Raw genomic sequence first — 72,089 nt, forward strand, 5'->3', positions numbered from 1 at the left:
TATTCAATCCAATGAGGATAATTGTGCTAGATGCTGAACTAGTAGTCTTTAATATACTAAAAATCCCATGTTTGAAGTAATTGTTTATGTGGAAATCTTTTAACACAAGCAAATTTTGATATTGAGCTTAGTTAAGTTTACTTTGTGTATCTTATTACTAAGTCAAAAACTAGAATAGTGCTTCTTATCTGTTAAGTTCTGATGTTAGTAAATCTGGTGAATGTACTAAGTGCTGATAAGCCTCACTTATCAAAAGAAAAAGAAAAGAAAAGAAATAAAAATCAGGTACTCCTTTGAGATCTAGAGTAAAAATATGGAAGGGAAGACCCAAGTGTATTGCTAGTATTAAGTTATATGCATTAGAAAAGCAAAATAAATATTTTCTTGGTGACTTTTCACACTCTATGATTACTGGAGAAATACTCTGATAATAGCATAAATTCTGATAAGCAGTCGTGACTCACTTATACTGAGAAGCCACTGTAAATTGGAATTTCAGAAGATGCATAAAATGAGCACAAAACAGCTGAGGTGGACTCATGCATGAACTCATTCTATAGTAGACTTCACAATAATGACAGATTTTGAGCAAAGTTCTTAGTTATGCCTTATTTCTAAGATGTACTGAAGTGAATCAGACTTTAATCTTTATCTGATATTTAGCTTACTGCACACACATACACTCCATATAAATGATGAAAATTACTGTGGTGATAAATGTTATTTTAGATGAACAGGTTAAGTGTCAGTTGCATAAATTTTGAGGACAAGTTATGATGAAAATTCTGATAATTAAGTTCTGAAGAAACGAAATCAGTATTTGTGTGAAGAATTACAGAAATAGACATTCACTTTTCGAGTTAAGGAGCCATGTTCTGATGACTGTTAAGTTCTGATATAAGTCTAAGTTCTGATATTAAATCCTAATTCTTTACTTGACTTATTTGTGGTTAAATCTGCAACAGTCATATTTAAAATCAGAATATGTTTGGGTGAGATATAAACAGTCAACATAATTTGGGTTAGTGGTACTCGTATATGCACAGTAATTTTTACTTGTTTCGTGTGCTCATTAACTCTTGTTTTAAACTTCCAATGGCTTTCATTATTACTCATCGGTCTAGGGAGACGAGGCTTTACTTCTTTTCATTTCACATTCCATGCATCTCTTGGTCTTCCCTTGTCTATATAACTGACCAATAGTCCTTCAGTAAAAATCAATTCTTTCTTCTCTCAAACAATGACTCGGTTTGGTTGGTTTTACTGTTATGGCTCAGATAAGGTGACTATCTGGAACAATGGAGTTCCAACTCGTTATCCTATAAACAACATTCCTTCTAATCTCTGGATTCAATTTCTAGAAATCATTAAAAATGACTTGTTGACTGTTCAAAGAGATCTTCATCTCCGTTCTCTTCGTCAGCAGGAGAAAATCATTCGTCTTGCTATTCTTTTTATTGAAGATAGGAAGAAGAATTAATTGATATCCTCCTGTTTCTCTTCACTGTTAGCTTTGTCAGTCTTTTAGACTAGGACTAAGGCTGTTGATGTTAGGGATTCTAGACTAGGGCAATCATGTAATTTTCTGCATGTAATTTAAATTTCATGAAATGTATTCGTTTGATATATTAATGAAATTTTACTTTATTGCAAGATTTTGTCTCTAAGTCGTTTCATATTCTGATGACCTTTTAAATTCTGATAATAATCAAGTTCTGATGACCTTTTAAATTCTGATAATAATCAAGTTCTGATGCTGACGTGGCAGTATTTATTTCCTTGGTTTATTTTTGGTCATTACCTCAACGATCATATTTTTCAGAATATTGGTTTATGAGAGATAAATCAGTAATAATCATTTATTTAATGGGATTACTTGATTAGTGGGACGGTTTTTCTCCTTGAAAAACTGCATGTGATAAGTAATAATTGCTTATTTACCGTGCTCATTAACTTTTGCCTTATCTACTGCATGTCTAACAGGTGTAAAGGTCTGTTCCACTACTTATTAACTTTTGTCACGTGGGGTGTCTAAGTAAAAGAGATAAAAGACTTCTAAATCTTTTATTTTCATTCTTATTCTACTCTTTCTCTTTTCTTATTCTCTCTCACATTTTCTGACGGTTTCTTTACAGACATTTTATCAAACACCTTACATGCAATTTTATTCCTCACTTATTTCTCATGGCACCCAAGGATTTATTATTGATGGAGCCAAGTTTGTACCAAACAACTATGCTGCAATCTTGAACAAGGCTGAAGCTCCATCATATTTGCACTTTGTGAAAGATTTCTTAGCAAATAGTGAGATTGGGTATGCTTTGACCCAACCTCAAGCTATTTCAAGCCAATAAGTACTGACATTTTGGCGGACTGGGCATTTTGATGATGGTGGTGCTACTGGTACTCCAAGCATCATATTTGAAGTAAATGATGTTGAGCATGTGGTTACTCCTGGAGCAGTTTGTAAAGCTCTTCACTTACCAGAAGGCTGTACATTCTCAACAGTGGAGGATCCTGTTCTACAGCAGCTCATGGCCAGTTTGGGCTATGAGAGCAGTTTGGGAAAGCTTGGACAATTGAAAAGAGAAAATATTAGGAAGGAATGGAGCTTTTTCTTCAATTGTATCACTAAGGCATTCTCCAATAAGTGTTCCAACTTTGATGCCATTCCAATCATGAGTCAACAAATCGGGTATGCTCTTATTAATCACACTCACTTTGATTTTGCAAGTGTTGTGCTAGGTTTCATAGGGGATAGGATGATAGAGGATAGGAATGTAGTATACTTTGCTAGATTCTGTCAGCTTATATATTCTTTTTGTTGTGCTGATGAGCCCCAACCTACCACTGATTTAATTCCACCCTTTAAGCTTGCAAAAAGGGCTTTTAATGACTTGTTAAATGCTGACATAAAGAAACAAGTGGTTAGACCCTTACAGATACCTCGGTTAGTGAAACAGATACTAGTAAATGTTGATCCTCAAACCTACACATCTGTTTACCCTGATATTCAACCCACCAACACATCACAGCCACCACAATAGCCATCAGAACATACCACATCTACCCAAACACCTCAACCTTCTCAACCTCAACCTACTCAACTCTCAATTAGGACATATTTCAAATCATCACAGTCATCTCAACCTCAACCTTCAGCATCTCAACCTCAACCTTCAGCACATCCTGTGTAGCCTTCTTCTGCTAGAGCAACAACATCAAGACCTAAGAAAGTTTCACAGAAGAAAAGAAGGAGGATCATCTTGAGAGATGAATCAGATGATGAGACACAGGTTCAACCTACAGAAGCTGTTGTTACTGCAGCTGAGAAAGTCTCTTCTCAGAAAGATACAGAGACTGGGAGTTCTAGGTCCCTGAAAAGGCTTAGAACAATTAATTCTGATGATGCATCTCCTACAGTCTCCTCAAAAGCTAAAAAATTTAAAACATTAGCAAAAAGGCCTGCAGATTCTGGTAAAGGAATGGAAGCAGCAGCTAAGGAAGGGGGTCAGGAATCTCTGATCTCACAAGACCCTGTTGAAGCTCACAATTCTCCAAGTGCTGATCCAGACCTTCATGCAACTCATCACTCTCCACTTCATGAGCCAGAAATAACTCATATTCCCACACCTCCAGTATCTCCGATACATGCTGATAACCAGGGGCCAAGTGATGAAATTGACATCCATAACTTGAAAGTGCCTCAGGTTTTGTATCTAGAAGCTCCACCAACTCAAATCACTCCACCAACAACACCAATTCTAGATGCTGATTTTGATGAAGATATTCCTTCTACACCAATTCTGAATCTGGATGATGAAAATCAGAATTTAGATGACCATCAAGGTTTGGCTGTTGATCAGAACTTAGTTGGAGATCAGCACTTAGAGGATGATGTTGAAGCCTCAATAGCCTCTCATACTATTCTTTTATCAGAGGATGCTGATGATGCTGATTCTATAAGTTCTAATGCTGCTAATATTGAACTTACTGGTAAAGCTGCTGTCATTGTAGATGCTGATGCAGCTGGTCCATCAGGACATGCACCTCAACAAATTGTTCATAAAGCTGACTTAGTCAAGAAGTTTGTTACAGGGGAAGCACCAGTACCTTGGAGTGAAACTCCTAGAGAAAGGGAGTGGTCTAAGGAATGGAACAAAGTTACTTTTGTTCCTTCTTCAACTATACTTGCTGAGCACTTGGCAAAAGCTGATGAGATGCTAGTCAATGATGATTTCAAGACACAGCTAAGAGTTACTGCACTCAGTACAAGACACCTTCAAGGTCAATAATCTGTAACTCAGGCCAAGGTGGAGAAAATTCAAGAATCTATCAATCAGCAAGATATGGTTGCCAAGCTGGACAAAAAAAGGTTTTTCAAACCTACTTTTGACATAATTGAGTACATTGAGAAAACCCAAGAGAAGCAACAGTCTCAGATTGATAAAATTTTAAAGAATCAAGCTTCTCATCAAAATCAACTCAATGAGATCCAATCCTCAGTGGAATTGCTTCTCTCTCTTCTTTTACCCGCTGATGCCAAAAAGGGGAGAAAGTAATTAAGTCCAAATGCAAAACTGTTAAGACACTGAAGGGAAAGGATGATGAAAAAGATGACCAGGGAAACTCTGGAATGGGTGGAGGTCATGGTCAAGGTAAAGGTCTTTCATCAAGCAAAGCTGGAACTACAAGTCGAAGAACAAGTTCTGATACTGGGAGAAGAATAAGTTCTAATACTGGTAAAAGGATAAGTTCTGATGAACATCTGGAACTTGATAAGGAAATTTCAAGACAATTATTTTTGAAAGAAAATCCAGAAATGGATTTTGAGAGTCTAAAGGAAGAAGAAGCTAGACTTAAGTTAGAAAAAGACAACTCCAAATCTAAAGCTTATGTTGGTGAAAAGAAACTTCCTAAGGCTAAAGGCATTGTGATAAAAGAAAGGACAAATCTTGAGGCAACCAAGGCCAAATCACAAATGGAGATAGATCCAAGGTCCAAAGGCAAGGAAAAAGTTGATAAACCTGTAAAGGTTTATATGCCATTTATGGATGAAGAAATATCTGATGAAGATTTTAGTCTTACTCTGATACAAAGGAAGATTTCTCAAAGAACTTCTAACATGGCTCAAGTTGTTCAGAGTCAAGATATAGTAAGTTCTGATATGACGATGAAGCAAGCAACCTCTGATATAGCTCAAGTTGGCTTGATATCGGAAGATAAGGAAAAGGAAACCTCTAACATTGCTCATGTTAAACCTTCAAAGTTACTCCTACCAGGATTCACCAAAGCTAAACAGACTCAACCTTTGAAGACTGCAACAAGTGGTTTTGAAGCAAGAGTGGTTACAGGAAAAGAAGCAAGAGATAAATCTGGATTGGGTAGTGTTGATGAAAGAAGAATACAGAACACAACCAACGATCCAACTTCTTTAAGTGAACCAGGTGTTGGAGCAACTCCTGAAAGATTGAATCAGCTTGAATCTGTACAGATGGCTTACTATACATTCTTGAAAGAACACATCTTGTTATATTTTATGACAGATGGAAGGGTATACCATATTAGGCAGAATGCTATACCACTGAAGTATTTTGAGGAACTAGAACATGTTCTATTCCTACTTCAAGTGAAGAACAGATTAACCGATAATGCTGTAAATTATTTGAGGACTCAAATTCAGAGACAGAAGAAGCTTTATTCTGTAAAGTCTGACAGCACATACTATCCTAAGTACAGAGATCACAAGGGTGATATTGTCAAGATGAAGCCTAACTCTGCTAAGATTATAACTACCTTTCTGGGTTATAAAGCTGTGGAATTCAATCTTGAGTCTGACAAGGCATATTTGATCAGACTAGATCAGGACATAAGAAAAGCTAGAATAAATGATCTTAGGGTTGCTATCTTTCAAATCGGTGAAGATACAGTTGAATTGAAGAATGCTAAAAGGAGGATGGTTAATGAACTTGAATATGCTGAGAGATGTTTGTTAAAGAACTATCTCAGAACAATTCTTGATATCAAAGAGATCAGTAATTGAAGCCAAGTCAAAGATCTACAACTGCTTAAATTCTGATGTGTATACATATTGAAGCTGTTATCAGACCTTGAGGATGGTAAAGCAACAAGGACTGTAAGTTGTAGTTATCTAGTCAAATTTTTATGCATTTGTACTTAATATTTTTGACATCATCAAATATCTGTTGAACTTGTATATTATGCTAATTTACAAGTTGGGGGAGATTGTTAGATATATTTGATAATGTCATGTCTAATATGATTTGTGTTTAGTTTTCAGATCTTACTTAACAGGACAAATCAGTACTTATACTGGAGTCAGGACTTAAGATATCAGAACTTAAGTTGTCAGAACTTAAGTTATCAAGAGATATTTATCTGGAGATAATATCAGGACTTAAGGAGACTTTCAGATAAGGAAGGCGGTTGATTGAAAGGAAAGAAGATCAAGACAAACGCAAGAAGAGATATGCATGAAGAAGGAATTTTATGAAGAATAAAATACTTGGAAGAAAAGATAACTAGTTGATATATTTTAGGAAGCAGAATTATATTCCATATCAATTAGAACATTATCTTGTAACTTTGTAGTATATAAATACAGACATAGGGTTTATACTATATGTGTTATCATAATCGAAGTTATTATTCATTGTAACCCTAGCAGCTCTCGTGATAATTTGTTCATCACTGAGAGAGGATAGTTCCATATTGTAACAAAGTTTCATAAAGTTTGTTTTCTGTTACTTGTGTTCTTTAATTCGATTTGATTGTGATAAACACTGTATTCAACCCCCTTCTACAGTGTATGTGATCTAAAATCAGCTATCCCGTATCTCCTCAATTTTATTCAGTACCATCTTCTTGGCAACAATGTTGAACCCAAAGTTCTTCTTTATTGAGGAGAAAATTTTCACCAGAACAGAATAGCCTTCATTGAGAATTTTGTGAAGAGGCCAAGTTAGCTCTCTTCCACCTTATACCTGAAGACTAATCTCTCTGGAAGATTCTTGTAAGCATCAATAGCTCTTAATTCTTCTAGCTCATCCATATAGAGATTTATGTCTGAAAATTCTTTGATGTCACAAATGGAGAGTTGATTTCCCTTGTTGATAGTTGGTTTTGGTTTGGCTAGGGCTTTGGATTAAATTCTGACAGGTTTGACCTTTTTTATTGCTCTTGACTTTCTTTTCTTTGGTTTTTCTAGGATTGGGATGTTTAGATCAGGAAGTGGTAGGCTTTCCCAATCTACAAGTTCATCTTTAGAAATTATGGGTTCATCATGGAAATTCATGTCAAGATAAACCTTGAATTCAGCCTGCTCCATTGTGGGTGCGGCTGTTTGACTTGAGGTGGTAGATTGGGTTGGCATATATTCTTCCTTGTCTTCATCAAAATCCAGCTTCCTCTTTGGTCTCAATTTCAATCTTGGTTTCTTTGTATGCTTTGGTTCTTCTTGTTTTTCTTCATTAACTAAATCAGCTATCATAGCAGGCAAATTAGATTATATGGTTGCAGGCTTCTTATGTAATATCTGGGATATATCGTGTAATTATTTTTGCTAATAAATAAATATTATGCATGTTCAGTATTTATTCTGTGAATTATTTGTTAAGTGGTATATATGTTTGGATGTTTAAAAATAATATAAATTGAGTATTTTAATTTTTATATGTCCAAAATAGAATATAGATAATTGTCATATCTTCCTATTTATTTTTATGCTGATTAATGATTTTATAGGAAATTTATGAATTTTATAAATTCTTTTTCCGAGTAATTATAAAGTATTTTATATAATCGGGAACCAGCCGACTTCACCCGTTCTTACATTTTTATAAACCAAAACTCTTTCGAAAACTCCTTCCTAACCTAATTGCAATATTCCAAATATTTTCCATGTTTCGACTTTTTCGATCCGGCGTACGGTTTGTCCTATGCGGGTCCCGGCGCAATATTTTTGATACAAAATTTGTTTCACTAAATCAATAAAACTCGTATTTTCGATAAACGGGATCTTTTTATTAAACTATTATAATTATCACCTCGTAATACGTGTAACCAGGCACTGAGACCAAGACCGCAGTACAAATTGTACTGATTTGGGTAATTATCTCAAAAACCGGTACCGTTTGGATCTGTTTTAATAAATAAATGTACTATTTTATATCCGGAATGATCCAACGGGATACTAATTTTCCGTAATTATAAATAGCCTTTACCGTATTTTATTTCGTACCGAAAATCATTTGCAAACAGTATTTACAGAATTTTCCAGAGAAAATACTTATATTCATATAAACTTTCTGAGAATCAAACCAATAAATCAAGGTGTTATTGATCTTTGTTTGGAAAGCTCGAGTAACCAAAACGAAGAGTTTAAGGAGTACTATCAGATTATCTTAGTTTCAGAACTGCAGAATCAAAGGTTGATTTTATATATTTTTATTTATTTTCAAATTATTTTGATTAAATTTATGAATTTTTGTTCGGATGATTGTTTGAATGATTTGATGATTGTATGTTGTAGAGCTTGTCTTCCTGATGATTTTGATATGTCATATGACTGATTTGGAGTTCAATAACATATTCAAAATTGAGTTTAATTTTCGAATTTTAAAATTAGGGTTCATAATTCGCTTGAATGTTCTTGATTGAATTTGGGGGTTTCTTATTTAAGGATTTGTAGACGTTCTAGATGGGTGGGTTTTGTTCCCCTTGAAATTTGCTATCAATTCGTGTATAACTTGTTAACAGACGATCCCTGGTTTTAACGGAGTTGTCTTTTAAAGTTTTGCCGGAACCGGCGAGTTTCTTGAGCATTTTACGGTCGATTCTGGAAAGGTGTGGGTGTTTTGATTGCACATATAGGTTCCTGGTGATTTATACTCCAATTCTGGAGAGTTTGGTGGCCTTAGGTGGTCGGTATCGTGTTCTCCGGCCACACTCGGGCGAGTCGACGGCGGGGGTTTGCAAAATTACAAACAGGCCCCTGACCTTTTGAAGAAGAAACAGTTGAGTCCCTGTAGTTTCCAGGATTTGCAAATTTAGGATTCCTGTTTATAAAATATTTAAAAAATCATATTTTCTATTTATTTTAATTATAAAAATTCGTTTTTAATTATTAAAATTTCCAAAAATTATTATTTTAATTCCAAAAATTATTTTTTAATTCAAAAATAAATCTGAATTAATTACTTAATTAATTTTATTTAATAATTAATTAATTAATTGGTCAATTATTTTGAAAATTAATTGATTAATTGATTTAATTAATTTTAATTAATTATTTAATTAGATTTAATTATTTATTATTAATTTAAAAATTCCGAAAAATAGTTTCAAACTTTAAAATATAATTTTAAATTGTTCTCAAGGCTCGATAATTATTATAAAATTATTTTGAAGCCAGATTTGGCCAACCGAACCCTGTTTATTGCTTTAAAATTTATCCAACGACCCGTTTTGACTCCGAAAAATGTTTTCAAAATCGTATTAAATACCCGAAAGACTGTTTATGACCCGAGACTTTCTTATAAATAAAATTTCATTGATTATTTGAAGTGTTATGTGTTATATGTGACTTGTTTGTTTGACTGTCGGACTATATGATCAGTGTTTACTTGTTTTTAGTATAACTTTCAATCCGTTAGTTGGATTTGGGTAAAACGAAGGGTAGATAGAAGTGTATACCGAATAGAATCATATGAGTTGAGTATTGATAGATACTTATGATATGTGAGCAGAAGAGGCAAGGCGTAGGAAAGGGAAGCAAGTAGTCGAGGAATAGGAGATTGTGATTGGAAGTTAGTGAAGTATAGCAAGCTAATATCAGGCAAGTGTTCTGAACTTTCTCGAGATATATTGTAGATAATTGATAGCCTGTTTTATATTGCAAGTGCTTTGAAGCACTGAACCCTAAACCTTGATTCCAACTATTGATCTTTGAGCCGTAAACCTTATTCTTTCCGAACCATTTATTGTTGATTACCCAAATACGAACCACAGATATATGATACTACTCCACAAATACATACAAACTAAATACCGAACACTGAATCAAGACTGCTTACATATTCAAACCATTGTACCTTATGCTTTGAAAGACCAAATCCTTGTAAACTTGAAACTTTGATTCCTTTGTTATCCAATTCTTTCATTACCTGACAGCCATTCTTTGAAATTGCCATATTGTTCCTTTATGAAGATTGAAACCATATCATTATTGGACATCCAATATTGCTTATGATTTTGTTTATTACTTTATATTATTTATTCTATTATTATGATAGAATTGGATTATTTTATAAGATTGTGGACCAGATTCGTGGTCAGACCAGATTGGTGGTCAAACCAGATTGGTGGTCAAGTTAGGCCAATGTGTGCCTTGGATCCAATAATTAGATCAGAGTTGTTTGCCTTGCTCGGGGTTAGTGCGTGACTAATTAGCAGCCTAACCTTGGTTTTTAAAATGAAAATATAATATCCAATTCTAAATCATTAATCATTGTTCACTTGATACCTTAACTCTTTTCACTTGATGATCATTATTCTCAGTCTTGTCAATGTGACTTGCTGAGCTAGTTAGCTCATTTGTGCGATGTTGTTTATGTTCTTTTCCAGTTAAGAAGGAACCTGTTGGTAGCGAGGATCCCCAATCCAGTGCGAGAGCTAGGGGTCCAGGTTGGTCGAGTTAAGCTAGCTGATAGCTTTTGGGATAGTTTAAGTTTGTAAAGTTTGTAATGATGTTTAATATTCAGTTGTAAGTTTGAATAGTTGGGATTTGGGCGTTTGTAATATAAGTGTGTGTGTGTGGCTTGTGTACATACGTTAACCTGTTACGGTCCGTGGTAGTTGGTAAGTAGGGTCACTGCACATTATTATTATCGTTATCATTGTTATAAGCAGGTTATAAATAAGGTGTGTGTGTGTGTGGACCCCAAACTTGTGACCCGGGTTTGGAGGGCACCACAGATTTGGTATCAGAGCTACAGGTTATAAGTCACTGACACAAGCCTAGATTGACGGGAATGGGTAGAGGGTTAGGATTAGAAGTAAGAAATGGAAAAATAGAATGTCGAGAGGTTGAGTGCAACGGTATAACATGTATTAGTATGATTCGCGTCGTGGTTCGAGATTCTTATATTGCAACATGATTTCAGATAGTAGCGATGGCCGACTCTTTTATCCCCGTATAAGCTGATCACTCAGAGCTCTCAGTTGGAGGACCATCTTCAGATCCCGTCCTGTTGCTCCACCAGTGTTGGCTATTTTACCTCCACCTGTGTTGCAGCCCATACCACTGTAGGCTATTCCACCCCCAGGCATGACGCCACTTATCAGAGGACCCCCACCTGCTGATTCAGGTTTTACCGGTCACTCAGTTATAGGTGTACCTTTTCAGTTCTCTTCCTATCCTGTCCCATATTATCAGTTCGAGGCTTGCCTTATGCAGCAGCGATTCCTACGGGGTCAGATTCAGGAGTTATTACATATCATGCGTACCAGAGATGTCGGGAGTGGTGAGAGGCGACTCAGAGAGAGGCTCCATATAACACCCCCAAATCCGGGGTCGGGGATTCGGGTTGTCACGAGTTCCATTTCCCTTAATAACACCCAATCTTAATAAACAATCAACTACTCTGTACTGTGACACCACAATAAACACACACACCACAAGTTATAGTCTCAGAGATGAATATCCAAAAATAACACGAGTCATTTTATTCCAAAATTATAAGCCATTACACCTTAAAAGGGTTTCTGAATAAATTTACATTTCTTTGCCATTATTACAATTGATAAAGATACATAAGTCTGGTACATCAAAAGTTGAAAGCCTAGCCTATTGGTAGTTCCTACCTCAGCTACAGCGACATCACGCCTATAGGAAACTGCGAAACGTTTCCTATCCGCTCGCGAATTGGGAGCTTGGTCCTGTTCATCTTGTCTATCTGATGTTGTGTGATGAAAGAAGAAAGCAAGGGTGAGCAACAAGCCCACCGAAATAATATATATAATAATTAACAATATATGAGCATTCTCATAGTACTCATGAAAGTCTTGGTCAAGAAGAAATGAACCAAGCTGATATCTTAACGCGACCAAGTCGCAAAATATTCAGTATATATATACATATACTTTTCACAATCTTTGAAATCCTCTGACATGTATAATATACATAGAGTTCCAGTTTATAACTGTATAAAAAATATCGTTGCAAGGTGATCTCATATATCTAATCTTGTCTCAACGTTTTTCTGAAAATCTTTGACATGCACAAGATAATCATTTACTAGATATAAGTTTAAAAGATGAAGTTACAAGATACTTCAATATACTTATATCTTTTCCGAATACTACTTGAACTACCACCGTTCAATGTATAAATAGTTCATCCCACAGATTAAGCTACGAGACAAAACTTGTATAGAATCAATCTTTAAAATATCATCAAAATAAAATGAAGTTACGATATACTTCATTTGATGCAAACATCATTTGAAAACTTGACCCTGCTACACTCAACAATCGCCCAACCGTAGCCTTTCTATCGAAGTGCTCTGGGTAGTGTTGCAGAAATATCCAATTGGATGATGAACTCATTACGGGAGTTTACCGCGCCAGGAAGACCACTTACGATGATCAGTCGTAGTAGTGCAACCCCACCATTTTCTACATGTAGAGGAGAACCTGTCGGATTTACTTGTCAACCGAACACTGGACTCCTAAGGAATGTACCGTCTTGCGGAAATTTCAGGCCATTTGGGCCAATATTATAAGGCTGGGCCGGCGCCACTCGACCACTTACGCCACTCCTAGTTCAGATGAAATCCATGACTCTGAAACGTAAAGCTCGTCCCCCCTTCCCCAAGTAGAAACTTGTTGATACGACTCCACCACGTATCTAGTTGGAAAGGAAAACTCACCGATATTTCCCAGGCGATGCATGTTAATGGATTAACTTGTTCCAAGAATTTTACTTCCCGAGTATTGGGTAAGTAATCAAAAACTCTTTTATCAAAATAGCAACCTCGTTGCGAATATAAAACACACCACAGAGCCGGATCCCTCAGGTTTTGAGCGAATATTTAAATCCCCTTTGAAAGGAAGATCTTAAATATAAAATGAGTTTTGGGATCCGCTCTAACTTTTAAAATTATTTTGAAGACTCGCAAAACATTTTTAGGAATGTTTGGAGTGATGCTGATTTACTAAAATAAATCAGTCCCGATATATTAGGAAATATCTAAATATTATTATTTAAATAATATCCTCATAAAGAATAATCTTTATAAAAATAATTGAAGTAGAAGTTTTAAAACTTATACGTGCAATGAATATTAAATAACCAAAGATATACTTATACGAAAGTACTATCTTTATTTGAATAATCAAAAGTGAGTTTGATTATCGACACATTATTCCTTAATAAAATAAAGAATAATAATTAGTAAATAATCGGAGTCATAAGTCCTCGAATGAATATTCAAATAATAATATTCATTAATAAATAAACGGAGTCATAAGCCCTCGAATGAATATTCAAAATAATATTCAATAATAAAATCAACGGAGTCATAAGCCCTCGAATGAATATTCAAAATAATATTCAATAATAAAATAAACGGGGTCATAAGCCCTCGAATGAAAATTCAAAATGATATTCAATAATAAAATAAACGGGGTCATAAGCCCTCGAATGAATATTCAAAATAATATTCAATAATAAAATAAACGGGGTCATAAGCCCTCGAATGAATATTCAAAACAATATTCATTAATAAAATAAGGTTATCGAATAAACCTTATTTGATTCATAGTTTTAAAAACTATTCATATATATATATATTATACTCGGGAGCATCGACTCCCGGTTTTAGAAAAAAATTCACCTTTGGGTCCCCTATACTAAGGGTATATGCAGATTACCGCTTATCTCTAGCATAGGTATTATCAACTGAATCAACAGATATATGTATCAAGAATACGAAACAGGCATGCATATATACCATATCACATGCTACAATATATCGCAAGAATTTGCTAATTAACCATCATGCATCTATCACAAGATAATGCATATACATATGTATACATCACAACAACAGTATAACGGATAGAAAACTTGCCTAAGTGCTCCCGGATAGACTTAAGCTTAGAGTGGGTCCGATAACCTATGAACAACAACATAAGTCGGAATTAAACCCCGGTCGCTTAAGAAACTATACTTTAACCATTTAGAGTCCTAACGTTCGCTTTCGCGCTTAACGATTCACTTAAGTCGCTCGAGTACCCTCGGCTCCACCATTTTTAATAAATTAACCATTAAGGGTTTTAAGGCAATTCTTTCTCGAGTACCTTAACAACTGCCTAATACACTTTACATAAATGTTTCATACCCCAATTAGTCATTTAAGGTCCTTAACCAAGGTTTCAAAGTAAGGTGAGGGGTAATGGTTCGGTCACGAAACGCCGTTACTTAAAACGGTCGTTTCTCCTAAACCGTACATCGGATTCAAGTGTACCACATATCAAAACGAAGCTCGTAACATGAACTATCTAAAAATGGCAGTGGTCAAAACCTAACAGTGAGTTCAAGGGTTCTGATGTTAAGAACAAAAACAGTCTAGGTAAATCGGGCATTACGACGGCTATGTTTACGCGATTTCCCAAAATTTTACCAAACCAATTCAACACCAAACCATCACCAATCAATCCCAATACAACCATATGACAATATTACTAATCAACCACTTTAAACCATTTAAACCAAGCCCAAATCATACCATGAATCATCAAGAACAACTAGTGCTACTCTTAACTCCCAAAATCAACAAAAACACTTAACAACTAAGATCTCAACATGACAAAACAACTACTACACTTAATCTATCATTCCATCATCATAATCATTTTATACCAAACAACTTAATGCTAAGATAATTTAGATTTATACCTTCCTTGAAGCTTTTAATCAATGAAAGATCCTTGGAATGCCCATGGAAGCCTTGATCTATGCTTAAGCTACCTTGAACTTTCATAAAAATCAAGAAAACCAAAGTTATTTCTTGAAGGTTACTATTCACCATCTTCTTCCTTGATTTATTGGAAGAGATTGTGAAGGAATTAGAAGCTTAAACTTATAGGATATCCATATCTATGTACAAGGAACCTTAGAATATTACCTCACTAATTAACAAGGCTTGGATCTTGAATTTTGGAATTTTCTTCTTTGAAAAAGAAGAAAAGCCGAGAGCTCTTCTTGAAAATGGAAGTGTTTTGTGTTTTTTGATTTGTTTGCTTGGTTGCTTGCTTTTGTTTTTGATTAATTACCTTTTTACCCATGAAAAATTGTGTGGTTATTAATCAACCACACCTCCTTCCCTTATGTCATGCTTAGGTCATCATGTGATGTCACCTTGTTACACTTGTCTTCCTCTTGTTGGTGTGATGACATCATCATCCACTAACCCCTTGATTAACTCCTAATTACTTGGCTAATGACCGCTGATCTGTTATGCAGTTCGCTTAACTTTCGTTTTCGTTTATCGTTTGAGGGATCATACCCGGGATCTTATTACTTAGGTTTCCTTCACCTTTCTCAATACATTATATTCCTTTCATGATCCTCTCTTATAATCCTTGAATTTAAATCCTTTTTATTCTGTTACCTTATACTCAATTCTTTTTGTATCTGGTAGATTTTCGGGAAAAATCAAAGTGTTCGAATTTGGATTCTGACGATCTTTACATACACTTATATACCACATAGAGTACAAATAATATCCCAGAAGATCAATAAAAGAACCCCTACATAGTGTGGCATGAAAATTTTTCTTATTCAGCATAATCAGCAAAACACTATGCATAAGGGTTTCCAAAAATTTCATAAAAAATTGGGGTTATTACATTCCAGGTGTTTCAGAGAGCAGCTGCTGTGAGGATTGTTGAGGCTACTCATGAGGATAGTGTTAGTGTTTGTGCCCTAGAGACAACACTATGATGTTTTAGTTTAAGACATTAGGATTATTAATGTTTATGTTCTATCGATTATTCTATTTATAATTTATCAATTCCTAATTTACTGTGATATAAATGTTAGATTAATAAATGTCCTTGGAAATATGATATGCAATTCTATATCTCTAAGTACGTGACTTAGAAATGAGATTATGAGAATAGTATCAATATTCCTAAAGGTCCCTAGTCGAGTATTATTATTAAGGGACAATAATAATGTATTAAGACTGGTGTGTTTGTTGACTGATGATGACATCTCATTGATCATAGGTATAGTGATACTAAAGTCAAAAACACAGGCAGATGTATATGTGCATGGTGCTAGACAGACCCAATGTGAGATTCTACATGTCTGTTGTGTCATAAGTAATTCTCACAGTGATAATGATGTAATGGTCCTTAGACCTGAAGTCATTATATTTTTATACGAGAATTAATATACATTGATTTCATTAAAAGTTATCCTTGACCGGGTAATGATAAAAGTGGACATTGGGTATATTATAAATCGTATGAGAAATATGAATGATCTAGATGGGATTTAACCCTCCTATTTTAGGAGTGATATTATTGGCCTCTTATGTGAGCTAGACTATGAAATGCGTGGCCACGCTCAAATATTGATTTGATATGATAGTCTACTTATTGATCAAGGAAACTTGGATTAAACTATGATGAGGATGACACATTACATGCCTCTAGTTTAATCTATAATATTTGGTTAAAGGGATTATATTATATTATACATTATTCACAAAAGATTTAATCGATCACTGATTCAATTATTATTACTTGGGTAGCAATGATGTATTACTAGATGCCGCTCATTGTTTACGATTTTAAATTAGATTTAAAATTCGTTGCCAACGTAATAATAACCTATAGGGTCACACACAAAGAATGCTTGAAGGATTATTTAATTTAAATTGGATTTAAATTAAATTAAAGTAATTCAAATTATTTATAATATTAATTAAGTATGACTTAATTAATTAGATAAATATTGATATTCGAATTTACTAATATTAATTATGAAATTTATTTGTTAAATAATTAAGTGAGACTTAATTATAATACAAATAGGATTTTCGAATTAATAGTAACTCCTAATTAGTTAAGAGTTATAATTCATTTTTCTACTCTCTATATAATATCTCTTGTGTGGCTGATTTTGATATAAGAAAAAAGACTTTTACTAAAACCCTAGCCACCAATAGAGAAGATGGAGAGAGCGAGAAGAAATGAGTTTGTGCTAGTACACATCCAATCCTTGAGTTCAAGCATTCATGTGGATAGCGATAGATCGTAGATCGCGAGAGTGGGATGCGTGGTGATTGAAAAAGCTTGGATCTCCATTAGTCAACCAATTTGTAAAGCTTCATAAGGTAAACAATCTGATCTACGAATTAAATATATATTTTTCGCATGGATCCTGCGGTGGGTTTTGAAAGTTTTGATTTTTCACATTTTTATTTACTGTTTCCGTTGCGTGTATGTGATCGAAACCCTTCAGATATCACCCCTGATTTTCTTGTGGAGTGGACTAAGTGGGTTCTAGAGGAACTTGAAGAGATTGGAGGTTCAGACTTTCCTTGAGCCAGAGAGACAGAGACCCATTAATGGAGATGTTGATCAGTGCTGTTGTGGTTTTTAGTATGTACAGTAGTGTGTAGTATGTATCTGTAGACTTTTGGGTTGTATTTATAGACTAGATATGCTGACTAGTGAGTAGGTTTGTTGTACCCTTTTTCTTTTACTTCCAAAGCGTTTTAACGCTTGTACTACCTAAAACTTTTGATCTATATATATCAGTACCTTTTTCCTTTCCATCATTTTCATTTACATTACTGCACCTGTTTTACTTTACTTTACTTATTGCACCAGTTATACCTCCTGTGATACCATGTACCCTACCCCCTTTTACTGTTTACATTCTGTAAAGAAGCATGCAATTTACTTAGTTCAACTATTACAACTGTTTTAAAAAAAGAGATATTTTTATTTTACAAAACTTTTCTTTTATGCAAAGGATTTGATTTAAAAGCTAAATAAGTTGTTTGATTCTTTACAGAAAATGCCTCCCAGAAAAAAATACTCGCACCAACACCCAGAATGAAGAAAACAACAACAACAACCAAGATAATACCAACCAGAATACAAACCCAGGACCCATAGACCCAGCAGTAGCCCAGATTCTTCAAAACTTGGCTCAACAAATAATTCACATGACTCAACAACAACAAAGACAGACCAATCCCCAGGTAACTTTCAAAACTTTTCAGGCGGTGAACCCACCAGCATTCAAGGGTTCCTTAGATCCGATTGAAGCGAATGTGTGGTTAAAGGAGATAGAGAAGTCATTTTCTTTAGTTAAGGTAAAGGATGAATAGAAGGTTGACTTTGCAAGTTATTATTTGAAAAATGAGGCCACCTATTGGTGGGAAACTGTGAAGACCTTGGAAGGTACAGATGTTATTACTTGGGAGAGGTTCAAGGAATTGTTTTTAGAAAAATAATTTCCTCAGTTTGTTCAGGATCAGATGGAGCTGAAGTTTTTAGAGCTAAAGCAAGGAAATATGTCGGTAGCTGATTATGAGAATAAGTTTGAAGAGTTGTCAAGGTATGTGCCATTATATATAGATACTGACAGGAAGAAGGCCAAGAGATTCCAGCAAGGTCTGAAGCCATGGATCAGAGGAAAGGTAGCCATATTTGAATTGAATACCTATGCAGGAGTTGTACAGAAGGCCATGATTACAGAAACTGAGAGCGAGATGTCACAGAAAGAAAAAGAAACTAAGAAAAGAAAGTTTGAATGGAATGAAGGACAGTCACAACCAGAAAAGTTTCCAAATTTTAAGAAGGGCAAGTTTCAGCCAAGGAGAAATTTTAATGTCAAGAAACAGAATGCAGGCGACGGAGGTCAAGGCAACCGTCCAGTCAATGTGAATCTGCCGAATCAGTTGAGACTAACTTTTCCAGATTGTCAAGTATATGGGAAGAAACACGGAGGAGTTTGAATAAGTTGAACGTGGTTTGTTTCAAGTGTAATCAGAAAGGGCACTATTCGAGGGAGTGCCGCAACCAGCCAGCGAGAGAACCAGTAAACAAGGATTAGCCTACTCGGAATCCAGCGGTTAAGGTTCCAGCTATTGGATTTACATGCTTTAAATATGGGAAGCCAGGACATATAGCCAGGGATTGCATTGAGAAATTATGGGATCTACTCCAGCTGTGAATGAGACTCCAAGGGCTAGAGTTCTTGATATGTCTGTGAAGGACGCTATCCAGGATACTGATGTCGTGGCAGGTACGCTTAATGTGAATTCTTTGTGCCAAAGTGTTAATTGATTCGGGAGTAACTCGATCGTTTATTTCTCAAGATTTTGTTTGTAAGTTAAATTGTTCAGTTTAGTATTTAAATGAAATAATGATTGTGGAATTAGAAAATCAAGAACGTATATCTGTTAATCAAGTTTGTGGGAATTGTGAAATTGAGATTTCTGGTAGTAAGTTTTGTGTGGACTTGATACCATTTAAGCTAGGAGAGTTTGACGTTATCTTAGGAATGGACTGGTTATCTAAGCACGATGCCCAGATAGATTGTCAAAATAAGAAGGTAATGGTGAAGACGTCAGACGAAAGGATAGTAACGTTTAAGGGCCAGAAGCAAGCAAAGAAGTTCTTAACGCTGATCCAAGCTAAAAAGTTACTACGACAAGGATGTGAGCATTTCGTTGCATATGTGATTGATAAAAGTCAGGAACCAACAAAACTTGAAGATATTCCAGTAGTCAATGAATTTCCAGACGTATTTCCCGATGAATTACCAGGACTTCCTCCAGATAGAGAAATTGAGTTTGCGATCGACTTAGCACCTGGAACGGAACCAGTATCCAAGGCCCCGTACAGAATGGCGCCCGTTGAGATAAAGGAACTAGCAAAGCAATTGCAAGAGTTGTTAGAGAAAGGAGTAATCAGACCCAGTGTATCTCCGTGGGGTGCACCGGTGCTATTTATCAAGAAGAAGGATGGAAGCATGAGACTGTGCATCGACTATCGAGAGCTCAACAAGCTTACTATCAAGAACAAGTACCCGTTACCTAGAATTGATGATTTGTTCGACCTATTAAAAGGAGCCAAGTACTTCTCCAAGATTGATTTGAGATCAGGATATCACCAACTAAAGATTAAGCCAGAAGATATACCAAAGACAGCTTTCAGAATGGACATTATGAATTTTTAGTAATGTCTTTTGGATTAACTAATGCCCCGGTAGCATTCAAGGACCTGATGAACAGAATTTTCAAGGAATACTTGGACAAGTTTGTTATTGTGTTTATAGATGACATTTTGATTTATTCAAAGACAGAAGAGGATCATGCAGAACATTTGAGGACAGCTTTGGAGATTTTAAGGAAGAAGAAGTTATATGCTAAATTCTCGAAGTGTGAGTTTTGGTTACAGGAAGTTCAGTTTTTAGGACACATAGTCAGTAATGAAGGGATCAAAGTGGACCCAGCGAAGATTGAAGCGATTACAAATTGGGAAAGACTGAGAACACCAATAGAGGTAAGAAGTTTCTTGGGGGATTAGCGGGATATTATCACCGATTTGTTCAAAATTTCTCAAGGATTGCAACTGTAATAACCCCAAAAATTTTGAACTTTTTGTAACCCTTATGAATAGTGATTTTGCTGATTATGCTGAATAAGAAAACTTTTCATGCCTCACTTTATAGGGGTTCTTTTATTGTTATTTTGAGATCTTATTAGTACTCTATATGATATATAAGTGTATGTAAAGATCGTCAGAATCCAAATTCGAACACTTTGATTTTTCCCGAAAATCCACCAGATACCGAAAGAATTGAGTATAAGGTAACAGGATAAAAAGGATTTAAATTCAAGGATTATAAGAGAGGATCATAAAAGGAATATAATGTATTGAGAAAGGTTAAGGAAACCCAAGTAATAAGATCCCGGGTATGATCCCTCAAACGATAAACGAACACGAAAGTTAAGCGAATCGTATAACAGATCAGCGGTCATTAGCCAAGTAATTAGGAGCTAATCAAAGAGGTTAGTGATGATGATGTCATCAAACCAATAAGAAGAGGACAATCATGGGAAGATGACATAAGAATGATGACCTAAGCATGACCAAAAAGGAAGGAAGTGTGGTTGATTTCAAGCCACACAAAAATCACCATGGTTAAAAGGTAATTAATTAAAACAAAAGGCAAAAACAACCAACAAACAAATCATAACACCAAAAACACAAAGTTGACTTCCCATTTTCAAGCAAAAGCTCTCTGCCCCTTTCATTTTGCAAGGAAAGAAAAACCCAAATCCAAGTTCCAAGCTTTGTTAATTAGTGAGGTAATTATCTAAGGTTCTTTGTACATAGATATAGATGTCCTATAAGTTTAAGCTTCAAATTCCTTCACAATCTCTTCCTAAAATTCATGGAAGAAGAGGGTGAATAGTGTTTTTCAAGAACTTGAAATTTTGATCTTGTGTTTTTGTTTAGATAAAGCTTTAGTAAGGATTTTCCAAGGTTGTTCCAAGCTCATTAGTTACTCCTACTCACAAGGAAGGTATAATCTCTTAACCTAGCTTTGTTATTGAATTTAAGAGCTTATTATGAGTAGTATAGTTCATGATAGGCTTGGTTATTGTGTATTTAGAGATTAATTGGTTTTGTGATGTTTTGGAGTTGTAAATCTTGATGATTAGTTAATGAACTTAAGTAAGCTCTTAGTTCATGATTGAGAAGTAGTATAAATTGGAAATATTGAGTTGTTGGGGCTGTTGTAGTATTTTATGGATGGAGTTTGGTTGTATGGTTGAATTGTGGTTGCATTGTGGTTGATTTGGAGTAGGATAAAATTTGGTAATCATGTAAACACAGTCGTCGTAATGCCCGATTTATTTTAGACTGCTTTTGTTCTTAACATCAGAACCCGTGAACTCACTGTTAGGTTTTGACCATTTCCATGATTAGATAGTTCATGTTACGAGCTTCGTTTTGATATGTGGTTCGCTTGAATCCGATGTACGGTTTAGGAGAAACGACCATTTTAAGTAACGGCGTTTCGTGAACGAACCATTACCCCTCACCTTACTTTGAAATATTGGTTAAGGACCTTAAATGACTAATTGGAGTATGAAACATTTATGTAAAGTGGATTAGGCAGCTGGTAAGGTACTCGCGAAAGAATCGCCTTAAAATTCTTAATGGTTAAATTATTAAAAATGGTGGAGCCGAGGGTACTCGAGCGACTTAAGTGAATCATTAAGCGCAAAAGCGAACGTTAGGGTTCAATTGGTTAAAGTCTAGTTTCTTAAGCGACCGGGGTTTCATTCCGACTTATGTTGTTGTTCATAGGTTATCGGACCCACTCTAAGCTTAAGTCTATCCGGGAGCACCCAGACAAGTTTTCTACCCGTTATACTGTTGTTGTGATGTAAATATATGTATATGCATTATCTTGTGATAAGTGCATGATTGTTATTAGCAAATATTGCGATATATTGGAGCATGTGATATGGTATATATGCATGTCTGTTACGTAATCTTGATATCTAATTGTTGATTCAATTGCTTATAAGTTGCATAATACCTATGCTAGAGATAAGCAGTAGTTGCGTATACCCTTAATATAGGGGACCCAAAGGTGAACATTTTCTAAACCGGGAGTCGATGTTCCCGAGTATATTATATATATATATATATATATATATATATATATATTTATTTATATATATAGAGAGAGATATAGTTTTCAAAACTATTAATCGAATAAGGTTTATTCGATAACTTTATTTTTATTAATGAATATTACTTGGAATATTTATTCGAGGACTTATGACTCTATTTATTCTATTTAATGAATATTACTTCGAATATTCATTCGAGGATTTATGACTCTGTTTATTCTATTTAATGAATATTACTTTGAATATTCATTCGAGAACTTATGACTCTGTTTATTCTATTTAATGAATATTTATTTAATGAATATTATTTTGAATATTCATTCGAGGACTTATGACTCCGATTATTTACTAAATAATATTCTTTATTTTATTAAAGAATACTGTTTTGATAATCAAACTTATTTTCGATTATTCAAATAAAGATAGTACTTTCGTATAAGTATATCTTTGGTTATTTAATATATTCATTTCAAGTATGAGTTTTAAAACTTCTACTTCAAATTATTTATATAGAGATTATCCTTATGGGAATATTATTAAATAATAATATTCAGATATTTTCTAATATATCGGGACTGGTTTATTTCATTAAATCAGTATTACTCCAAACATTCTTAAAAATGTTTTCGAATCTTCAAAATGATTTTTAAAAGATTAGAGCGGATCCCAAAACTCATTTTTATATTTAAGATCTTCCTTTCGAAGGGGATTTAAATACTCGCTCAAAACCTGGGGGGGATCCGGCTCAGTGGTGTATTTTACATTCGCAACGAGGTTGCTATTTTGAGAAAACATCTTGATTACTTACCCATCGTTCGGGAAGTAAGTTCATCTATTTGAGTCGGCATAAGCAACATGGGCTCAGTGGGCGTCCATGAAAGTGTAAGTGGCTCAGTGGGAGTCCATCAAATGCGTAAGTGGCTGAGTGGCAGTCCAGCATAAGGTCCTATTGCGGCCAGGGTGATGACCAGTGGGGAATTCGTCCATCTACTAGTAGAAAAGGTTACTTATTGGTATCTTTGCCTGATCAGCAAGATATCAGGTTTATGCCAAGGTTTTCTCCTTTCCAAATTCATTGGATATTGCAACTCTGTTTATAATTTTCATAACAGAGGTTTTCAAGGAGTGTATGAAATGTATATATATATAGGTATATATATATCGGGACTTAATGAAGTATCTCGTAACTTCATTATTTATAATGATATTTCAAGGATTAAATCTATTCAAATCTTATCTTGTAGTCTCATCTATGTGATAAACTTTTGAAATGGATTATACCTTGAACGGTGGTATTTAAGTAGTATTCGGAAAAGATATAAGTATATTGGAGTATCTTGTAACTTCATCTTTTAAACTTATATCTAGTAAATGATTATCTTGTGCATGTCAAAGATTTTCAGAAAAATGTTGAGACAAGGTTAGATATATGAGATCACCTTGCAACGATATTTTTTTATACAGTTATAAACTGGAACTCTGTGTATATTATACATGTCAGAGGATTTCAAAGATTGTGAAAAGTATATATGTATATATATATACTGAATATTTTGCGACTTGATCGCGTTAAGATATCAGCTTGGTTCATTTCTTCTTGACCAAGACTTTCATGAGTACTATGAGAATGCTCATATATTGTTAATTATTATACATATTATTTTGGTGGGCTTGTTGCTCACCCTTGCTTTCTTCTTTCATCACACAACAACAGATAGAAAAGATGAACAAGACCAAGCTTCCAATTCGCAAGCGGTTAGGAAACGTTCCGCAGTTTTCTGGAAGCGTTGATGCCGCTGTAGCTGAGGTAGAAATTACCAATAGGCTAGGCTTTCAACTTCTGATGTACCAGACTTATGTATCTATATGAATTGTAATAATGGCAAAGAATATGTAAATTATTCAGAAAACCTTTTGAGGTGTAATGGCTTATAATTGTGGAATAAAATGACTTGTGTTATTTTTGGATATTCATCTCTGAGACTATAACTTGTGGTGTGTGTGTTTATTGTGGGGTCACAGTACGGAGTAGTTGATTGTTTATTAAGATTGGTTGTTATTAAAGGAAATGGAACTCGTGACAACCCGGATCCCCGACCCCGGATTTGGGGGTGTTACAGAATTGGTATCAGAGCTAAGCGTTATAAACCTCAGAGATGATGTAACGTTAAGATAATAAGTTCACTAAGAAAATAAGAACTCTTGCCAAGTTCATAGTCGGGCTACCTAACGTAGTACTGACAGTTAAAACCCTTACGGGAACCCTTATAAATATTATGATAGTAACATAGTTCATTCTCGTATAGGGCAGCGGGGCACCGAACCCTGAGGTTCAGGAGCATCAGCATGAGGATGTTTTATTACATATTGGAGATCAAATTGTGAATCCAATAGAGTACCCTAACGAGGGACCAGATGAGATTCATATTGAGAATGTTGCGGTTGAGGATGTTATCCCATAAGGGATTGTTGCTGAGGAGGATCTCGTGGAGGATCCTGACGAGAATGAAGAGAGGATCGCTGAGGAATTGATGACCATAGTCAGGGCGACTACCAAAGCTAGAATGGCCGCGAGGGTGACACTAGAGGATGAAGAGTTACCAAGGGCACAAAGGATAATGAGGGCAGAAGGAGTGGGGCCTTCCATGGCACCAATTATACCAGTGTCAGACCCTCTTCCAGAGGTTCCTGTAGACATCCATGAGGTTCTACCAATTCCTATTCCCTCCCCTGTACAGAGCCCAACACCTACTGAGGAAATGCCACATTTATCTCCTGCACCCTTGTCACCTGATACCGTGCTTGGTTATCCATTTGGATCTCCTGGGTCTGCACCACCTGCACCCCATGGACTGCTAGACGCTACCACTCAGGCTTCTCTTATCGCCGATTATTATATGACTTTGGGTGGCCTGTCTGAGGCCCGTAATGTTAGGAGTGATCTGTTGGATCTACTTACTACACCAAGGATTGAGGGCGGGGTACTTCCGGCAGGATTAGCTTATAGCATGGAAAGGATTGAGGCTACCACCCGAATTACAGCTAGAGGCCATCTTGAGGGTCAGGTTGATCCAGCTCTACTTGCGACTATCTTAGACCTCATCACCTCTGTGATGGAGCAGGTTAGGGATGTCGTGCGTGCCCGCATTTCTTGATCCATGGTAGTGTGCAGAGCCAGAGCGATCAGACAAGGGTTTCATGTAGCACCGCTTTTGGAGGATTAGCCTAAGTTATGAATGATTAGTTTTAATGACTAGATGATTATCTATGTTAGTACTTTTGGGATAGAAGCGATCAGATCAAATGATGTAATTCTCTTTAATGTGTCCAGTTGTTGTACCCTCGAATAAATGGTTATGTATATATTCGTTAATTTCAGTTCAGATTAGTTTGTTTGTGATAAGTTCATATTGTTAATTGCACTATTAACACTTAAGAGAGTGTCATGAAGTTTATAGAACTTGAGAATTCATAATTTGCAATCATGCAAGGACTGAACGAGGGAACGACTTAAGCAAAGTAAGTAAGACAAATATCCAGAGATTCTCAAAAAAATTCCAAGCATTATGCCCCCATGAGGAATAAGATTAGGGGCAAACCTTGAATGTGATAATCAGGGAGGTCGCAATTAAGATATAAGGAACCCAGAACATAATGAAGTGGAAAACAAGGATTTTAACGTATAAGATAACTCCAAGTATGGGAGAAGGATGAAACATTTCATACTAAGGAAACAGAAAGTCGAGTAAGGAAAGGAGACCCGAGACGGTACTCCTATACGGCAATTCATGGACCTGTCTAAAAAGAACTTAGACTATTATCCCCAACCACCACCCTGAGGAGACAGTGCGGTGGGAAATTCTTTCAGGACCTTTAAGTCGCTAAGCTCTCAGAATTCCAAGGAACAAGCGAACCCAGTAGAGGCGAGAGCCTGGCTAAAGGAAATATGGGAATCATTTGAGATTCTAAATAATTGATGAAGCACAAAAGATTGTTTTATCACTTACCCTCCTAAGAAAGAGGCCAACCGCTGGTGAAAAACCAAGAAAGGCACGGAGCCAGAGTTTAGAATAAACTGATTAAAGTTCAGTCAATTATTTTCGGGAAAGTACTTCCCAAGGTTATGGAGATAGTGTAAAAGTTTATAGTCAGAACAAAGGCAGATGAGTATGATGAATTAAGAATCTAAGTTGTAAAAGTTGTCAAGATTCGTTCTGAGGACACGAATCCAGAATGACGGGATGTTTGAAATCAATGCTTATATTGTGTTGGTTCATGAAATAATGATAAGAGAAAGGAAAATAAAAAGAAACTGAAGTGGAAAGGAATATAAAGGAAATAGAGTTTGAGGAATGATAAGGGAGTTGGGTATGAGGAAACCCTAAAGACTCGTAGCAATAGAAATAGAAAAGTATGTAATCGTCAGGATGAGGGTGATTCACCATGAGTTAAAATTGATGGTTGAAGGCATAAGAGATACATATATTTTATCCCCTGTAAGTTGGGAGGATTCGAGGAAACCTTGAGATAGTTCGAAGGATAAATAATGAGACGTGGATAGACTGAGGAGACAAGAAAGTAAGAAATTAGGAAAATTGGATGAAGGAAGTGACCTTCAAGAATGTGAAGTGTAAGACCGGTGGCTTGATGCCCAAAAAGGGAGACACCAAGTATAGAAGATATCTCAACATTAAGATGACTGTTGAGATAAACAACAAAAGTAAATGAGGATTTAGTAAAAAGAAGTTCACGTTGAACACGACCAATATCTTCCAGAACATCCATGTTATCATTACCAAATCAGGCAAAAAAAAAGTGGATAACCGTTGTTATCTTTTGGAGGCCATATGGATTGACCTCAGTTTGAATAAGGATGCTATTGTGAAATTAAGTATAGACTATCGAAGTGAGAATGATTGAATAAGGTAATCTATCAAGTATATATGACTTGATTTATCCATGGAAGAGTGTAAGTATCTTTTAAAGGTGGAATTAAGGATAAAACCCCGATAACTTGAAATGAATCCTAGGGGAATGCATAAAGGTTGGCATTTCACCCTTAATAGGGACAGTATGAGTTTTGACAGTATAAATTGGAAGGGATTAAGGTAACAACAACCTTTAAGGGTCAGTGGAGAAATTTTTCAGAAGTATATAGACAATGATTCTGGTATTAGTAAATGGTATCTTGATATGCCCTGTGCCTAGAGTGTACCTGATGAAGGATTTAAGGATAACCTTAGAGGTTTTACAAGGAGAAAGGTAGTAAACAAAGTTCTCAAGAATAGAAATTTTGATGAAGGAAATATGGCGTAATTATAATAATGCCAGGTGGGCACGGGTTAAACCATAAGAAGTATAGATTGAACCAATGAAGGTCAGAATTATTAAAGCAAGAAGGGCCCAAGATAAAAGACGTCCTAAGTATGATCGAGAGTCAGCCATGATAATGTTTACATTTAAAGACTAAGGCAGTGACCTATGGAAAAAAAATGGTAAAAAAATTTTTTTTACTTATTTTATCACAAGGACTTAAGAAAAGCATTTTCACATAAGCAGTGATTTGAAATGAGGTAGAAAATTTAGTTGGAGATCGTTCAAAAGACATTGATTCAGAGTTTGCAAGCCTGATGAAGCGAAAGTGTATAGTATGACTTTCCAGCCGGAGTTGTTAGAGAAGATAAGGAAGTGTCAAGAGGAGATAATGGATCAGGACATTAATCATTTGGTAGGTGAGGAATTGTGCACGCAAAAGGACGATCAAAATATTCTTAGGTTTTCTTCTGGAATTTGGATTCCACCAGTAACGGAGTTGAAGAATGAAATTTTACAGGAAGCTCATAATTCAAGGTATTCAATCCATCCAGGGAGTACCAATATGTACAGAGATTTAAAGGAAAATTATTGGTGGCTAGATATGAAGAGGGAGATTACAGAATGGGTTAGCAGATGTTATACATGTTAGAGAGTTAAAGCAGAGCATCAGAGACCAAGTGGATTGTTGCAGCCATTAGAGATTCTAGAGTGGAAATGGGAACACATTGCCATGGATTTCATAGTCGGATTACCAAGAACAAAAGCCAATCATGATGCCATTTAGGTTATTGTGGACAGACTTACCAAGTCAGCTCATTTTCTGCCTATAGATGAAATATTTTCATTAGACAAATTAGTCCATATGTACCTGAAAGAAATCGTAGTTCGTCATGGAGTTCCTGTGTCTATCGTATCCGATCGAGATCTGAGGTTTAATTCGAGGTTTTGGAAAAGTTTTCAAGAATGTTTGGGAACGAAACTGAATATGAGTACGGCTTACTGTTAGATATATTTGATAATGTCATGTCTAATATGATTTATGTTTAGTTTTCAGATCTTACTTAAACAGGACAAATCAGTACTTAACTGAAATCAGCACTTATACTGAAGACATAACTTAAGTGATCAGTACTTAAGGTTCAGGAGATATTTATTAGGAGATAATATCAGAACTTAAAGGAAACTTTCAGATAAGGAAGGCGGCTGATTGAAAGGAAAGAAGATCAAGACAAACGTAAGAAGAGATATGCATGAAGAAGGAATTCTATGAAGAATGGAATACTTGGAAGAAAAGATACCTGATTGATATATTTTAGGAAGCAGAATTATATTCCATATCAATTAGCGATTATCTTGTAACTATGTAGTATATAAACACAGACATAGAGTTTACACTATAAGTGTTATCATTATCCAGAATATTATTCATTGTAACCCTAGCAGCTCTCGTGATATTTGTTCATCACTGAGAGAGAACAGTTCCATATTGTAATAGAGTTTATTGCATTAAATAAAGTCTGTTTTCTGTTACTTGTGTTATTTGAATTCGATTTGATTGTGCTATACACTGTATTCAACCCCCTTCTACAGTGTGTGTGACCTAAAAGTGGTATTAGAGCCTATCTGTTAACACACAAATAGTTTAAGATCCGAAAATAATCATGTTTGAAGCAGAAACTCCAACCAAGCCCACCAAAACTGAAGAACCACCAAAGACACAAATCCATAGTCGATATGAGGCTATTAGAGTTCCCATACTGAAGCCATCTGAATATCCCATATGGAAGGTGAGGATGACTATATTTTTGGAACTGATCCAGAATATCTTGACAGAATCCATGAAGGACCTCACAAGCCAACAAAACTCATTGTTGTAGTTGCAGGTGAAGCAGCAAAGTCTGTACCAAAGGAGAAGAGTGATTACACTGCTGAAGATATTGCTTCAATTGCTAAGGATGCTAAGGTACGACATTTGCTGCATAGTGCCATTGATAATGTAATGTCAAACAGGGTAACTAACTGCAAGACTGCAAAGGAGATATGGGATGCCTTGGAGACAAGATTCCAGGGAACTGATTCGATTAAGAAGAACAGGAAGACAATAGTCACTCAAGAGTATGAACACTTTGACTCAAAGCCTAATAAGTCATTGACTGATTTATATGACAGATTTGTCAAACTCCTGAATGATTTGTCACTAGTTGATAAGGAGTATGATATTGAAGATTTAAACCTTAAATTCCTGTTAGCTCTTCCTGAAAGTTGGGATTTGAAGGCACCAATTATAAGAGATAACTATAATCTTGAAGAAACAACTCTTAATGAAATTTATGGGATGCTCAAGACTCATGAACTTGAGATGGAACAAAGAAGCAAGAGGAAAGGAGGAAAGTCAAGGATAGTTGCTCTAAAGGCTGAAGAAGAATCCCCCAAGGCAGCTACCTCAAGGAAAGGCAAGGAAAAAGCGCTCATCACAAAGTCTGATACTGAGTCATCAAGTTCTGATAGTGATGATGACTCAGAAACTGAAAGCTTGCCTGAGATGGATGCTGATGAAGAGATGATGAAGCTGTGTGCTCTTATGGTGAAAGGAATCACAAGGATTGCATACAGGAAGTTCAGGAAGGGAAAAAGGTTTTCCAGGAAAGGTGCAAGTTCTGATAAGAAGAATTTCTAAAAATCTGAAGGCAAAGGAGGGAAGTCTGACAGAGGTAATCACTCAAATGTCAAATGCTACAACTGTGGTGAGAAAGGCCACATATCTCCTGATTGCAAGAAAATGAAGAGTGACAAAGGCAAGGCTCTTGTCACAAAGAAGAAAAGTTGGACAGACACTTCGGATTCTGAAAGTGAGGAGAACTATACCTTGATGGCAAATGCTGATATGGCAAATGCTGATAGCAATCCTGAAGCTGCTGAGTTAAAGGTACCTCAAACTACTTATGCCTTTCATACTGATGATATTAATGAGTTGAGAAGATATCTTAAAACCATGTTTATTAGTTATAGAGATCAAACTTTAACATGTGAAAGATTAACTTCTGAAAATCTTGCTTGTAAAAAGAGGAATGATTATTTAGAAAAAGAGTTAGTCATGTTCCATCAAACTCAGAAAGATAGAGATGATGCTTTCTATGTTAGGGATGAAGTACTTAAAATGAATGAATCTCTAAAAACTGAGCTAGAAAAGGAAAGAGAGATTATCAGGACTTGGACTAACTCTGGCAGAACAACTTAGAATTTGTTAAGTAGTGGAAACTGGAAAGAGGGCTTAGGTTATGGAGAAAATAAGAATGATAAAGGAACTGTAGAAATTAAGCCTATAGTTGTTAAACAAAAGCCAAAGTTAAAACCTGTTAAGTTTTTAGCTGTAAAGTCTGAAACTGAAAAATCAAAAGTTAAAGAGGAATTAACTTCTGACAAACTAAAACAGGAAAAGACAACTGAAGTAAACGTGGGCTTAATGACAAAGAAGCAGCTTAAGCATAAGCTGAAAGAAGTTAAGAATATAAACAAGGTAAAGTCTCCTAGGAAAAATAGGAATGGAAAGGAAGGTATAAATAAAAGCAATGATTATAAGCATGTTCCTAATGCTCCTATAAAAACATGTCATAAATGTGGAAGTTCTAACCATCTGGCTTCTTTTTGCAGGAAGGATAAGAACATAAACTCCTTACCTTCAAAGTCAGGAGTTAAGAGTCAGTCTGTTAGATATAAGCCAAAAAATCCTTTTTTTCATTGTGGTAGTTTATGGCATTCCATTTATACTTGTAAGGAATATCATAGTTTGTACTATGATTATTATCAAATAAAACCTTCTTTAAAGAAAGTTAGCATTGTTCCTTCTAGTGTAAGTTCTGATACAAAGTCTGATAGTATAAATACTAATAAGAAAAATGTTAACATAAACACTGATGTAAAATCCGCTGCAAATGTTAACAAACTTAATAAGGCCACAGGATCCAAGCAAGTCTGGGTCCTTAAAACTAATCATTAGTGGTCTTTGTGATTGTAGGGCAACAAGAAAAATATCCTAGTTCTGGACAGTGGATGTTCAGGACATATGACTGGAAATAAAGCCCTGCTATCAGACTTTGTGAAGAAGGCTGGCCCAACTATTTCTTATGGAGATGGCAATATTGGAAAAACATTGGGATATGGCAATATCAATCTTGGGAATGTCATCATAAAAGAAGTAGCTCTGGTCTCAGGACTTCAACACAATCTGCCGAGTGTTAGTCAAATCTGTGACAGAGGCTATCATGTGGATTTCTTTGAAGAACACTGTGAAATTGTAAGCAAATCTACAGGCAAAGTTGTTCTGAAAGGATACAGGCATGGTAACATTTATAAAGCCAAGCTTTCAAAAAGAACTGATGGATCTGCAATCTGTCTGGTGAGTAGAGCATCAATTGAAGAAAGCTGGAATTGGCACAAGAAACTCTCTCATTTAAATTTCAACAATATAAATGAACTGGTCAAGAAAGATCTTGTGAGAGGACTGCCAAAGTCAGTATTTGCTCCTGATGGCCTTTGTGATTCTTGTCAGAAGGCTAAACAAAGAAAATCTTTAGTCAAAAATAAGACTGAATCATGAATTCTTGAGCCTTATCACCTACTACATGTTGATCTATTTGGTCCAGTGAATGTCATGTCTATTGCAAAGAAGAAATATGTTATGGTCATAGTGGATGAGTTCACCAGATACACATGGGTGTATTTCTTGCACACAAAAAGTGAAACTGCATCTATCTTGATTGATCATGTCAAGCAACTGGATAAATTGGTCAAAGATTCTGTGAAGAAAATAAAAAGTGATAATGGCACTGAGTTCAAGAATTTGACAATGGAAGACTTCTGCAAAGACCATGGAATCAAGTAGGAATTTTCTGCTCCTGGAACTCCACAACAAAATGGAGTTGTTGAAAGGAAGAATAGAACTCTTATTGAAGCTGCATGAACAATGCTTGATGAAGCAAAGCTACCAACCTATTTTTAGGCTGAAGCTGTGCAGACTGCTTGTTTTACTCAGAATGCAACACTCATTAACAAGCAAGGAAAGACACCATATGAGATGGTGAAGAAAAAGAAGCCAAATCTGAAGTATTTTCATGTATTTGGATGCAAGTGTTTTGTTCTTAAGACTCATCCTGAACAACTATCCAACTTTGACTTAAAAGGTGATGAAAAATTTTTTGTTGGATATCCACTTTCCACAAAAGCCTTCAGAGTCTACAATTTAAGAACAAAGGTTGTCATGGAATCTATCAATGTTTCCTTTGATGATAAGAAGATTACTGGACTTGAAGATTTCAATGATCATTATCAGCTGAGATTCGAAAATGAAGACTTAAATTCTAATACTGAAAATCCTGATAATCTAAATCCTGATACTGCAAACTCTGATGGATTAAACTCTGATGTTATTGAAACTGTGGTGACTACGTCAAAGGAAGATGCACCTGTGCAGGGGGAGCATACTGAAGATATAACCACATCTCAAGAAGCATCAGAACATACAACTGGCTCTTCAAGTTCTGATTCATCAAGTTCTGATAAGCCAAGTTCTGATAGTTCTGAAAACTTAAATTCTGAAGAATCCAACTCAGAGAGCATAGTTTCAGGGGGAACATCAGAAAATATTGATGAAGATGGCATGGATCATGGGGGAGCATCCAGTTCTAGAGAAAACCTTCCATCTGCAAGGAAGTGGATTAAATCACATACACCTGACTTAATTATTGGAAATCCTGATGCAGGTGTCAGAACTAGAACAGCTACTTCAAGTGAATGTCTCTATAATTCTTTTCTTTCTCAGACTGAACCAAAGAAAGTAGAAGAAGCTCTTCAAGATGCTGATTGGGTGCAAGAAATGCAGGAAGAGTTAAATAAATTTGAAAGAAATAAAGTCTGGACCCTAGTGCCAAGACCAAAGAACAGATCTGTTGTTGGTATAAAGTGGGTGTTCAGAAACAAAACTGATAGTGATGGCATAATTACAAGGAATAAAGCAAGGTTGGTTGCAAAAGGATATTCTCAACAGGAGGGAATTGATTATGATGAAATATTTGCACCAGTTGCTAGATTGGAAGCCATAAGGATATTTTTGGCTTATGCTGCTCACAAAAAGTTTACTGTCTTTAAAATGGATGTGAAAAGTGCTTTTCTCAATGGAGAATTGGAAGAGGAAGTATATGTTGAACAACCTCCAGGCTTTGTAGATCCCCAATATCCAAATCATGTCTACAGGCATGATAAAGCACTTTATGGCCTTAAGCAAGCTCCAAAAGCTTGGTATGAGACTTTAGCTCAGTTTCTTCTGGAAAGTGGATTTAACAGAGGAACAATAGACAAAACACTGTTCTATCTCAACCATGGAAAAGACTTACTTTTGGTTTAGATATATGTTGATGATATCATCTTTGGTTCTACAAATGACAGACTTTGCAAGAAGTTTGCCAAACTGATGCAGTCAAGATATCAAATGAGTATGATGGGGGAACTTAGCTATTTTCTGGGCCTTCAAGTCAAGCAGAATGAAGAAGACACTTTTATTTGTCAAACCAAGTACACCAGAAATTTGCTGAAGAAATTTGGAATGCAAGATTGTTCAAGTGCATCCACTCTCATGGCCACTGCAACAAAACTGGATAATGATACTGGTTAATCAGTAGATATTACTGATTACAGAGGTATGATTGGCTCTCTACTCTATCTAACTGCTAGTAGACCTGATATCATGTATGCTACCTATCTTTGTGCAAGATTTCAAGAAGATCCAAGAGACCCTCACTTAACAGCTGTGAAAAGAATTTTCAAGTATCTTAAGGGAACAGCTGATCTGGGATTGTGGTATCCTAGAGAATCAGACTTTAAACTAATAGGTTACTCAGATGCAGATTTTGCAGGTTGCAAAATTGACAGGAAAAGCACAAGTGGAAGCTGCCAATTTTTGGGAGGCAGACTGGTTTCTTGGTTTAGCAAGAAATAAAAGTCAATTTCCACATCAACTGCAGAAGCAGAATACATTGTTGTAGGAAGCTGTTGTGCACAGATTCTTTGGATGAAGAATCAGTTACTGGATTATGGGTTAACATATTTTAAAATCCCTATTTACTGTGATAATCAAAGTGCTATTGCTATGACAGGTAATCCAATTCAACACTCAATGACAAATCACATCAGCATTAGGTACCACTTCATAAGGGAACATGTAATATCCCATATTTTCAAATATTATCATTATTATTATTTGGAATTATTTATGTGATTTTATGTGAATTTTGGTGAATTATCTGATAAGTGGAATTGATGTTTGGGGTGTTTATACGTGATATTATTTGAGTATTTGAATTTTTATATGTCCAGAATAAAATATAGATAATTGTGATATTTTTCTGGTAATTTTTGGAGTGTTATATGATTTTATAATGATTTATGTATTATTAATTATTTTCTGAATAATTACCAAAATTATTTTATAAAGCCGGGAATCATCCGACTTCAACCGTTTTCGCGTTTTTACAACCCGAAACTCTTCCGAAAACTCCTTCCTAACCTAATCTGATAATTCCGGACATTTTCCGTGTTTTAACTTTTTCGATCCGGATTACGGTTTGACCCGTGCGCGGCCCGGCGCAATATTTTCGATACGATAGTTATTTCGGTAATCAATAAAACCCGTATTTTCGGGAGACGAGATATTTTTACGTTATTTTCGTATATAGTATTTTATAAAAATCCCGGTTTTGATGATTATTCAAATATGGTATTAAATTGTATCATTTTTATAGTTACTTAGCAGCTAAGTAATCTATTTTCGGATATTTATTTGCATAAATACTTGGATTGTCTCTAAAATTGTTTTTATGGTTTTATAATTACAATAATTATATTTGGGATTTTATAAAATTTAGAAATCAATATTTCATCAATTATTTAGCCCTGTATGATTTTTTGATTGCGTTTATTTGTAAAATCGGTATTTAATTCCAAAATTCTTCAAAAATTATGAAACTCATATTTATTTAAGTTTGAAATATTCTGAGAATTTTAAAATTATTTTGGGAATTTTTAGGATTAATTTTACCCGCGCGTTGAATCGTTTAATTGCTAAAAGCGGGTATAAATTGCGTTTCAAAAATTGTTTTAAAATTTTGAAATTTATGTTTTTATAAACTTCGGGATATTTGTAACATTTTAAGACTATTTTTGTGATTTTATGAATTTGTTTCAAGTGCAGCTCGGTTCGTTAAATTGTTTAATGCGGGTATAACGCGCAAGTCAAAAATACTTTAAAAATTATAAAAATTTTATTTTATTAGTTTTTAATTATTCTGAGAATTTTAGAATTTGTTTGGTAATTTTCTGATTTTATTTACCGACGCGTTTATTCGATAAGTTAAGAAATACGGGACAAAATAAAAAAAAAACAAAAAAAAAAACAAACAAAAAAAACAAAAAAAAAAAAAAAAAAAAAAAAAAAAACAAAAGAGAAAACGTGGCAGGAGGCCACCACCCCCACCTGCCACCCCTGTAAACAAGCCCCCCCCCTTATTTCCCTACGCATCAGACCCCCACCCCCTGTCTCTCTCTTCTCTGCTTCACTTCTATCTCCTCTGTATATACTTTTAATTTTCAAAAATTCATATCTTACAAACCGTTTATCCAAATTTCAATTATTATATATATAAACGATCAGCGCTTCGATACCTACGCATAGGTATATATATTGCAAGGTTTTGAGAAGAAAAATTGCGGGGCATATTTCCGTTATATTTCGGTTTTAATTTATTTTCGGGGCGTAGAAAAAGAGTTTGGATGTGGTGATTACTCCACATGGCATCTCAGCGTGTATATATCTACCGCTATTAATTTCGGATTTTTCTGGAGATATTTTCAGGACATCAGATATTCTCCTCGGGGTGATCAGAATTTATTTTGGGTAACGATTCCGAAATTCCGCCTTCGTACTTTTGTATATTATAGCATGTTAATATTTATATATTTATTTCATAATTTTTAGAAATTGTTGGAGAAGTCACTTTTGGTCCGAGTTTTGGTTCAGGTGGCCGTGTTATTCATTTCTGTACTGTTTATACGCGTAAATATAAATTATTGTGTTGATTGTTGTTGGTTGTGTCGATATGATATCGACTAGCAGTCCGAGAAATAGAGGAGTTGCTGTCCGATTTCCAAGAGAATATTATTTTAAATTATTTTCCAGGCTCAATAATTCTTATAAAATTATTTCGAGTGTTTGAGCACTATTATTTAGTTATAAATGATTCGGAGACCCGTTTTAATTCCGAAAAATGTTCAAAAATTCATAATAAATAAACCGTTCGTCCGTTTAATATGAAACGAACGCGTACAGACTCAGAAAAATATTCCGCTTTCAATAAAAATACTTTCGAGACCCAAATCATTTTGTTTCGAAAGTTCGCTTGTTTTACAAGTTATTCTAAGTCGATTATTGATCGATAAATCGTATTTTGACCCAATTTCAGTTTTAAACGTAACGACTCATGTGTTATATGAATTATGTGATACGTGAGTTATGTGATTACGTGTTATATGAATTATGTGTGTATGTGGATCAAGGGTCCGGTGATTTTCTGTTATATTTATGTGTGGGTTATCGTATGGGTAGACGATAGGATTTTGACGCATAGTTCGTCAAGTAATTATCATTTAGACAATTAAAGTTGTATCTTTTAATTATAGATGCGGATCATTCGAGTTGATCAGGACAAGACGTTGGATAAAGAATGAGATGGAATGGTATTGGGCATCTGGCTTCTAGCAATCGCAGGAGCAGCATATCAGTCAAGTGTTGAAAAGAAGGACGGTGATGTTTTGAGACAGAATGTCAGAATAGATGTGGTTTTGCGAGTGTGACTAACTGCTTAAAACCCAAAGGCAAGTACCCCTGACTTCACTTATCATTCAAGTGACGTTTATTTCGAATTATATTATGCAAGTATTGCTTTCCCTATTCTCAGTTTAGAATTGATAAACGTTTTACATATCGCTAAATTAAATGATTCTGTTTACGCAAGTACCCCCTGCTATTCTATGTTCCGAATAGTCAAGTGATTTTACTTATCCAATTATCGGATTTATAAATGTTTTGGATTTTGAGAAAAGTGATTTGGTTGCGAATATTCCTACCCAAGAATTGGGAAAAAAAAAAATTATTTCGGGTGTCGAGTATCATGACCCCATTTCAATAAAAGGTTTTAAGATTGGATCATAATTGCGTAAGTGACCGGGACGGACGGTCCAGTGGAGGGCTATTTCTAAGTGTCATATGAAATATTATGACACCATTTTGCCACAGGCTAGTTATGCCTTTTTGTTTGAGTACTCGTGTTTTTGGGGTCACGTTTCTATGAATCATGACCTTGTGCTATCACACGGGCTGATCAGCATGTGATAGTACGTCCGTCGGAGGATGATCCTAATCTAAATTATCATATTGTTTTTGATATTCATAGAATAAATGATTTATCAACTGTTTCTGTTTTGGAATAATGGTAAAGTGCGGTTTGATTCAGATTTTGATTTATGCTGATACTTACGTTGTTGCTAAATATCAAAGGTGGTATTAGTATAGATGAATGATGTTGACTTCAGTATGGAATGTTGTGAGCATCAAAGTTCATATTGATATCTAATTTGATATGACAGCAAAATAAGTATTAATTTGAAGAGTTCGGTTTTGAATAAAGTTTATGATTCAATCCATAATCATTGTCTCATGTTATTGTGGTTTACGATATTTCCGTAAACACTGTTTTACGAATTTTATTCTCGTCAAGATTCAAAGTATTGCTGAAGCATCTCGCTCAAAAATATCAAATTGGTTTTGAATACAATTAAGGAATTAAATCTGAAATTCCTCAACTAAAATTTTATGATTCAGCAATTATGATTTTAAATGTTCTGCTCTAATGCAGATGTAGCTTTTATATCAAAACGACCCCATATATGTCATAATGATCTTGCTGAGCATTTCTTTCGCTCATACTTGCCTGTTTTTAAATTTAACCTCCAGTGAGGATTAGCTTGCGCTACTTAGCTGCGAAATTCGAGGAAGCAAAGAAGAAGCTCTTGGAAGGTGGTTGGTCCAGGGTTTGCGGACTAGTGTAAGTTTTATTGTGTAAAGTTATTTATATTAGATTATATTATAGTTGTATATTTTATTTGGGCCTAGTATACTTCATTTCGAAGTTATACTAGTGGGTTTAATTGTGAGTTGGAATTTATTGAAAAAAGTTTTAAAAGAAAGTGAGAAAAATTTATTTGTGGAATTTGGATATCTTGTTTCTAGAACTGTAACCTTAAAAGATCTTGGATTAGTTTGGGGTCATTTATGATAAATATCTTCCGCTGGCATTTAATTTTGATTAAACAGGTTATTTTGGATTGAGGTTTCATAGTGACGACCAAATCTTCTGACCCCGGATTTGGGGGCGTTACAGGTTGGTATCAGAGCTGAGGTTATAGTAAACTAGAAACGAGAGTGTGTAGGAGTGTGTATAGCTATGTGAGGACGTTTGAGCTCATATCGAGTTCCTGTTGGACTATCGGATATAGTGCCAACGATTAAGTTAAGATAAGGCAGATTCGTTTGAGATGGTTGTACTGAGCTGGATGGAACTCCTGGCAGTTGCAAACTTCTATTGTGGAACCTTTCGAGGCTACTACGTTTTGACGATGATGAAGATTATCGATATCCTTGGAACATGAAGAAGCGTCTAGAATCAGATGGCGAGTCAACTGGAGAGTTCAAGTTGAAGATAAATATTAAGACTTTGGCAATACCTTTTCTTTCTATAATTCATTTTGACATCTCTCAAAAGAAGTGATTGTTAGAGGATATATTCTCTAACACTCATTTTCAATTCTATCTGTGTTTTAAATGTGCCAGAGGTTGTCATGAAGCCTATTTTTTTCAGGTTTTGATAGCTCTGCTAAGTTATGAATATTTAACTTCCACTTTTCTTATTTGGTGGATAGTTTCTTGGTGATGTGACACCACTTGCTCATTTTGGTGTCAGAATTTTGTTCTCTGGATTTCATTTCCTTCAGAATTATCATCTTTGAAATCTTTTCAGTTTTATTCATTTGATTTTCAATTCTGTTGATATTCTTTTATTCTGACTGAGATGAACAACCCAATCTATAGGGGACACAAGGTATACCTGTCTGTGTGATAGGAGTTGGATGGGACGCCATCACTTGTGTGTATTGTGAATACATGAAGGTTAACAACCTTTAGTAGTGTCTTAATTTGGGCACGCAATACCAAGTTCGTTTGATCATATTGATCTCTCGGTTATTCTTTTATTTCAACAATACTTTTTCTCAAATTCAGATTTTGGTTCCATTATGGTATCAAATTCTTTTCTTTTTGAAATTTCATGATTTTTATCATCTCAAATATTCAAAGGTATGCCAATAAGATTAAGCTGAGTTATCCTGGTCAAGTCAAAGTAAGGCGATGTGATGGGATTATCAAGAGCAACAGTGGATTGCAATGCGATTAAAATATCAGGGGTGTATAGCGAAGTCATTCTGTTTCTTTATTTCTCTATCTTTCTTTCTTTTGTTCCCTTTATCTTTCTCTCTATTCTTCTTTATCACAATCAGTAAAGCGATTCTATTGAGGAAATGGTCAAAAGAGGTGAATGGAACAGTGGTGCATAGTGAAGCTCCTATAAAAGTTTTATTATACAAGGAATACAAGATTTATTTGAGATTATGGAAAATTGAGATTATTTGGGAATGGAAAGTTGGTTAGAAAACCCTTAGTGCTTTCTTCTGCTGATTCCGAGGACGGAATCCTTATAAGGTGGGTAGATTGTAATATCCCATATTTTCAAATATTATCATTATTATTATTTGGAATTATTTATGTGATTTTATGTGAATTTTGGTGAATTATCTGATAAGTGGAATTGATGTTTGGGGTGTTTATACGTGATATTATTTGAGTATTTGAATTTTTATATGTCCAGAATAAAATATAGATAATTGTGATATTTTTCTGGTAATTTTTGGAGTGTTATATGATTTTATAATGATTTATGTATTATTAATTATTTTCTGAATAATTACCAAAATTATTTTATAAAGCCGGGAATCATCCGACTTCAACCGTTTTCGCGTTTTTACAACCCGAAACTCTTCCGAAAACTCCTTCCTAACCTAATCTGATAATTCCGGACATTTTCCGTGTTTTAACTTTTTCGATCCGGATTACGGTTTGACCCGTGCGCGGCCCGGCGCAATATTTTCGATACGATAGTTATTTCGGTAATCAATAAAACCCGTATTTTCGGGAGACGAGATATTTTTACGTTATTTTCGTATATAGTATTTTATAAAAATCCCGGTTTTGATGATTATTCAAATATGGTATTAAATTGTATCATTTTTATAGTTACTTAGCAGCTAAGTAATCTATTTTCGGATATTTATTTGCATAAATACTTGGATTGTCTCTAAAATTGTTTTTATGGTTTTATAATTACAATAATTATATTTGGGATTTTATAAAATTTAGAAATCAATATTTCATCAATTATTTAGCCCTGTATGATTTTTTGATTGCGTTTATTTGTAAAATCGGTATTTAATTCCAAAATTCTTCAAAAATTATGAAACTCATATTTATTTAAGTTTGAAATATTCTGAGAATTTTAAAATTATTTTGGGAATTTTTAGGATTAATTTTACCCGCGCGTTGAATCGTTTAATTGCTAAAAGCGGGTATAAATTGCGTTTCAAAAATTGTTTTAAAATTTTGAAATTTATGTTTTTATAAACTTCGGGATATTTGTAACATTTTAAGACTATTTTTGTGATTTTATGAATTTGTTTCAAGTGCAGCTCGGTTCGTTAAATTGTTTAATGCGGGTATAACGCGCAAGTCAAAAATACTTTAAAAATTATAAAAATTTTATTTTATTAGTTTTTAATTATTCTGAGAATTTTAGAATTTGTTTGGTAATTTTCTGATTTTATTTACCGACGCGTTTATTCGATAAGTTAAGAAATACGGGACAAAATAAAAAAAAAAAACAAAAAAAAAAAACAAAAAAAAAAAAAACAAAAAAAAAAAAAAAAAAAACAAAACAAAAGAGAAAACGTGGCAGGAGGCCACCACCCCCACCTGCCACCCCTGTAAACAAGCCCCCCCCCTTATTTCCCTACGCATCAGACCCCCACCCCCTGTCTCTCTCTTCTCTGCTTCACTTCTATCTCCTCTGTATATACTTTTAATTTTCAAAAATTCATATCTTACAAACCGTTTATCCAAATTTCAATTATTATATATATAAACGATCAGCGCTTCGATACCTACGCATAGGTATATATATTGCAAGGTTTTGAGAAGAAAAATTGCGGGGCATATTTCCGTTATATTTCGGTTTTAATTTATTTTCGGGGCGTAGAAAAAGAGTTTGGATGTGATGATTACTCCACATGGCATCTCAGCGTGTATATATCTACCGCTATTAATTTCGGATTTTTCTGGAGATATTTTCAGGACATCAGATATTCTCCTCGGGGTGATCAGAATTTATTTTGGGTAACGATTCCGAAATTCCGCCTTCGTACTTTTGTATATTATAGCATGTTAATATTTATATATTTATTTCATAATTTTTAGAAATTGTTGGAGAAGTCACTTTTGGTCCGAGTTTTGGTTCAGGTGGCCGTGTTATTCATTTCTGTACTGTTTATACGCGTAAATATAAATTATTGTGTTGATTGTTGTTGGTTGTGTCGATATGATATCGACTAGCAGTCCGAGAAATAGAGGAGTTGCTGTCCGATTTCCAAGAGAATATTATTTTAAATTATTTTCCAGGCTCAATAATTCTTATAAAATTATTTCGAGTGTTTGAGCACTATTATTTAGTTATAAATGATTCGGAGACCCGTTTTAATTCCGAAAAATGTTCAAAAATTCATAATAAATAAACCGTTCGTCCGTTTAATATGAAACGAACGCGTACAGACTCAGAAAAATATTCCGCTTTCAATAAAAATACTTTCGAGACCCAAATCATTTTGTTTCGAAAGTTCGCTTGTTTTACAAGTTATTCTAAGTCGATTATTGATCGATAAATCGTATTTTGACCCAATTTCAGTTTTAAACGTAACGACTCATGTGTTATATGAATTATGTGATACGTGAGTTATGTGATTACGTGTTATATGAATTATGTGTGTATGTGGATCAAGGGTCCGGTGATTTTCTGTTATATTTATGTGTGGGTTATCGTATGGGTAGACGATAGGATTTTGACGCATAGTTCGTCAAGTAATTATCATTTAGACAATTAAAGTTGTATCTTTTAATTATAGATGCGGATCATTCGAGTTGATCAGGACAAGACGTTGGATAAAGAATGAGATGGAATGGTATTGGGCATCTGGCTTCTAGCAATCGCAGGAGCAGCATATCAGTCAAGTGTTGAAAAGAAGGACGGTGATGTTTTGAGACAGAATGTCAGAATAGATGTGGTTTTGCGAGTGTGACTAACTGCTTAAAACCCAAAGGCAAGTACCCCTGACTTCACTTATCATTCAAGTGACGTTTATTTCGAATTATATTATGCAAGTATTGCTTTCCCTATTCTCAGTTTAGAATTGATAAACGTTTTACATATCGCTAAATTAAATGATTCTGTTTACGCAAGTACCCCCTGCTATTCTATGTTCCGAATAGTCAAGTGATTTTACTTATCCAATTATCGGATTTATAAATGTTTTGGATTTTGAGAAAAGTGATTTGGTTGCGAATATTCCTACCCAAGAATTGGGAAAAAAAAAATTATTTCGGGTGTCGAGTATCATGACCCCATTTCAATAAAAGGTTTTAAGATTGGATCATAATTGCGTAAGTGACCGGGACGGACGGTCCAGTGGAGGGCTATTTCTAAGTGTCATATGAAATATTATGACACCATTTTGCCACAGGCTAGTTATGCCTTTTTGTTTGAGTACTCGTGTTTTTGGGGTCACGTTTCTATGAATCATGACCTTGTGCTATCACACGGGCTGATCAGCATGTGATAGTACGTCCGTCGGAGGATGATCCTAATCTAAATTATCATATTGTTTTTGATATTCATAGAATAAATGATTTATCAACTGTTTCTGTTTTGGAATAATGGTAAAGTGCGGTTTGATTCAGATTTTGATTTATGCTGATACTTACGTTGTTGCTAAATATCAAAGGTGGTATTAGTATAGATGAATGATGTTGACTTCAGTATGGAATGTTGTGAGCATCAAAGTTCATATTGATATCTAATTTGATATGACAGCAAAATAAGTATTAATTTGAAGAGTTCGGTTTTGAATAAAGTTTATGATTCAATCCATAATCATTGTCTCATGTTATTGTGGTTTACGATATTTCCGTAAACACTGTTTTACGAATTTTATTCTCGTCAAGATTCAAAGTATTGCTGAAGCATCTCGCTCAAAAATATCAAATTGGTTTTGAATACAATTAAGGAATTAAATCTGAAATTCCTCAACTAAAATTTTATGATTCAGCAATTATGATTTTAAATGTTCTGCTCTAATGCAGATGTAGCTTTTATATCAAAACGACCCCATATATGTCATAATGATCTTGCTGAGCATTTCTTTCGCTCATACTTGCCTGTTTTTAAATTTAACCTCCAGTGAGGATTAGCTTGCGCTACTTAGCTGCGAAATTCGAGGAAGCAAAGAAGAAGCTCTTGGAAGGTGGTTGGTCCAGGGTTTGCGGACTAGTGTAAGTTTTATTGTGTAAAGTTATTTATATTAGATTATATTATAGTTGTATATTTTATTTGGGCCTAGTATACTTCATTTCGAAGTTATACTAGTGGGTTTAATTGTGAGTTGGAATTTATTGAAAAAAGTTTTAAAAGAAAGTGAGAAAAATTTATTTGTGGAATTTGGATATCTTGTTTCTAGAACTGTAACCTTAAAAGATCTTGGATTAGTTTGGGGTCATTTATGATAAATATCTTCCGCTGGCATTTAATTTTGATTAAACAGGTTATTTTGGATTGAGGTTTCATAGTGACGACCAAATCTTCTGACCCCGGATTTGGGGGCGTTACAGAACATGTGGATGAAGGTACAGTGGAATTGCACTTTGTTCCAACAGATCAACAACTAGCAGATATCTTCATCAAACCACTGTGTGAAGCTACTTTTACAAGATTGGTAAATGAACTTGGAATGGTTTCAGGTTCTTTCTCTAAATCTGCTTAGTTTTTGTTCTGACGCATCAGACTTTATGATCAGTATTTACAGATATTACTATCTTTGTGTATTCTGTGCTTATTGAAAATTGCTTAAGTACTGATTGTTGTCTGATGTGAATCTCTAAACTCTAATAGTGATATGCATGTTTCTGTGATTATTCGATCCAATGAGGATAAATATGCTAGATGTTGACCTAGTAGTCTTTAATATACTAACAAATCCCATGTTAGAAGTAATTATTTATATGGCTATTGACACAAGCAAATTCTGATATTGAGCTTAGTTAAGTTTACTTTGTCTATCTTATTACTAAATCAACAACTAGAATAATGATTTTCATCTGTTAAGTTCTGATGTTAGTAAATCTGGTGAATGTACTAAGTGCTAATAAGCCTCACTTATCAAACGAAAAGGAAAAGAAAAAGAATAAATATCAGGTACTCATTTGAGATCTAGAATAAAAACTGTGGAAGGGAAGACCCAAGTGCATTGCTGGTATTAAGTAATATGCATCAGAAAAGTAAAAATAAATATTTTTCTTGGTGACTTTTCACACTCTATGATTACTGGAGAAATACTCTGATAATTGCATAAATTCTGATAAGCAGTCGTGACTCACTTACACTGAGAAGCCATTGTAAAATGGAATTTCAAAAGATGCATAAAATGAGCACAAAACAGTTGAGGTGGACTCATGCATGAATTCATTCTAAAGTAGACTTCAGAATTATGATAGATTTTGAGCAAAGTTCTTAGTTTTGCCTTATTTCTAAGATGTACTGAAGTGAATCAGACTTTAATCTTTATCTGATATTTAGCTTACTGCACACACATACACTCCATATGAATAATGAAATTACTGTGGTGACAAATGATGTTTTAGATGAACAGTTTATGTGTCAGATTGCATAAATTCTGAGGACAAGTTATGATGGAAGTTCTGATGATTAAGTTCTGAAGAAATGAAATCAGAATTTGTGTGAAGAATTGCAGAAATAGGCATTCATTTTTCGAGTTAAGAAATCATGTTCTGATGACTGTTAAGTTCTGATATAAGTCTAAGTTCTGATATTAAATTCTGATTCTTTACTTGACTTATTTGTGGTTAAAATCTGAAATAGTCTTATTTAAAATCAGAATATGTTTGGGTGAGATATTAACAGTCAATACAATTAGGGTTAGTGGTACAGGTCTATGCACAGTAATTTTTACTTGTTTCTTGTGCGCATTAAACCTTGTTTTACACTTCCAATGGTTGTTTTTCTTCTCATCAGTCTAGGGAGACGGAGTAGAATTAATTTTACATATCACTATTCAATTTTCCTTGCGTCTCTTGACATTCTATTGGCTATATAAACCAATACCTCATTTCCAGCAATCCCATCTCTCATTTTCTCTCAAACCCTCCAACTCATTTCTTTTTCTCTCATCACAACCATGGTTCATTATGACTTAGTTCTGAACTATGATACCTTCACTCTCACGATGAGGTGTACAGAATGGCAGCAGGAATGGCATATCACTGCCATTCCTGATGAGATTTGGGACTCGGTTCCCCAAGAGGTCCTTACAGACCTCTTGTTCTTTTACATGGACTACCATCGCCATCTTGAGCGACTGGAAGAGGAATGGCTGGAAGCTCTCCGCCAGCAGGAGCGTATTATTCGTCTTGCTGTTCTTTTTGTTGAGAGTAGGAAGAAGAAATAATTTCTCCTACCTGTTTCTCTTCACCGTCAGCTTTGTCTGGCTTCTTAGCTTAGGACAAAAGCTGTTGATGTTAGGATTTGTAGCTTAGGACAATCTTGTACTTTTGTGATGTAATTTAAATTTCATGGAATGAAATTTTATATTTATGCAAGATTTTGTCTCTGAGTCGTTTGATATTCTGATGCATTTATAAATCCTGATTTACTCATATTCTGATGACCGTTTTAACTCTGATACAAATCAAGTTATGATTCTGACGTGTCAATATTTGATACTTGGTTTCTTTACGGTCATACTCTAATTGGTCATATTTTTACAGAATATTGGTCTCGCAGTGAAAATAATTTATTAAGAGGGAACAGTTTTAAAATTTAAACTACAACTAAACTACCTTAATTAATGGGATTACTTGGTAAGTGGAACAGTTTTTCCTTGAAAAACTGCATGTGATAAGTAATGATTACTGTATTCCCGTGCCCATTAATTATCCTTTACTGCTGCATGTCTGAAAGGTGTCCAACGGTTACTTTTTCTACCGTGTATAAGTAAAAGAGAGAAAGGATTCTAAAATCTTTTATTTACTTTAACATTTTATCTCTCTCTTTTTACTACTATTATCTCTCATCTCCTAACGCTTTTTCATACAGACATTTTATCAAACACCTTACAGGCAACCTTAATTCTCAATTTTTCTCATGGCACCAAAGGATTTGATTATAGATGGAGCCAAGTTTGTACCCAACAACTATGCTGCAATCTTAAACCAGGCTAAAGCTCCATCTGATTTGCACTTTGTGCAAGATCTTCTAGCACACAGTGTGATTGGGTATGCGTTGACCCAACCTCAAGTAATTTCAAGCCAACAAGTTCTGACGTTCTGGCGGACTGGGCATTTTGATAATGGTGGTGCTACTGGAACTCCAAGCATTATTTTTGAAGTAAATGATGTTGAGCATGTGGTAACTCCTGGAGCAGTTCGTAAAGCTCTACACTTACCAGAAGGCTGCATTTTCTCAACAGCGGAGGAACATGTTCTCCAGCAGCTCATGGCCAATTTGGGGTATGAGAAGAGTTTGGCCAAGCTTGGACAGTTGAAAAAGCACATATCAGAAAGGAATGGAGCTTTTTCTTCGACTACATCACTAAGGCATTCTCCAATAAGTGTTCCAACTTTGATGCCATTCCAATTATGAGTCAACACATCGGGTATGCTATTATTCACCAAACTCATTTTAATTTTGCAAGAGCTGTGCTAGGTTTTATAGGGGATAGGATGACAGAAGATAGGAATGTAGTATACTTTGCTAGATTCTATCAGCTTATATATAACTTATGTTGTGATGATGAACCCCAACCTATTACTGACTTATTTCCACCCTTTAAACTTGCAAAACGTGCTTTTAATGACTTGATAAATGTTGACCTTAAGAAAAAGGTGGTTAAACCCTTACAGATACCTCAGTCTCTAAAACAGATCCTGGTAAATAATGATCCTCAAACCTACAGATCTGTTTATCCTGATGTTCAACCCACCAACACATCCCAGACACCACAACAACCATCAGAACATACCACATATACACCTCAACCTACTCAGCCCTCTATCAGAATATATATCAAACCTTCACAGTTATCTCAACCTTCATCATCAGCACATACTATGAGGCCTTCATATTTAAAGCCCCAGAGGACAAAGACTGTACCTCAGACACCACAGAAGAGAAGGAGGATTGTTCTGAGAGATGAGTCAGACAGTGAGGAACAGGTTCCTGTGTCAGAACCTGTTGTCAAAGAAGCTGAGAAGGTCTCTTCTCAGAAGGATACTGAAATTGGGGGCTCTAAGCTTCTCAAAAGGCTTAGAAGGATGTATTCTGCTGAAACTCCAAAGGAATCTCCACCTTCAAAGAGATACAAGAAATAGAGAGCACAAAGGTACATGGCTGAGTCAGTTTCAGAGGATGAGGAAGCAGCAGCTAAGGAAGGAGATCAGGAATCTCTGATCTCAAAAGAGCCAGAATTTGCTGAAGCTACTGTATCTACACCTCCATTGTCACCAACTCAGGAAACTGCTCAAGATACAGTATCTACACTGCCTATGTCTCCAGTAAATGAACCAGTATCTACTGCAGACCCAGGCACAAGTGCTGATATTAATATTCACAAACTAATTATGCTTGAGGTTCTCTACTTAGAAGCTCCACCAGCTCCAATCAATCCATCAACAACACCAATTCATGATGCTAATGAAATTCCAGAATTGTCTACAACACATTCTCTGCATCTAGACATTGAAGATCAGACTATAGGTAAGCATCAGCATATGGCTGTTGATCAGAACTTGGAAGCAGATCAGCACTTAGAGGATGATGTTGAAGCCTCAATAGCCTCTCATACTGTTCTTTTATCAGAGGATGTTAACTCTGTAAGTTCTGTTGCTGCAAATGCTGATGATACTGGTGATGCTGCTACAAATGCAGATGCTGATGAAGCTGGTCCTTCTGGACATGGACCTCTACAAGCTCCTTCAAAAGCTGAACTAGTTAAAAAGTTTGTTAGAGGAGATGCACCAATACCTTGGATTGAAACTCCTAGAGGACAGGAGTGGACTAAGGAGTGGAACACAGTTACCTTTGTTCCAAATGAAAGAATTCTTGCTGAGTACTTGGCAAAAGCTGATGAGATGCTAGTTAATGATGATTTCAAGACATAGCTGAGAGTTACTGCATTGAGTACTAGACACCTTCACGGTCAACACTCAACAACTCATGCTGAGGTGCATAAAATTCAAGAAGCTTTACTCAAGCAAGAAATGACTATGAAACTTGAAAAGAAAAGTTTTTTCCAACCTACCTTTGACAGAGTTGCTTGCATTGAGAAAACCCAAGAGATGCAACAATCTCAGATTGATGAAATTTTGAAAAATCAGGCTTCTCAGCAATCTCAACTCGATGAAATTCAATCCTCAGTGGAATTGCTTGTCTCTCTTCTTTTACCTGCTGATGCCAAAAAGAGGGAGAAAGTAATTAAGTCCAAATGCAAAACAGTTAAGACACTGAAAGGGAAGGATGATGAAAAGGATGACCAGGGAAACTCTGGAATGGGTGGAGGTCATGGTCAATGTAGAGGTCTCTCATCAAGAAGAGCTAGAACTACAAGTCATAGAACAAGTTCTGATACTGGGAGAAGAATAACTTCTGATACTGGTAAAAGGATAAGTTCTAATGAACTTTTGGATCTTGATGAAGAAATTTCAAGACAGTTATTTCTGAAAGAGAATCCAGGAATGGACTTTGAGAGTCTAATGGAAGAAGAAGCTAGACTTAAGTCAGAAAAGTCAACTCTAAATCTGAAGCTTCTGTTGGTAAAAAGAAACTTCCTACGGCTAAAGGCATTGTGATAAAAGAAAGGACAAATTTTGTGGCAACTAAGGTCAAATCATAATTGCAGATAGATCCAAGGTCCAAGGGCAAAGAAAAAGTTGGTGAACCTATAAAGGTTTATGTGCCTCCTATGGATGAAGAAATTTATGTTGAAGATGCTGATCTTACTCTGACTTCAAGAAAGATTTCTAAGACAATCTCTGACATGGCTCAAGTTGTTCAGAGTCAAGATTTAGTTAGTTCTGATATAAACATGAAGCAAGCAACCTCTGACATAGCTCAAGTTGACTTGATATCAGAAGATAAATCAAAGGAAACCTCTGACATTGCTCATGTTAAATCCTCAAGGTTACTCCTACCAGGATTCACTAAAGCCAAACAAACTCAATCTTTGAAGACTGCAGCAAGTGGTTTTGAAGCAAGAGTGGTTACTGGAAAGGAAGCAAGAGATAAATCTGGATTGGGTAGTGCTGATGAAAGAAGAGTGCAGAACACAACCAATGATCCAAATTCCTTAAGTGAACCAGGTGTTAGAGCAACTCCTGAAAGATTGAATCAACTAGAATCTGTACAGATGGTCTACCATACCTACTTGAAAGAACACATCTTGTTATATTTCATGACAGATGGTAGGGTTTACCATATAAGGGAAAATGCTATACCACTGAAGTATTTTGAAGAACTAGAACATGTTTTATTCTTACTTCAAGTGAATGACAGAATAACAGAAAGTGCTGCAAACTATTTAAAGACTCAAATTCAGAGACAGAAAAGGCTTTATTATGTAAAGTCTGAAAACACATATCTTCCAAAGTACAGAGATCACAAGGGTGATATTGTTGAGATGAAGCCTAACTCTGCTAAGATTATAACTACCTTTCTGGTTTATAAGGCTGTAGAATTCAATCTTGAGTCTGACAAGGCATATTTGATCAGACTGGATCAGGACATAAGGAAAGCTAGAATAAATAATCTCAGGGCTGCTATCTTTCAAACTGGTGAAGATTCTGTAGAACTCAAAGATGCTAAAAGGAGGATGATTGATGAACTCAGATATGCTGAGAGATGTTTGTTAAAGAACTATCTCAGAACAACTCCTAACATCGGAGAGATCAGAAAGTGAAGCCAAGTCAAGATCTACAACTGCTCAAATTCTGATATATATACAGACTGAATTTATTATCAGAAGTTAAAGTTGGTAAAGCTTTAAGGACTGTAAGTTGTAGTTATCTAGTCCATTTCTCATGCATTTATACTTAATGTTTTTGACATCATCAAATATCTGTTAAACTTGTATATTATGCTAATTTACAAGTTGGGGGAGATTGTTAGATATATTTGATAATGTCATGTTTAATATGATTTATGTTTAGTTTTCAGATCTTACTTAAATAGGATAAATTAGTACTTAACTGAAATCAGCACTTATACTGAAGACATAACTTAAGTGATCAGTACTTAAGGTTCAGGAGATATTTATCAGGAGATAATATCAGAACTTAAAGGAAACTTTCAGATAAGGAAGGCGGCTGATTGAAAGGAAAGAAGATCAAGACAAACGTAAGAAGAGATATGCATGAAGAAGGAATTCTATGAAGAATGGAATACTTGGAAGAAAAGATATCTGATTGATATATTTTAGGAAGCATAATTATATTCCATATCAATTAGCGATTATCTTGTAACTGTGTAGTATATAAACACAGACATAGAGTTTACACTATAAGTGTTATCATTATCGAGAATATTATTCATTATAACCCTAGTAGCTCTCGTGATATTTGTTCATCACTGAGAGAGAACAGTTCCATATTGTAACAGAGTTTATTGCATTGAATAAAGTCTGTTTTCTGTTACTTGTGTTATTTAAATTCGATTTGATTGTGTTATACACTGTATTCAACCCCCTTCTACAGTGTGTGTGACCTAACACTTACCATCCACAGACGAACGGCCAGAGTGAAAGAATAATCCAGACAATCGAAGACATGTTACGTGTTTGTGCCATTGATTTCAAAGGAAGTTGGGACGAGCATTTACCCTTGGTAGAATTTGCTTACAACGACAGTTATCATGCCAGTATTGGGATGCCACCTTATGAAGCTCTCTATGGATGCAAATATCGATCTCTCGTATATTGGGACGAAGTAGGAGAACGCAAAATACTTGGACCTGAATTGGTGCAACAGACGAAGAAAGTTGTTGAAGTTATCCAGAAGAGATTGATAGCAGCACAAGACCGTCAAAGGAAGTATGCAGATCAATCAAGAAAAGATACGGAATTCGAAGCAGGAAATCTGGTATTGTTAAAAGTATCCCCGTGGAAGGGATTGACGAGATTTTGGAAGAAAGGAAAACTGTGCCCTAGATATGTTGGACCTTTTGAGATTCTAAAGCGTGTTGGCAAAGTAGCTTACGAATTGGCGTTACCCCCGCACATGGAGCACATTCACAATGTTTTTCACATATTGATGCTTAAGAAGTATAATCCAGACTCCAGACATGTAATCGAATATGAGCTAATAGAACTTCAAACAGATTTGTCATATGTAGAGAGTCCGATAGAGATTCTAGAAGAAAGAGAGAAAATGTTAAGAAATAAAGTAGTAAAGTTAGTAAGAGTACTGTGGAGAAACCCGAAGGTTGAAGAATCAACCTGGGAGTTAGAAAGTGATATGAGAGAAAAGTACCCTCATTTGTTTTCTTAGGAGATTCTGAGGACAAAATCCTTTTAAGGGAGGAAGGATGTAATATCTGGGATATATCGTGTAATTATTTTTGTTAATAAATAAATATTATGCATGTTCAGTATTTATTCTGTGAATTATTTGTTAAGTGGTATATTTGTTTGGATGTTCAAAAATAATATAAATTGAGTATTTTAATTTTTAAATGTCCAAAATAAAATATAGATAATTGTCATATCTTCTTATTTATTTTTATTTTGATTAATGATTTTATAGGAAATTTATGGATTTTATAAATTCTTTTTCCGAGTAATTATAAACTATTTTATATAATCGGGAACCAGCCGACTTCACCCGTTCTTACGTTTTTATAACCCGAAACTCTTCTGAAAACTCCTTCATAACCTAATTGCAATATTCCGAATATTTTCCATGTTTTGACTTTTTCGATCCAGCGTACGGTTTGTCTTGTGCGGGTATCGGCGTAATATTTTCGATACAAAATTCGTTTCGGTAAATCAATAAAACTCGTATTTTCGATAAACAGAATATTTTTATTAAACTATTATAATTATCACCTCGTAATACGTGTAACCAGGCGCTGAGACCAAGACAGCAATACAAATTGTATCGATTTGGATAATTATCTCGAAAACCGGTACCATTTAGATATGTTTTAATAAATAAAAGTACTATTTTATATCCGAAATGATCCAACGGGATACTAATTTTCCGTATTTATAAAGAGCCTTTACCGTATTTTATTTCGTACTGAAAATCATTTGCAAACAGTATTTACAGAATTTTCCAGAGAAAATACTTATATTCATATAAACTTTCTGAGAATCAAACCAATAAATCAAGGTGTTATTGATCTTTATTTGAAAAGCTCGAGCAACCAAAACGAAGGTTTTAAGGAGTACTATCAGATTATCAAAGTTTCAGAACTGCAGAATCAAAGGTTGATTTTATATATTTTTATTTATTTTCGAATTATTTTGATTAAATTTATGAATTTTTGTTCGAATGATTGTTTGAATGATTTGATGATTGTATGTTGTAGAGCTTGTCTTCCTGATGATTTTGATATATCATATGACTGATTTGGAGTTCAAAATTGAGTTTAATTTTCGAATTTTAAAATTAGGGTTCATAATTCGTTTGAATGTTTTTTGATTGAATTTGGGGGTTTCTTATTTAAGGATTTGTAGACGTTCTAGATGGGTGGGTTTTGTTCCCGTTGAAATTTGCAATCGATTCGTGTATAACTTGTTAACAGACGATCCCTAGTTTGAACGGAGTTGTCTTTTAAAGTTTCGCCGGAACCGGCGAGTTTCTTGAGCATTTTCCGGTCGATTCTGGAAAGGGGTGGGTGTTTTGATTGCACATATAGGTTCCTGGTGATTTGTACTCCAATTCTGGAGAATTTAGTGACCTGAGGTGGCCGGAATCGTGTTCTCCAGCCACACTCCGGCGAGTCGATGGCGGGGGTTTGCAAAATTGCAAATAGGCCCATGAACTTTTGAAGAAGAAATAGTCGAGTCCCTGTAGTTTTCAGAATTTGCAAATTTAGGATTCCTCTTTATAAAATATTTAAAAATCATATTTCCTATTTATTTTAATTACAAAACTCATTTTTAATTATTAAAAATTTCAAAAATTATTATTTTAATTCCAAAAATTATTTTTAAATTCAAAAATAAATCTGAATTAATTAGTTAATTAATTTTAGTTAATAATTAGTTAATTAATTGGTCAATTAATTCGAAAATTAAATGATTAATTGATTTAATAAATTATTAATTAATTATTTAATTAGATTTAATTATTTATTATTAATTTAAAAATTCTGAAAAGTAGTTTCGAGCTTTAAAATATTATTTTAAATTATTCTCAAGGCTCGATAATTATTATAAAATTATTTTGAAGCCAGATTTGGCCAACCGAACCATGTTCATTGCTTTAAAATTTATCCAACGACCCGTTTTGACTCCGAAAAATGTTTTTAAAATCGTATTAAATACCCGAAAGACTGTTTATGACCCGAGACTTCTTTGTAAATGAAATTTCATTGATTGTTTGACGTGTTATGTGTTATATGTGACTTGTTTGTTTGACTGTCGGACTATGTGATCAGTGTTTACTTGTTTTTAGTATAACTTTCAATCCGTTAGTTGGATTTGGGTAAAACGAAGGGTAGATAGAAGTGTATAACAAATAGAATCATATGAGTTGAGTATTGATAGATACTTATGATATGTGAGCAGAAGAGGCAAGGCGTAGGAAAGGGAAGCAAGTAGTTGAGGAATAGGAGATTGTGATTGGAAGTTAGTGAAGTATAGCAAGCTAATATCAGGCAAGTGTTCAGAACTTTCTCGAGATATATTGTAGATAATTGATAGCCTGTTTTATATTGCAAGTGCTTTGAAGCACTGAACCCTAAACCTTGATTCCAACAATTGATCTTTGAGCCGTATACCTTATTCTTTCCGAACCATTTATTGTTGATTACCCAAATACGAACCACAAATATATGATACTACTCCACAAATACATACAAACTAAATACCGAACACTGAATCAAGACTTCTTACATATTCAAACTATTGTACCTTATGCTTTGAAAGACCAAATCCTTGTAACCTTGAAACTTTGATTCCTTTGTTATCCAATTCTTTCATTACCTGACAGCCATTCTTTGAAATCGCCATATTGTTCCTTTGTGAAGATTGAAACCATCTCATTACTGGACATCCAATATTGCTTATGATTCTGTTTATTGCTTTACATTATTTATTCTGTTATTATGATAGAATTGGATTGCTTTATAAAATTATGGACCAGATTCGTGGTTAGACCAGATTAGTGGTCAGACCAGATTGGTGGTCAAGTTAGGCCAATGTGTGCCTTGGATCCAGTAATTAGAGCAGAGCTGTGTGCCTTGCTCGGGGTTAGTACATGACTGATCAGCAGCCTAACCTTGGTTTTCAAAATGAAAATATAATATTCAATTCTAAATCATTAATCATTATTCACTTGATACCTTAACTCTTTTCACTTGATGATCATTATTCTCAGTCTTGTCAATGTGACTTGCTGAGCTAGTTAGCTCATTTGTGCGATGTTGTTTATGTTCTTTTCCAGTTAAGAAGGAACCTGTTGGTAGCGAGGATCCCCAATCCAGTGCGAGAGCTAGGGGTCCAGGTTGATCGAGTTAAGCTAGATGACAGCTTTTGGGATAGTTTAAATTTGTAAAGTTTGTAATGATGTTTAATATTCAGTTGTAAGTTTGAATAGTTGGGATTTGGGCGTTTGTAATATAAGTATGTGTGTGTGGCTTGTGTACATACTTTAACCTGTTGCGGTCCGTGGTAGTTGGTAAGTAGGGTCACTGCATATTATTATTATCTTTATCATTGTTATAAGCAGGTTATAAATAAGGTGTGTGTGTGTGTGGACCCCAAACTTCTGACCCGGGTTTGGAGGGCGCCGCATCTTAGCTTGGTTCTTGGCATCTAAAGTAGCTTACTTTTGTTGTTGTTTGAGCCTCACCTTTTCTTCTTTCTTAGCTTTTCCAAACTGTAGATGTCCAGCCACCACACAAATCATTTGCCATTCTTGTAGATTTTAGCAATTCTTTTCTTCAAGAATGAGTCTCGGGGATCTTTAAAGAAGGCAATAGATCTACCCAGCAGCTTCTTTTCATTAGTCTTGGGGGTTTCATAAACTAGGTCCAATGGATTTTTGTCTGAATTCTTTGGATAGTTTCTCTTTGGCTGAAAAATTACATTGGCCTTTGGAGATTTTATTGTTGAGGGTTGACCCCTTTCTATATTCCCTAAGCTCATATCATTGGCTAAAATTGGTCTCAATTGAGAGAAATGAGAGAAGGCTTTGTCTTGTTTCTCAATTGGACAAAATTCTTCTCAATTTTCTCATCAAGCTTCTTTCATTTTTCTTTCAACTCTAATTCAGTTGTTGCTATCTTGATCAAATCAATGATGTCTAGCATTGGTGGCTTTATGAAAGTAATTACTGGAACTATTACCTTGCTAACATTAATGTTGAGCACTTTCTCCCTCTCACTAACTGACTCCCCCTGACTAACTGGAATGATAGAATCTTTCTCCCCCTTTTTGTTAGCATCAAGTTGAGTAGAGTTTGAGATTTGTGCAGCCACCAACTGCTATAGCAGACTTGTCTTAGTTTCCTGATTTGTAAGTATCTTGCCATTGATTTATCCATATTTGTCAATCTTGAATCCATGGCCTCGACTTTCTTGTTCAAATTAGCTTTCTTTCTTAGCTTCTGAGCTATCTCTGTCATTGTTGTGCCTGGAAGCCTAGCATCCAACCTTGCAAGAAAGTCATGTTTAACTTCACCAGGTTCTTTCTTGACTGCATCCACATGCTAATTTTGTTTGAGAGCTTGTATTTTGTGCAATTGGAGAGATTCCAGGTGAGCTTTAAGTAAACTTTTGGTGTTGACACTTGTAGATTCTTGAATTGCACTTTGGGTGTCATGAATTAGCTTTAAAATGTGGATTGGAGATGTGAGTAAGAGCATTCCTTGTGCATCATCCATGATGGAATATCTGCATCTTCTTCATCATCCTCACCATCATCCCCAGAGGATTCTTCATCATACTCAAAATCATCACCAGATGTGGAGGGCATGGAAGTGATAGCATCCTTGGGCCTTAGCATAGATGCTGTTGTGTGCACCAAGTTTAGCATCTTCTCAGCCTCCTCATTGCCCTGTCCAGCCAAAATTTGATAAGCTATAACGGGATGAGTAAATGTCTCAACCTCCAAAGAGATTGAATCTATAATAGATTGATATTCTTGCTGATATAGTCTCTCCTTTTCTGCATCACTGACATTCATTGACTCACTAGCAATGGTTTCCACCCTTATATCTCCTGTAGCTGCTTTTCTCTTATTTTTTCTCTGTTTTTTTACATCAAGGGCTCCCCTTGGCTTCCCACCCTCACACCCTCACCTTCACCTTCTAAGGTGGGACTCCTCTCACTCACTTTTTCCAACCTGGAAGAAATAGCTTACAGTTGTTCACTCATTTCCTCTCCTTTTTCTTAAGAGCAACTTAGCCTCTCACTCTATTCACTCCATTTCCTCAATCCTAAGAGTGATTGTACAACTACTAGATCAACTGCACTTGTAACAATAGTTGAGATTTCAAGTGGTATAGTGATAGTCAACGGATGAGAAATATCCGTCGAGGAAGTAGTTGAGAATTTCAACGGATGACTGTTGTTAAGCACACCCGTCGAGATACAATCACTAGTCAACGGATGAAGATTATCCGTTGAGATAGTAGAAATTACAGAGTTTGGAGTTGAAACTACTATAGAATCTGTGGTGACTGATTTGAGATTGTGCACATATTTCTCAGTGGAATCAAAGAAATGGCAAGTGAGCCAACAAATCATACAAAAGATAATGCTCACTTGCTTGAGATTTTGGCTTCTCCATGAGAGTTAAAGATGGAGAATCAGGAATTGATTTATGAATCTTATCCACATCCAAAAAATTTGTAGGTGAGTTTTGTTTGTGAGGTGCTTCTATTGTAAGAGATTTTGGCTGTGACTCCACATTTACAGGAGCCACATCAAACTGACTTTGAGAAGGTGCTATAACTGAGTCTTCGACTAAAGTTTGCACAGTGTGTGCACTCTGTGTATCCCCATATGTCTTAGATTTCTTCTTTCTTGTTTAGGTTTGGGGTGAGTCTGTGTCCCTAACCCTCTTGGCTTGTGCTCTTGGTTGAGAGCTTGTTTCAATACTGAAATCCTTTTGGGAGGATAAAACTAGTAAAGAGCTAGAATCCTTATTAAGCACTATAGTTTGTTGGAAAAATACAAAGTGGCTATGCTGCATTACACAAACCTCTCCCTCCTTATCCTTAGGGTTTCTTTAATTTTCACCCTGTCCCTCACTAGGCTCACTTCCCTTCACACTCCCCTCTTGGTTTTTAGTAGATTTTAAAACTAGTTTCTTTTGAGAGAAACTAAAGTGGGTTTTTTTTATTTGGATTTAGAAATTTTTGATTTTGTGGCTTGGGTAGGCACTCGTTTGGTCATTGTCACAGATGTCATAGCCATAGTTGTCTGCAAAGAAATTGGTGGTAGAGAAGTAGCAGGGACAGAAGTGTTTACCTCGCTTACCTGAGGCTACTCCATAATTGGCATATAAATAAGGGGAACCTCCTTATGGTCATTAGCCTTGTTAAGATCAGCAATAACTCTTCTTTCTTCGATCCAAAAATCCAACTTGTTTGTTGGGTTAACAATTGAGAGATCCTCAGAAACAAAGTTAGTTATCATCATAAAGAATCTAGCATAATAGATGTTCTTAGACCTCTTTTTAATATCTCCTAATTTACTCCCTAATTCATACATAACAAAGGTGTTGAAATTAAAATACTTATCACTAAGAAGTATATAGAGCATAGTAACAAATGAATAAGTTACAGCATCAAAATTGCTAACTTTACCAGATTACACTTGAATAAAGGAATCACAGAAAAAGATCCATCCTTTCCTAAAGCCTAGTCTCCTAACTTCACCTAACTTGGTGGAAGTAAGAGCATAACCCATAAAAATAAGCATGTTACTCATATATGTGTCTATGTGTGGAGCAATAGTGTTGTTTTCAGGCAATTTAAAGTATTTTTCAAGAGTATCACAGTTTATGCAGTGTTCCTGTAATAACCCCAATTTTTGGGAAATTTTTGAAACCCTTATGAATAGTGTTTTTGTTGAATGAGAAAACTTTTCATGCCACACTATGTAGGGGTTCTGATATGGATATTCTGAGATTTTATTAGTACTTTATATGGGATATAAGTGTATGTAAAGATCGTCAGAATCCAAATCCGAACACTTTGATTTTTCCCGGAAATTCACAAGATACGGAGAGAATTGAGTATAAGGTAACAGGATAAAAAGGATTTAAATTAAAGGATTATAGGAGAGGATCATAAAAGGAATATAATATATTGAGAAAGGTTAAGGGAACCTAAGTAATAAGATCTCGGGTATGATCCCTCAAACGATAAACGAGAACGAAAGATAAGCGAACCGTAAAAAAAATAAGTGACCAAGAGACAAGCTTGTACAAGAAGCCAGGGATTGTGACATCATCAAACCACAAGGTGTGGACAAGTGGGAGCATTATGACATGTGCAAGGTGACATAAGCATGACATGGGAAGGAAGGAGGTGTGGTGGCTTTGTAACCACACAAATTCAAGGGCAAGAAGGTAATTGACTAAAGCAAGCACAAAAACCAAGCAACCAAGCCAAGCAAATCATTTTTCATCAAAATCAAAAAGAAACCAAGGCATTGTTCTTCATGCTCTCGGCCAAAACAGAATCAGAACACTAAAACTGCTGTATCTCCTTCATTTCTCACTCAAATATTGTGTTCTATAGCTCATTGGAAAGGTATTGAGATGGCCTACAACTCTTGTTCACAAGTCTCGTCCAAATAATCATGATAAGACCCTCATTTTTACAGTTCTTTAAATCGGACTTTTAGAAACTTCAAAGCCTAACTTTGTGTTCTTGATTTCTTTGGATAGATCAAGCTTGTAGGAGGCTCCCTAAGGCTTCCTAGCAACTTAACACCTCCCAAGGAAGGTATAAACTTCAAACCCTAGCCTTTACTTTATTTGTTAGTAAGTTTAATGGTTGGTGTTGTGAAATGAGAAGCATGGATTGTGATTATTAGTAGTTTGGTTTTATTTGGAAGTGTTTTGGTAATTGAAGATTGATTATAGTTCATAGGTCTTGATTGTGGTTGTTTGAGTTGAAAACCTTGGAGATTATGGACTGATGTGGTATGGTTTAGGTGAAGTTTTGTTGTATTGATGGTTATGAGTTGGTTGGTGGTTAATTGGAGTAGTTTAATCATTGGTAATCGCGTAAACATAGCCGTCGTAACGTCCGATTTTCTTTGGACTGTTTTTGTGCATAGCATTAGGACCCGAGAACCCCCTGCTAGATTGTGACCACTGCCATGTTTAGATAGTTCATGTTACGAGCTTCGTTTTGATATGTAGTTCGTTCGATTCCGATTTACGGTTTAGGAGAAACGACCGTTTCAAGTAACGGCGTTTCGCGAACGAAACTTTTTCCCTCGCCTTACTTTGGAATGTAGGTTAAAGACCAAAAAGGGTTAATTAATGCATGAAACATTTATGGTAAGTGTTTTAGGCAGTTGGTAAGTCACTCGAGAAGGAATCGCTTTAAAACTCGTAAAGGTTAAATTATTAAAAATGGTGGAGCCGAGGGTACCCGAGTGACTTAAGCGAATCAGTGAGCGCAAAACAAGCGTTAGAGTCTAAGTTAGTTAAAGTATAGATTTACAAGTGACTTTGGTTTAATTCCAACTTACTTGTTGTTTATAGGTTACCAGACTCGTCCCGAGCCATTCGTAACCCCCAGTCGCTCAGGCAAGTATTCTATCCGATACACTGTTGTTGTGATGTAAATGTATGTATATGCATTATCTTGTGATATTGCATGATTGTTATTTAGCAAATGTTGCGATATATTGTAGCATGTGATATGGTATATATGCATGCCTGTTTTATATTCTTGAGATATATATCTGTTGGTTTATTTGATAATACCTATGCTAGAGGATAGTTGTATCTTGCATATACCCTTAGTATAGGGACCCAAGGGTGAAAATATTTTCTAAAACCGGGAGTCGAGGATCCCGAGTAGATTTTATATGGATATGGATATATATATATATATATATATATTTATATATATATATGGTTATAGTTTTCCAAACTATTAATCGAATAAGGTTTATTCGATAACTTTAAACTTCATTTTATTATTGAATATTATTTCGAATATCATTCGAGGGCTTATGACTCTTTTATATTATTTATTGAATATTATTTGAATATTCATTCGAGGACTTATGACTCCTTTTATTTATTTATTGAATATTATTTGAATATTCATTTGAGGATGTATGACTCCTTTATTTTATTTAATGAATATTATTTATAATATTCATTCGAGGTATTATGACTCAGCTTATTTTATTTATTGAATATTATTTGAATATTCATTTGAGGATCTATGACTCCGATTATTTGCTGAGGTATATTCTTTATTTTATTAAAGAATAAGGTGTAAATAATCAAACTTATTTTCGATTATTCAATTAAAGATAATACTTTCATATAAGTATATCTTTGGTTATTTAATACTCGTTTCAAGTATAAATTTTAATACTTCTACTTCAATTATTTTTATAAAGACTATTCTTTATGGGAATATTATTTAAATAATAATATTCAGTCATTTTCTAAATATTCTGGGGACTGATTTACTTCATTAAATCAGCTTTACTCCAAACACTCTTTAAAGTGTTTTCGAGTCTTCAAAATGATTTTTAAAAGTCAGAGCGGATCCCAAAACTCATTTTTATATTTAAGATCTTCCTTTTTAAAGGGGATTTAAATACTCGCTCAAAACCTGGGGAATCCGGCTCTGTGGTGTATTTTATATTCGCAACAAGGTTGCAGATTTGGTAAATGAATTGATTACTTGCCCAACGTTCGGGAAGTAAGCCCCTCTCATTGAGTCGGCATAAGCGACAGGCCGGGGTACGGTCTATTATTGTGTAAGTGGCTCAGTGGGAGTCCATCAAATGCATAAGTGGCTGAGTGGCAGTCCAGCATAGGTCTTAATTATGACCAGGGTGATGACCAGTGGGGAATTCGTCCATCTACTAGTAGAAAAGGTTACTTATTGGTATCTTTGCCTGATCAGCAAGATATCGGGTTTATGCCAAAATTCTTTTCCTTTCCAAAATTCATTGGATGTTTCAAACTCTGTTCATACTTTGCATAACAGAGGTTCCAGGAAATGTTTAAAGGGATATATATATGTGGATATATATATATCGGGACTAAATAAAGTATCTCATAACTTTTTCATTCAATAATATTTCAAAGATTGAATCTATTCAAGTCTTATCTTGTGGTCTCATCAGTGGGATGAACTTTTGAAATTGATTATAACTTGAACGGTGGTAGTTCAAGTAGTATATGGGAATGATATAAGTGTAGTGAAGTATTTGGTAACTTCATCTTTTAAACTTATATCTAATTAATAATTGTCTTATGTATGACAAAGATTTTCAGAAAAACGTTGAGACAAGGTTAGATATATGAGATCACCTTGCAACGATATTTTTTTTATACAGTTATACACTGGGATTTTGTGTATATTATGCATGGAAGAGGACTTCCAATATTTTGAAAAGTATATATGTATATATACTGAATATTTTGCGACTCCATCGCATTAAGATATCAAACTTGGTTCATTTCTTTTGACCAAGACTTTCATGAGTACTATGAGAAAGCTCATATACTAGTAAGTATATACTAGTAATTATCTTACACACGATAAAAGATTCTAGTAAGTATCCATTTAGATACTTATATTATTGTTATCACTATGTATTATCTTGCGAGCTGTAAGGCTCACTCTTGCTTTATTTCTTCATCACACAACAACAGTTAGGAAAGATGGCCAGACTCCAGCAGACCCAGCGCAAGCGCGTGGGAAGCGTCCTGCGTCTTCCCGTTGATGTTGTAGCTGCTATAGCTGCAGAGGTAGATCTATTGTAGATCAGACCATCTACTTTTGAGAATCAATTATGTATAATTATAACTTGTGGCAAATAATGGCAATTAACTGTAAATTACCAAGCAATCATTTTGGGTTGTAATAACTTTTAAATTGTGGATTCAAAGACTTGTACTTATTTAAATTTCATCTCTGAGACTATAACGGGTTGTGGTGTGTGTTAGTGTGGGGTCACAGCATAAGGTTATTACTATTAATTAAGTGAAGTGATATTGTGGAAAGAAAGACCGTGACGACCCGGATCCCCGACCCCGGATCTGGGGGTGTTACAGAAATGGTATCAGAGCTAAGCGTTATAAACCTCAGAGATGATGGGACGTTAAGATAATAAGTTCACTAAGATAATAAGAACTCTTGCCAAGTTCATAGTCGGGCTACCTAACGTAGTACTGACAGTTAAAACCCTTATGGGAACCCTTATAAATATCGTGATAGGAGCGTAGTTCGTTATCGTATATGGTAGCGGGACTCCGAACCCTGAGGTTGAGGAGCAACATCGCGATGATGTTTTATTACTCATTGGAGATCAAATTATGGATCCAATAGAGCGTCCTAACGCAGGACCGGATGATGTTGATATTGAGGAGGTAGCGGTTGAGGAGGTTGTCCTAGAAGGGATAGTTGTTGAGGAGGATCCCAAGGAGGATCCTGGCAAGATTGGATAAAGGACCACTGATGAATTGATGACCATGGTTAGGGCAACTCCCAGAGGTAGGATTGGCCGGTCACTACCGGAGGTTCGTTCAAGTTGTAAAGATAGTAGCCCCTTTAACGCGGCTTACTCGTAAGACTGAGAAGTTCGAATGGACAGAGAAATGCGAGAACAGCTTTCAAGAACTGAAGCAGAGGTTGGTGATGGCCCTTATGCTGGCGTTGCCGGATGGAAAAAGAGATTTTGTGAAGTATAGTGACGCTTCGCACAAGGGCTTAGGGTGCGTGCTTATGCAGCACGGTAAGGTAATCGCGTACATGTCAAGACAATTAAGGTAATATGAAATTCGATATCCCCGCTCATGAGCTTAGGCTCGTGGCAATAGTTTTACCCTAAGGATTGGAGGCACTACTTGTATGGAGAGAAGTGCAAGAATTACCTAAGACATAAGTGCTCTAGTACATTTTTCACGTAGAAAGAGCTCAACATATGCCAGAGGAGGCAGCTAGAGCTAATCAAGAATAATGATTGGGAGATTCTTTATCATTCGGGGAAAGCCAATATGGTGGCTGATGCCCTTAGTAAAAAGGAGAGACTCAAGATGATGATGTCTTTTGGAGAGTTTATAAGAGATTTTGAGAAAATGGAAATAGTAGTGAAGGTAACCGGAGCCGGTACCGAAAGGCTGTTTGAGATTGCAATACAGTCTGAATTATCGGAAAAGAACACATTGTGCCAGAAAGAGTGATGAATGAAGGCAGAGAGCCAACAAATAGATAAGAGGTTAATACCGAGAAAGATGAGAAGGGAATAATGAGGTATTCCTACAGAATTTGGGTTCCAAATGTTCAAGAGCTTAAAGATGAGATCTTAGATGAAAGCTAGTTTGAGGAATAAGATTTAGAGCAAACCCTGAATGTGATAGTCAGGGAGGACGCCATCAAGATAGAAGGAACCCATAACATAATGAAGTGGAAAATGAGGATTTTAACGTATAAGATAACCCCAAGTATGGGGAGTAGGAAGAAATATTTAGACTGAGAAAACAAAAGTCGAGCGAGATAAGGAGACCCGAGACGGTACTCCTATACGGAAATTCATGGACCTGTCTAAAAAGAGCTTAGACTATTATCCCCAACCACCACCCTGAGGAAACAATGCGGTGATAAATTCTTTCAGGACCTTTAAATCGCTAAGCTCTCAGAGTTCCAAGGAACAAGCTGACCCAGTCGAGGCAAGAGCCTGGCTAAAGGAAATGCAGGAATCATTTGAGATTTTAAATAATTGACGAATCACAAAAGAGTGTTTTTGTCACTTACCCTCCTAAGAGAGAGACCACCCGCTGGTAAAAGGCCAAGGAAGGCACGAAGCCAGAGGTTATGATAAACTGATTTAAGTTCAGTAAGTTGTTTTCAGGAAAGTACTTCCCAAGGTTATAAAGATAGAGTAAAAGCTTTAGAGCCAGAACAAAGGCAGACGAGTATGATGAATTGTGAATTTAAGTTGTAAAAGTTGTCAAGATTCGTTCTGAAGACACGAATCCAGAATGACGGAATGTTTGGAATCAATGTTTATGTTGTGTTGGTTCATGAAATAATGATAAGAGAAAGGAATATAACGGCAATAGAGTTTGAGGAATGATAAGGGAGTTGGGTATGAGGAAACCCTAAAGACTCGTAGAAATAGAAATAGAAGAGTATGTAATCGTCAGGATGAGGGTGATTCACCATGAGTTAAAATTGATGGTTGAGGGCATAAGAGATACATATATTTTATCCCCCGTAAGTTGGGAAGATTCGAGGAAACCTTGAGATAATTCGAAGGATAAATAAGGAGACGCGGATAGACTGAGGAGACAAGAAAGTAAGAAATTAAGAAAATTGGATGAAGGAAGTGACCTTCAAGAAGGTGAAGTGTAAGACCGGTGGCATGATACCCAGAAAGGGAGACGCCAGATATGAAAGATATCCCAACATTGAGGTGACTGTTGAGATAAACAATAGAAGTAAATAAGGAATTATTAAGAAGAAGTTCACGTTGAACACGACCAATATCTTCCAGAACATCCTTGTTATCGTTACCAAATTAGGCAAGACAAGCGGATAACCGTTGTTATCTTTTGGAGGCCATATGGATTGACCTCAATTTGAATAAGGATGCTATTATGAAGTTAGGTATAGACTATCGAGGTGGGAATGATGAATATGATAATCTATCAAGGAAATATGACTTGATTTATTCGTGGAAGGATGCAGGTACCTTTTAAAGGTGGAATTAAGGATAGAACATTGGTAACTTAAAATGAATCCTAGGGGACTGCATAAAGGTTGGCATGTCACCCTTAATAGGGACAGTATGAGTTTTGACAGTATGATTGGGAAAGGGTTAAGGTAACAACAACCTTTAAGGATCAGTGGAGAAATTTTTCAGAAGTATATAGACAATGGTTCTAGTATCAGTAAATGGTATTTTGATATGCCCTGTATATAGGGAATACAGGAGGAACGATTGAAGGATAACCTTAGAGGTTTTACAAGGAGAAAGGAAATATTCGAAATTCTCAAGAATAAAAATGTTGATAAAGGAAATATGACATAATTATAATGATGCCAAGTGGGGCACGTGTTAAACCACGAGAAAGTATGGATCGAACCAGTAAAGGTCGAAATTATTCAGGGCAATTAAGACTTAAGATAAAAGATGTGCTAAGTATGATTGAGAGTCAGTCGTGACAGTGATTAGCCTCTAAAGACTGAGGCAATAACTTATGGAAAAATGGTGATTTTTTTTCCATCTGATTTTAAGGAATACATCTTCACAAAAGCAGTGATTGAAATAAGGTAGAAAATTTATTTGGAGGTGGTTAAAATGACATCGACTATAAGGAAATTTTAATATCAGGAAAGGCCAAAGAGGTGGCCGACACTTTAAAGGTCAGAGGATAATTATAGGCGCTTGTGCCAGAGGAATACAGTGATGATGGTTAAAACTGTGAAGGTTGTATTATGGTTTGGAAGATTGACATTCCTTCTGATGACTGTGCAATACCCAACCGTAATAGTAGTTGGTAAAAGTTTAATTCGTGTAATCGCCATGAACGGGCTATCTATCTTAGGAGGTCCTATCTTGGGATAAGCCAGGACCATATTTCCAAAAGGACTAGACGAACCTTTGAGTTAAGTCTTCTATTTAAGGCATATGATTAAGAATGGTATTAACCTGCTATCGTTGCTTTGATTGAAACTCTTCTGCAATTTTATCTGCTTCACGTCATGAATGTACGTCAGGATCAGGAGTGTTCTTCATGAATCAAGAACGGTGATCATGTTACCTCCTTAGAAGAATTCGATATGATATGAATGGACTCCGTATGGTTAGCTATTAAAACTTCATGGAAAACGAATGACTACAGTAGGTCAACGGTGGGCCATAGTAATGTAGGAATGATTCTGCGAGTAGTGAGATGATTACAACCGTGAGAGTTGTATTAGAATGGGTGTTGAGATTGAGTACCACTAATCGGGTCGTGGTAGTGTATAAGTTATCATTGATAGACTAATTAAGTAGAGTATCTACCTAGTGAATAATTATTCTTTCTTATCAATAAGAGAGTCGTATTATTATACGAGGAAGGTTGCGGTGCGAGCATAGAATTCTAGTAACGATGATGTATAGAATGAGATCCCAGATTCGATTTTCGATGTCGAGGGAGTTTCAAAGGTGATTGTGTATAAGCTCGATGAAGAGCATGGGTCCATAGAATGATGGACGGAATAGAAATATTTAAGCACGTGAAATGCGATGCTATAATACTTGATGTTGATATAAATACATATATGTTTTGTTCTTCTATGACAAACCTCTATAGTTCAGAGGTAGATTCCAAGCCAGATATTTTGTGGCAGTATATTTTTTTTTCATATATACAATTCTCTTCAGTTCGTTCTTTTCTCTTCTTTTCATTTCATGTAAGCTGAGAAGAACAACCCTTCCAGAAGGGGAGGTATTGCCGAATGACTATCTATCTTTGTGATAGAAGCCTAGTAGGATACCACATGTTGTTTAATTGCTTGTCAAGTACTAAAGGCTGGCCACCTTCTGTACTAACTATGCGATATAACAAGTGTTCATGATCATAGTGATCTCTCAACAAATTCCTTTACTTCTATATGATTAATCAAACTTTGGAAAATAGAAATAACTGAAAAAGGAGTAATAAAGTGGTGGTAGTATACGGAATGGGAACACATTCGTGATACTAAGGTTGACGTGGTTATTAAAAGGTTATAGAACGCTAACGAGCAAAAGTATAACCCGTATAATATTAGGAACGGAAGGTAGTAGCGATTACGAACTGGAAAAGAATGGGTATTGAGAAGCAAAAGTTCTAATGATAAAAGCTATAATGAGAGTCTGTGCAATAGACTTGAAAGAATTTGGAATGATCATTTAACGCGGATTAAGTTATCTTACGACAATAGATCATATGTCATTATCGAGATGTCGCCTTATGAGATTCTTGAGGGAAGATAATGTCGATCTCCCTTATGTTAGGATGAAGTTGTAGAGCGCAAGATGCTCGGACCCGCAGTAGTCCAAAGGACCAAGGATATGATAGATCTAATCAGAGGACGGCTGGTAGTAGCCCAAGATGGTCATGATAAGTATGTTGATTTGACACGAAAGGATAAAGAGTATGAAATAGGGGACCTAGTAATGTTATAGGTATCCCTTGGAAATGATTGATGAGGTTCGGAAAGAAAGGAAAGCTAAGTCTACAAGTTGTTGGACCCTTGGATATATTAAGACGTTTGGGAAGTTAGCATATGAGCTAGCCCTAACCCCGAACATGTAGCAGGTCGTAACGTGTTTCACGTATCAATGTTAAGAAAGTGTAATTCAGATGCCAGATAAATAGAGGCATATGAGCGCATAGATATGCAACCCGACGTAACCTATATGGAGCAACCAGGAAGGGTTATAGAGTGAAAAGGAACAAGTGCTTAGGAGAAGGATTATCAAACTAGGCAGAGTTTGGTGGTAGAACCACAATGTGGGAAAATTGACTCGAGAGTTAGAAAGTGTAATGCTAAGAAAGTATCCCCATTTATTTTCTATCTGATTCCGGGACGGAATCCTTTTAAGGAGGGGAGACTGTAATAACCCCAATTTTTGGGAAATTTTTGAAACCCTTATGAATAGTGTTTTTGTTGAATGAGAAAACTTTTCATGCCACACTATGTAGGGGTTCTGATATGGATATTCTGAGATTTTATTAGTACTTTATATGGGATATAAGTGTATGTAAAGATCGTCAGAATCCAAATCCGAACACTTTGATTTTTCCCGGAAATTCACAAGATACGGAGAGAATTGAGTATAAGGTAACAGGATAAAAAGGATTTAAATTAAAGGATTATAGGAGAGGATCATAAAAGGAATATAATATATTGAGAAAGGTTAAGGGAACCTAAGTAATAAGATCTCGGGTATGATCCCTCAAACGATAAACGAGAACGAAAGATAAGCGAACCGTAAAACAAATAAGTGACCAAGAGACAAGCTTGTACAAGAAGCCAGGGATTGTGACATCATCAAACCACAAGGTGTGGACAAGTGGGAGCATTATGACATGTGCAAGGTGACATAAGCATGACATGGGAAGGAAGGAGGTGTGGTGGCTTTGTAACCACACAAATTCAAGGGCAAGAAGGTAATTGACTAAAGCAAGCACAAAAACCAAGCAACCAAGCCAAGCAAATCATTTTTCATCAAAATCAAAAAGAAACCAAGGCATTGTTCTTCATGCTCTCGGCCAAAACAGAATCAGAACACTAAAACTGCTGTATCTCCTTCATTTCTCACTCAAATATTGTGTTCTATAGCTCATTGGAAAGGTATTGAGATGGCCTACAACTCTTGTTCACAAGTCTCGTCCAAATAATCATGATAAGACCCTCATTTTTACAGTTCTTTAAATCGGACTTTTAGAAACTTCAAAGCCTAACTTTGTGTTCTTGATTTCTTTGGAAAGATCAAGCTTGTAGGAGGCTCCCTAAGGCTTCCTAGCAACTTAACACCTCCCAAGGAAGGTATAAACTTCAAACCCTAGCCTTTACTTTATTTGTTAGTAAGTTTAATGGTTGGTGTTGTGAAATGAGAAGCATGGATTGTGATTATTAGTAGTTTGGTTTTATTTGGAAGTGTTTTGGTAATTGAAGATTGATTATAGTTCATAGGTCTTGATTGTGGTTGTTTGAGTTGAAAACCTTGGAGATTATGGACTGATGTGGTATGGTTTAGGTGAAGTTTTGTTGTATTGATGGTTATGAGTTGGTTGGTGGTTAATTGGAGTAGTTTAATCATTGGTAATCGCGTAAACATAGCCGTCGTAACGTCCGATTTTCTTTGGACTGTTTTTGTGCATAGCATTAGGACCCGAGAACCCCCTGCTAGATTGTGACCACTGCCATGTTTAGATAGTTCATGTTACGAGCTTCGTTTTGATATGTAGTTCGTTCGATTCCGATTTACGGTTTAGGAGAAACGACCGTTTCAAGTAACGGCGTTTCGCGAACGAAACTTTTTCCCTCGCCTTACTTTGGAATGTAGGTTAAAGACCAAAAAGGGTTAATTAATGCATGAAACATTTATGGTAAGTGTTTTAGGCAGTTGGTAAGTCACTCGAGAAGGAATCGCTTTAAAACTCGTAAAGGTTAAATTATTAAAAATGGTGGAGCCGAGGGTACCCGAGTGACTTAAGCGAATCAGTGAGCGCAAAACAAGCGTTAGAGTCTAAGTTAGTTAAAGTATAGATTTACAAGTGACTTTGGTTTAATTCCAACTTACTTGTTGTTTATAGGTTACCAGACTCGTCCCGAGCCATTCGTAACCCCCAGTCGCTCAGGCAAGTATTCTATCCGATACACTGTTGTTGTGATGTAAATGTATGTATATGCATTATCTTGTGATATTGCATGATTGTTATTTAGCAAATGTTGCGATATATTGTAGCATGTGATATGGTATATATGCATGCCTGTTTTATATTCTTGAGATATATATCTGTTGGTTTATTTGATAATACCTATGCTAGAGGATAGTTGTATCTTGCATATACCCTTAGTATAGGGACCCAAGGGTGAAAATATTTTCTAAAACCGGGAGTCGAGGATCCCGAGTAGATTTTATATGGATATGGATATATATATATATATATATTTATATATATATATGGTTATAGTTTTCCAAACTATTAATCGAATAAGGTTTATTCGATAACTTTAAACTTCATTTTATTATTGAATATTATTTCGAATATCATTCGAGGGCTTATGACTCTTTTATATTATTTATTGAATATTATTTGAATATTCATTCGAGGACTTATGACTCCTTTTATTTATTTATTGAATATTATTTGAATATTCATTTGAGGATGTATGACTCCTTTATTTTATTTAATGAATATTATTTATAATATTCATTCGAGGTATTATGACTCAGCTTATTTTATTTATTGAATATTATTTGAATATTCATTTGAGGATCTATGACTCCGATTATTTGCTGAGGTATATTCTTTATT

At 35.4% G+C, this 72,089-nt stretch overlaps 2 long non-coding RNA genes across 2 annotated transcripts; both read left to right on the forward strand.

Annotated features, from left to right (window-relative positions):
• Positions 1 to 36,709: 36,709 nt before the first annotated feature.
• Positions 36,710 to 39,565, forward strand: LOC141672946 (uncharacterized). The gene is made up of 3 exons (XR_012555750.1): positions 36,710 to 37,026; positions 37,809 to 39,232; positions 39,502 to 39,565. It is a non-coding gene; the product is annotated as an uncharacterized LOC141672946 (long non-coding RNA).
• Positions 39,566 to 42,367: 2,802 nt separating this feature from the next.
• Positions 42,368 to 45,275, forward strand: LOC141673078 (uncharacterized). Its single transcript, XR_012555797.1, has 3 exons — positions 42,368 to 42,684; positions 43,467 to 44,889; positions 45,159 to 45,275. It is a non-coding gene; the product is annotated as an uncharacterized LOC141673078 (long non-coding RNA).
• The last annotated feature ends 26,814 nt before the right edge of the window (positions 45,276 to 72,089 follow it).

Source organism: Apium graveolens, chromosome 7 (genome assembly GCF_009905375.1).
Source record: "Apium graveolens cultivar Ventura chromosome 7, ASM990537v1, whole genome shotgun sequence".
Classification (NCBI taxonomy): Eukaryota; Viridiplantae; Streptophyta; class Magnoliopsida; order Apiales; family Apiaceae; genus Apium; species Apium graveolens.